The 67335-nt window shown below is 34.2% G+C and overlaps 4 protein-coding genes and 2 pseudogenes across 6 annotated transcripts; 2 read left to right on the forward strand and 4 right to left on the reverse strand.

Moving 5' to 3' along the window:
- Nucleotides 1–9984: 9984 nt before the first annotated feature.
- LOC148205678 (geranylgeranyl transferase type-2 subunit beta 1-like) lies at nt 9985–15077 on the reverse strand. Of its 3 annotated transcripts, none has more exons than XM_088103672.1 (10): nt 14852–15075; nt 12785–12838; nt 12485–12635; nt 12270–12386; nt 11929–11995; nt 11693–11841; nt 11226–11359; nt 11047–11145; nt 10847–10915; nt 9985–10254 (listed from the first exon to the last, which is right to left on the reverse strand). In XM_088103672.1, exons 2-10 carry the CDS (start codon nt 12836–12838, stop codon nt 10225–10227), a joined length of 870 nt encoding a protein of 289 aa, XP_087959798.1. In that variant the 5' UTR covers nt 14852–15075; the 3' UTR covers nt 9985–10224. The 3 variants fall into 3 exon arrangements, with proteins under 3 accessions (XP_087959798.1, XP_087959797.1, XP_087959796.1); XM_088103671.1 differs by having other exon boundaries at nt 10847–10922; nt 14852–15073; XM_088103670.1 differs by lacking the exon at nt 9985–10254 and having other exon boundaries at nt 10455–10922; nt 14852–15077.
- Nucleotides 15078–18277: 3200 nt separating this feature from the next.
- LOC124832722 (berberine bridge enzyme-like 8 pseudogene) lies at nt 18278–20284 on the forward strand (annotated as a pseudogene).
- Nucleotides 20285–22965: 2681 nt separating this feature from the next.
- Nucleotides 22966–23690, reverse strand: LOC124827801 (uncharacterized). Its single transcript, XM_047300948.2, has one exon. It carries the CDS (start codon nt 23652–23654, stop codon nt 23181–23183), a length of 474 nt encoding a protein of 157 aa, XP_047156904.1. The 5' UTR covers nt 23655–23690; the 3' UTR covers nt 22966–23180.
- An 18807-nt stretch (nt 23691–42497) lies between these two features.
- Nucleotides 42498–44030, reverse strand: LOC124820757 (uncharacterized). Its single transcript, XM_047292519.2, has one exon. The coding sequence runs from the start codon at nt 43961–43963 to the stop codon at nt 42734–42736; it is 1230 nt and encodes a 409-aa protein (XP_047148475.1). The 5' UTR covers nt 43964–44030; the 3' UTR covers nt 42498–42733.
- Nucleotides 44031–48737: 4707 nt separating this feature from the next.
- On the forward strand, nt 48738–50579 carry LOC124827120 (berberine bridge enzyme-like 8 pseudogene; annotated as a pseudogene).
- Nucleotides 50580–53266: 2687 nt separating this feature from the next.
- On the reverse strand, nt 53267–53977 carry LOC148205679 (uncharacterized). Its single transcript, XM_088111651.1, has one exon. It carries the CDS (start codon nt 53953–53955, stop codon nt 53482–53484), a length of 474 nt encoding a protein of 157 aa, XP_087967777.1. The 5' UTR covers nt 53956–53977; the 3' UTR covers nt 53267–53481.
- Nucleotides 53978–67335: the final 13358 nt, after the last annotated feature.

Below are 67335 nucleotides of genomic sequence, written 5' to 3' on the forward strand. Positions count from 1 at the left end.
ATCAAATAGTTGTATATAAATTTGTTAGAGTGTCGTCATATAATTTTTTTATTGATGCCACCAACGCTATTTTGGTCTTACAATTTTACTTTTGTTCAAATTGAGAAAACTTTTGATTCATGTTTGTTTGGACAATCTTTTAGGTGACATTGATTTAAAAATAGATAAAAAAACACATCGAAAAAAAATCATAGACTTTAATCTAACAATAACCTTAACTTAAATTAACGAAATTACATCACCCATTAATATTTTTTAATTACTAAAGTTCTTGAATATTAAGATAAATTTTTATAGTCGGCTATTTTCCAAATATTATGTTCACACAGCAAAATTCAAATTCAGGAAATTTAAAGTACTTTATATAGAAAACAAATTAAAGTGAAAGTTTGAATTTTCTGATCAAACTACACATTTTTGTAACTAGGAAATGAGAGTATTATTAGGCAGTGAAGCAATTATTGAGCTCCTCTGTTCATCATATCCTGAAAACGTCTGAAGGAATTTTCTCTCTCAATCTTTAACTGTTTGCGGAAATTGTTGATGAATGCATCAGCCATTTTGTTGATGTCTTCTTTCTCCTTCTCCAACGCTATTTGTCTGCTCATCGATAGCTTCTTCCTTTCTGAACTATCACTGTTGCTACTCTCGTTGGTGAAGCTCTTTCCATAATCCATGGTAGAAGACAAGACAACGCAAAACTCTAAGCACAAAGAGAAAGTGGTTTTGGTGTGGAATGACTTCTTGGTTCCTCAACGATCTAACATTTATACTTACAATCTCAGCATGTGTTTAGCATGCCCAGAAATCTAATAAAAAACATCGAAAGTGGGAACACTTGAAGTGAGTGTTTTTGTGTTTGTCTTTACGTAAATACAATAGTTGGCACCATTTTAATATTACTCAACTTGCCTAGGCATCATGGTTTATAATTGTATACTAAAGTCAGCTTTTTTTTTTCAAATAAAATATTTCAATGGGAACATTGTTAATCACGATAGCTACCATAGATCTAAACGTGTAAACGTGTTAGAATCTTGGTCATGATTTGACAAAGAAACTATATTGTATTAAAACTTTAACACCATATGTTACATAAAATGCAACCACTTTTTACTCTCTTTTTTACAGTATTTTATATATGTGTAGTTCAATTTGGTATTCAAGAAATGTTAAGTGGCGGACTACATGAAATGAAATGGATAATGATAAATTTTTTAAAATTATTTAAATCAAATATATTATTTATTGTTCTTATAGGAAAAGAGCGTAAATCTATTACGTTGACATGAAGAGACTTGATAGTTAATCTATGAATAAAATTGGAGGAAGATTCACTTGTAGAATATTCTTTTGACGTTCAGTGAGAGAATAAAAAAAATATGAGTATAAAATAATATATCATATTGAAAATAAGTACTCCTTTTATAATGTGTCACATTTATAAACATGTATGAATTGTTAAAGTAATTCATGGATAATATCATTGATTGAAAAGTTATACTTTAATAATATGATTAATCGGCAAATTATACTTTATTTAATTTATTATTTTTATTTTTGTATATCAATCATAAGATTTAATAAGATTCAAGACATATTGTGCTCATAATTATATTTACAATTTATTATGATATAATATTTTATGATATACTATAATCATATTTATAATAAAAATATTTTATTTATTTAATATTATTCTTCACTTCGGTCGGAAAAGAAGCACACACATCATGAGACTTAACTTTATTTTGAAATAATTGAAAAACATAAGAAGGGGTTGAATAGTGTTGTGGAAAACTTTTTGCCAAAAGGTAGTTTAATAACTTACCTTTATTAACTATTAAACAATCTAAATAAGTTGTTAGACACTTGATTTGTAAAGTATTGTTTAAACTCTAAGTTCAGAGATAAAATATTTTTCAAGCGTTTTAGTAAAACTACAATGTTTTGAGAAAGACAACTCTTAATAAAGATAGTGTTTAGTGACAATTTATAAACTATTATGTTAATAAACAACTATAGAGTTTATAAGTAGAATGTTTTGCAAAACTGAAGTAATAAACACACAATTATTTGATACTGGTTCACTCTCTGAGCTACGTTTAGTTCTTCTCTAAGACCTCTTAGCTACGTTTAGTTCTTCTCTAAGACCTCTGAGCTACGTTTAGTAATAAACACACAATTACAACTAAGTATTCGCACCACTCCTGATTTCACTTAGTTAATCCTAGTATCCTTCGTTACTCTGACTAGAGATGAGTATCACCTACCCCTGATTGTGCAGTATTCTTTACCACTCTTAGTATTCCTAGATCCGATATCTTCCTAATACGCTGTTTAGTTGAGTTTTACCTGCTCTTGGTTTTCACTAGACAATTTCGGTATCAACCCGAGACACTGCCTAACTAACGTTTAACTCCACCAAGTTAAATAACAAGTGTTTGAATTCTCTTTAAAATGTGCAATCAATTAGATTGCTTGCAAGTCTTTAGATGATTGCTCTCATAGAGAGAATGTGTTTATAATACTTCAATCTAATACAATTTGTAGGATTTTCTCTCTTCTTACAAATGTAAGCTTATGATTCTATGAAGCTTGAGAGTATTTTATTTCTTTTGTATTTGTTTTTCTTCTCAGATGATTTCTTTCGTGTTTGTGCTCCTATTCTCTTGATCTTCTCTTCATGGATCTTGAATTTATAGGCTTCATGAACAAATATCTGTTTTGATAGTGCTTGTTTTAAATCTTTAGATCTTCATGGCCTTTTCGTAGATAAAAATCGTAGGTTTAAGTCAACTTTTCAAAGCAAACATGCTTTTTCAGTACTTTATCAAAGTAGGTTATACGAACTTTTCAGCATGACTTTTGATGTTGAGAACATTCCGTGAATGTCTTCTATGTCTCTAACGTTCACTTTTGACTTGTATATTATAGAGTAGGTGGATACTTGACAACGGCAATTGCATAGAGTAAAGTAGATATGCATGCAGAAAAATATGTCCTTTATCTTATTAATTTTGTTGTTTTGAAATGTTATGCATTTAATGCTCTTTAATACGTGTTCTGAACAATTATGTGCTTTTCAAATTTTTCCATCGTCCAAACAAGATTTGATCGTTTAAGCATTTCTGAAAGGATACTAAGTAGTTCATCATTGGATGAAGATGTCATTTTGCAACAAGGTATCGTTTAGCCTATACAAGACGTTTATCAATAACGCTTTGTTTAGTGATCTCTGTTTGGTTCAAAAGCGAGTTCAGCAAGATGTCGTTCAACACGTGTTTTTGGAGTAATGTCTATAGTTGTAGCGCGTTTACCAAAAACATCATTTTGCACATTATTTTGCAAGATATAGTGATAGCTTATTTTAACATTGTTTAGCAATGTATATCAAGAGCGTGTTTAGCAAGACTCTCTTATGATATATTGACACGTTTATTGAAGTACTATTTGTTAGTATGTTTGCTTAGATATCAATGCATTCACTAAAGCTTTTCTTTAGACATTTATATTTCATAAAGTTTTTTCAAAAAACACTTGTCTTTCAACAATATTATTTTTTCACAAGATAATGCTTTGTCAAATGCTTATTTCATTTATCACTATTTGTTAAACTTCAAAACATGAAGACGTTAGACGGTCCAATCTCATAGATGATCTTGTCTTAACATATTTAAATTTTGTAATATTTAGAATTTTCGATGTTATAACCGTTAAGCAAAAACTTCTCTATTTCCATCCTATTTTTGTTTTCTAATTATATTATATACTTAATTAGTATTTTAGTTTATGTGGTTTATTCAATGCAATATTCTAAGTTTGACTTAATTATTTGGTTTTCAATTTGGTTGAAAATTTTCAAGTTGGTCACCTCTTAGTTTTTTATTTCAATTGTCATAATTTTAAAAAAATTGGCTAAATTAGTTCATCTTCCAAAAATAATTACCGGCAACGTTAACTGTATGTCACATGTCAATTCGTAATTTTTAATTTTTTTAATTATTTTTATATATGTAAAAAAAAATTGTTGTTCACATGTCAAGTCTTATGGTGTGACATGTGGCACCACTAGTGCTATGTGGCAGGACATTGCTATTTAGTGTCAGATGTCATTGTTTTATATTTAATTTGCTCTCTATATATGTCATTTTTATTCAATTTAGTCCATCTTTTTTTAAAACGGAGCAATATTGTCCTCTATAAATTTAGACCAAATTTATTATTTGTATAAATATATACTAATATTTTTATTAAAAATGAGTTTTTAACATATTACATTATTGTATATTATTAATCCATAATTTTTTTAAGATTAAAACTAATTAAGTATAAATGTTTTTTTAAAAAAAGAAAGTATTTAAAACTAATAAATTATTAATTCATGTGTTTTATAAGATTAAAACTAATTAATAACATTAATACAAAAAATAAATTTTAATAAAAATATTAATGTAACATTTATACAAATAATAAATTTGTTCTCAATTTATAGTAAAGAGACTATTTTGTAATAAAATAAAACTAAATTGAACATATATATATATATATATATATAAAGACTAAACTAAGTTCAAAACCATGATACTTAATAATGACACTATGTTACCACATGGAGTTGACATTATCATGTGTCATAAGGAAAGTTTGCAACGAGGACCAAACAAGTAACTAAACATGTAATTATTTTTCTGTATCCACCATCCACCACTTTTTCTTCCGTTTTTTTCTTCCACTTTCCACTACCCTTTTTCTATTTTCTCTTCCTTTTCCCATTTTCTCCTTTTTGTCTCTTCTAGGGCTTCTTTACTCTCCACATGCTATAAATGAGACGTTTAATGGAATTGACAATGAAACTAAAAAATAATCAAGACCAATACCCACTTTTTAAACAATATTAATATCAATCAATCTAATCCAAGAGACTACATTAATTATTACTTTTTAAATAAAATGAGGATTTAATTAAAGAAAAACAAATTAAATCACATTTAATCAGCTCCACAAATATTGAAAACTAGCAAAATACTAATTAATTTTCTCAAGTTCAGAAATTTTTCAAAAGAAATTAGATTTTCTAATGACTAGCTAGTTGAATTAAGATAATTCAATTCATCTTAAAAAGAAGGTTGAGTTTATTTTCAAAATTCAAATACCTCCAAATTAATTTCATATCATATCTCACTTTTGAAAGTAGTTTACTTCATATTCTTTTCTTTCTTTCTTTCTTTATTAATCTATGAATACTTACTAAGAAGTTAAAGCTTAACTTTTTTACCAAATAAATACATTGAAACAAAAAATAATACTAAATTTTAATAAAAAGATTTTAAAATCTCCGTGAAACAAATGGTCTTTCTCATACATCGAGCACAAAAAATAGAACCTTTTTTAATATATTATCAATCCTTACCAGAGGTACTAAATTAAATTCATATATATTTTTCTAGAACCTAAAAGACTAATTTATCAAATAAAAAATACCGAAACCAAAACCAAATTTAACAAAATAAAGACACGTACTAAAAACACTATTTCTCTCTCTCTCTCTCTCTCTCTCTCTCTCTCTCTCTCTCTATATATATATATATATATATATATATATATATATTAGACTTTTTTTTATTGAACTTTTGGAGTGTTTTCTTTCCTTGGTGGTGAGTGTGATAGGAAGAAAAAGAATGAAAGATTGTGAAACAAAATTATTAAGGATTTTTATACAAATAAATTATATATTTTTATGGTAATTAATTTGAACTTGGTTAAAAAAGTCTTAGTTTAATTTATTTAATATTACTTCTCCGCCTATGAAATAAATTTTTAATCAAATTGTTATCCATTTCTTATTCTTATTTATCATATTTTTATACTTAGATATCTATACGGAAATTTATTAATATAGAAGTTATATGTAAAATAGAACAAATGAGACTAAACAATTTATTTAATGCCACATTAATATCTAAGTTATCAGAGTACTTTGTAGACCTTAAAGTTATTCTACCAATAAATTATGCTTTTTCCTTTCTATGAAATGTTAGTTTTAAAGCCTTAAAATTAGTATGATACAACACTTGTTAACATCAGCAATTTCCACCCATATCATTGATCATGATCAATTTTAAAAACAGAAAGAGAGTGACCAACGATATAATTGCCAAGGATGATTTAGGAAAAAAAAAAATACAAAGAACTAAAATTAAAAAAATAAATCAGGTAAATTAAAAGGATTATAAGTGTATTTAAACTCATTTTAATTACCCCCTTGCAATTTAGTTCACTTATTGGATATCTTATTTCGTAACATAAAAAATATGAATAAAATTTAATAAACACAAATGAACATTTTCCACCAAAGAATTAAAGAAAAAACATTAACTCAAGCAATAAATGATTTACCACTTGTTTTATACGTATAAATGAGATTTTTTAAGATAAATAGAAAATAAATGTATTATTACTTTACAGATTATACATATTACAAAATAAATTCATTTTTGATTTCTGTATAACACTTTAAATTTTTAAAGATAGAAAACTTCAAACTTTTATGTAAAATGATTTATTTATTTTGTTCGAATACACTCTCTACAAGATAGGGAATTTTGAACTACCAGATTTTCAGTTCTTTATTTATATTTTCTTCTACAACTGTGATTTGTGTTGCAATAATCAGTCTGTTAATTTTCTTTAAGAGCGAAAATTTTTAGGGTAAGTTATTTGAATTTAGTTCATTCGGATTTATTTGAGTAAAAAGTTACGTCAGATAATAATGATGTTTGGTCCACATGTAATTGTTTTAATGTAGATTGACTTTTTTTTTTTGAAGTAGTGATTGTTTGTGATGTTGGATATTTACTCAAAGTAGATTTAGAGAATATGAATCAAGTGATTAGTCTCAAGAAGTTAGAATTTGTAGAGTTCTTATGTTTCCTAAGTATTTTTGTTAAAGAACATAAAATTTCAAGGAAACTACAAAAATTTAGTTAACTTAAACAAAAGTATTTGATAGTTTAAAAAGAATATTAACTATAGTTAATTTAAAAGAATATATAAAAAATAGTAATTAATACATTTAAAACAATAATGAATTTTAAATTAAGATAACTATTTTTCTAAATACGCAATTCAAGTTAATTATCACGTTACTTTATACTTATAATTTATTTTCTGCATATAATTTATACTGCATATTCATTTGTTTTCTTTATACTTATAATTTACTTAAAATACTTATAACTTATTTTTTGCATATTAAGTTATAAAATAACTTATTTGTTAATATATCATAGGGATCTTATTTTTGCATATTGTTTACGTTGAATGTAGGTCCGAGGTCATCGCATTGAATGTCATATAATGTCATTTAATGCAATATATTTTGTGCCTCATCATTTGCTGATTTCCTTATATCCAGCATTGCCTGATATGACTTGTTGATTAGCCACAAATGCAATATACTTGATTTAATAGTTACTCACTTTTATTACCCATTAATGTCACTAAATGCCTGTTAATCGGTTCCTTGCTATTGAACGGGCTTACCGCTTTCGGTCAGTCATCTACACCATATAGTACACATACAAAAACAATAACATGCTTTAAACGTTTAGAATTGCCAATTATAATATATTAAAACTATATGGAACATGAAATTAATTTTTTCTCTTTTCTTTTTTTATTCTTACATATTTTAAAACTAAACAAAAAATTTAAAATTCTCTTACATTGGTATCATTAACGCCCTCCTGGTCCTTACCCCTCTCCGCTCTCAAAGCCGCTACTTTCTCTCTTAATTCTTGCATCTATTTCTACATCTCCTGAAGTACCTGTAGTTGGAGTTGCTCTGCCATTGTGGTTTCTGTAGGTTTTCTTCTACAATCCTCGGTCCCACGATGGACGTCAAATGTTTACGTTGAATGTGGGTGCGAGGTCATCGCTCCACACGTTTTCTCTCTACTAAAGTGCGTAACTAATGGCTCAATTCTCCTTCTCTGATCGGCTCAACAAGGGGTGACCTGCAAGAAAACACTCTGACGCTCAAGTTAGTGAGGTGTCTTCCAAGGTCTTAATATATCTCAGAATAATCAGACCTTACCTAGTCATTAGTTATGTATTTATAGACTTTGTAATTGTCCAACCCATTGAATGTCATTTAATGGAATATATTTTGTGTCCCATCATTTACTAATTTTCTTATATCCAACATAATTTGCCTGATATCACTCATTGATTAGCCACAAATGCAATACACTTGATGTAATAATTACTCACCTTTATTACCCATTAATGCCACTAAATGCCTGCCGATCTCTTCCTTCCTATTTAACGGGCTGACCGTGGTCGTCTACACCATATTAGTTTTGTATTTATAGGCTCTGTAATTGTTCAGCCCATTGAATGTCATATAATGCCATTTAATGCAATATATTTTGTGCCTCATCATTTGCTAATTTCCTTATATCGAGCATAATCTGCCTGATATCACTCGTTGATTAGCCACAAATGCAATACACTTGATGTAATAATTACTCACCTTTATTACCCATTAATGTCACTAAATGCCTGTCGATCGGTTCCTTGCTATTGAACGGGCTGACCGCTTTCGGTCAGTCGTCTACACCATATAGTACACATACAAAAACAATAACATGCTTTAAATGTTTAGAATTGCCAATTATAATATATTAAAACTATATGGAACATGAAATTAATTTTTTCTCTTTTCCTTTTTTATTCTTACATATTTTAAAACTAAACAAAAATTTTAAAATTCTCTTACATTAGCCTCATTATTCACCAAGTGTTGGATCAAATGCCCTCCTAGTCCTCTACCCCTCTCCGCTCTCAAAGCCGCTACTTTCTCTCTTAATTCCTACATCTGTCTCTGCATCTCCTGAAGTACCTGTAGTTGGAGCTCCTCTGCCATTGTGGTTTCTGTAGGTTTTCTTCTACAATCCTCGGCCTCACGGTGGGCGCCAAATGTTTACGTTGAATGTGGGTCCGAGGTCACTGCTCCACGCGTTTCCTCTCTACCAAAGTGCGTAACTAATGGCTTAATTATCCTTCTCCGATCGGCTCAATAAGGGGTGACCTGCAAGAAAACACTCCGACACTCAAGTTAATGAGGTGTCTTCCAAGGTCTTAATATATCTTAGAAAAATCAGACTTTACCTGGTCATTAGTTTTGTATTTATAGGCTTTGTAATTGTTCAGCCCATTGAATGCCATTTAATGCAATATATTTTGTGCCTCATCATTTACTAATTTCCTTATATCCAACATAATTTGCCTGATATCACTCGTTGATTAGCCACAAATGCAATACACTTGATGTAATAATTACTCACCTTTATTACCCATTAATGCCACTAAATGCCTGCCGATTTATTCCTTCCTATTGAACGGGCTGACTGCTTTCGGTCGGTCGTCTACACCATATTAGTTCTGTATTTATAGGCTTTGTAATTGTTCAGCCCATTGAATGTCATATAATGCCATTTAATGCAATATATTTTGTGTCTCATCATTTGCTAATTTCTTTATATCCAGCATAATCTGTCTGATATCACTCGTTGATTAGCCACAAATGCAATACACTTTATGTAATAATTACTCACCTTTATTACCTATTAATGTCACTAAATGCCTGTCGATCGGTTCCTTACTATTGAACAGACTGACCGCTTTCGGTCAGTCGTCTACACCATGTAGTACACATACAAAAACAATAACATGCTTTAACCGTTTAGACGTTTATAATTGCCAATTATAATATATTGAAACTTATGGAACATGAAATTAATTTTTTCTCTGTTCTTTTTTTTATTCTTACATATTTTGAAACTAAACAAAAATTTTAAAATTCTCTTACATTAGCCTATCCAAATATATATATATATATATATATATATATATATATATATATATATATATATATATATATATATATATATATATATATATATTTAAAATCTTTGATGGTTGACTACAACACCGAACAATCCTATTCGTATGACATCAATTTAATTAACAAAGCTAAACAATGTAAACATTTTGTTTAGGAAATAATTAATTGTTTTTGCGCCGAGGGTGGTAGATCCAACTCCCAAGAGTGAGTCATTACTGGATAATATCATCGAACTGAACTACTTCAGTCTTATTTCGTAAAGAAAATCCGATTTACAACATCAACAGGTAAGGCATAAGCTGGATCTATCGGTTTCACTTCTGGATATTCAAGAAGTGAAAGTCCTGTGGAAAAAAAAACAATGTCCCTAGTTTTTAGTCTGAATGGAATAAGAAACACATGACTAAAAGCAAAAACATTGTCGTCAGGAATGGATAAATAGGGATTCTGGCTATAAGCTACATTCCATCTTTTTAGACACTGAATTTGGAACACGATATAGGTTATCTGAACAGTAGTACTATGAAGGGGGAAAAGTGAGACAGAATGTAACAACTAAAATCTATTAATTCACACATATGTGCTACTTAAGCCTTCCAAACAATTACAAATAAAAATAGAATCATATTAAATATCCACTTCTAATGTGACATTAACATAATAAGCATCTTGAACTAGTATGGTTAATCTTAGCTGAAACATGAAGCTAGCAATAGAGATTCACAACGAAGGATTGGAAAAATGGTTCATCATCACTCTTTGGAAAGAGAAGGTGAATGAAGTGACAGGCCAATACCTTTCCCAAATTGGGTAATCTCAATGCATGAGAAAGGAAGAGGTGGGGTGGTTCCCATATTAAGCAAGGAAAGCCCAGATGACAAGATTTAGCACAACAAATGGAATAAAAAACAAGCAAAAATATAAGAGGTACTCCACCTGCCACCCCGAAGAATGTGTGAAATATATCCACGGCATCATCTGGCCTGTCTGAAATCCCACCATTTTCTGTGTCCTTCCAGTTTCAACATACAAATTATTTAAGAAATACTTACCTGATAGTAGTTTATGCACGAAAATAAAAATAAAACAAAAGAATACGCAGATTTATAAACACAGTAAGACATTCAATAACTAACCTGGCAGTCTAGGATGAACCTTATAAGCTTCTCCTTACTGATCCAATGAACTCTATCAATCATGGTCAGGCTAGAAAGAACCCACCATGAGTAGCAGACCTGAGATGATCCAAAACCTAGTAAGAGAAATGAGCATATCACATAAAGCAATAGATGTAAATTTGAAAAGATTTGCTCACATCAGGAAGTTTCTCAGGACGCCCATTCAGACCTCCAGATTTAACCTGTCGCTCACATAACCACCAACCTAGTAGGTCCTTGTCAACAAGATCTAGTGACCCCGTTATGGCAAGGGCTCCCACACAACAGAAAACTGACAATATGAAAAGCAAATATTTTACAAGGAGTATATTCCCAGATGATGATGGATGAATTAACGAGTTTTAACTTAAACAACATTTAAACTACAAGAAAACTATTCTAAATCAAATATTAATTTTTAGAGCTCTCTTAGTGTGCTGCCTAGGATAGGATTAAACAGATTATCCATAAAGTCAGAAAATATACTCCAATTCAAATTATGCCCTTCATATGAGGAAGAAGTGAAGAACATAATTGTTGAAGGGAACAGTAGGATTAGTACATTCATTGAGTAAGTGATAGAGAAATTAATAATTTAAGTAAAGATCATGATAATATTACATACTTTGACCAGCATGAGATTCCCCACCAGGGGTGCAACCAAAACCACCATCCATATTTTTGCAACTTATAATGTACTTCACAGCTTTCTCCACATTGACTTTGTCCAAGCGATGTAATATTGATAAGCAACAAATAGCAATATATGAGAACCTAAGACAAACAATTCAGTGGATTTTAGTTAAAAATACAATAAGCTCTTACACGCTCAATAACGAATATGGAACTTAAGAACAATACCGCGTATCAACTTCACCCCACATATCCCCTGAAAAGGATCCATCTACATTTTGCAGGCTGACAATATCTGACAGATATTAAGTAACAAAGATCCAGTATACTTTTTTCACTGATGTAATTGTAGTAACTAATCCATCAAACTCCACTAAAAATCACAATAAAATCTTTTCAATTATCTTTCTAAAAAGCACAGCACGATAACCAGATAAAGCTTCCTGATAAGAAAACATAAATATACTATTTAAAAAACTGCAAAAAGAACAAAGTTTCTTCTGTATCACAGAATATTTGTGAATACAGATTATAGGACCTTCAAAACCAGTCAATATGTGTAAGGATACAATTTGTCACCTTATCTACGTCAATAACATCCATCTTATCAAAGAGAGCCAACACCTGCACTGCACTCAGTGTATACAGGATGTGCGGGTCATGACCAATATTTCCACCAAATCCCCCTTCACAGCAACACGATCTCATAAGAAATTATCTATAATGCTGATGTCTAAAATAATCCCAAGTACAAAGTAGGGAAACAAATTAAACATTTAACAACCTGACTCATGTTGACAACTCAGCAACCATGAAGTAACCTCATCAACATCAACACTATCAAGCTTTCCCAGAAGATCCAGAGCAGTCAATCCCCAGTATGCCCCACTCATTCTTAGATGCTCCATTACCACAGATTCAAAATTATCTTTCCTCTGGATAATAAAGAATGTGTAAAAAGAAAAATGAAGACATCTAACCTTTTAAGCATAAAATAAGAGTTTGCAAATCATCTATGTTTTGTGATAATCAACTCAAGACAGTCTCCTTCTTTTCAGAAAGAATGTATAAACAGGAAGCAAACCTTTTCAACTGTTAATATGTAGCGAACATGTTTCTCAGTTGCCAGCTCTGCCATCTGTTCCAAGAAAAAAATTAGAAAGATTAGAAGCGGAGATTTTAAAAGCCTACACAATCCCATTCGTTTTGTCCTTTTTTAAGAGAATGAAATATAAATGGTTTGATACCTACATAAGATATGAAAGAATCAAAGCCATAACTGCGAAGAAATTATAATGCTCAGCGCACAAGACATCCATAATACAATTACTGATTCACTTTACAGTTTTAATTAGAGGTCAGTCAACTATATCTGATATTTCAACAAAAACAAGTGATAAATCATACATTAAGAGGGAACGTTTCCTCTCCATTAAATGAATCAGTAAGAATTAGTCAAAGGATTAAGTGGAGGAACATCAAATCTTAAATTTTAGGTTGCACAAAATGTACCAATCAAGATCCCCAAAATCAGGGAAACAAATACTTCACACATTATACCAGGACAATCAAATTTGAGTCTTAACTTCATGCCACAGGAAAAAGAAGAAGCTCTTCTTCGCCTCCCTCTATTTCCCCTTCAACAAAGCAGAGTTTCTCACTGGAGCCACTATCCATGGACACATCACACTCATAGCCCAGCTCCTTGAAGGCCTCACACGTCATACACCCCACATTGCACTCCTTGAATGTCCTCTGACTGCCACCAAACATCACGTCATGTAGATCACCATATTATTGTCCCCGTTTGGGGGATGGATTCACACTCAAACTAGTTCGGTGGTGTTTAGACAGAGTTTGGTTGTTGTTAACAGTGTGGACCCAGTCAGGGAAGCAAGGTGATTGGGGTTGGAGTTTTCTTGGGAGACTGGTTTGGGCACAAGTTCCCATGAGTTGATGCCTTGGGCTTGGAGTGGAAGGATCTTAGTTTAAAGGGAAAGAAGAAGGTGAGGGTGAAACATTAGAGAGGTTTAGAATGGGTATAAGGTGGGGGTAAGAAGGCCATAAGTGATTCTTGGTTAAAAAATTTTGGATAGGCACACCCTATCTGTCTCTTAAGATTTTTAGATTTTGGTGGAATGACCTATGTCGAAGTGGGGTGATAATTATAAAGGAATGAACTGAAACGGAAGAAAAGGACAGGTCACTAGGTTAATTGGTAGTAGTACCAACTATGTATCCGTTTGAACTTTAATTTTCATCAAAATCCAATGCCACCCAACCAAGGACAAAAAATAAAGCTAACCTCTCATTAACCATAGAGTCGTCATAAGTCATAAACAACACTCCATGGTTCAGTAAACTATGAACAAATCCATCCACCCTAACTTTTTGTGATGGAAATGTATTTCAACTTCTTAAGAGCTCGGGATTCAAAATCACAGTTCTTAAAAGGTACTCATTCAATAGCACTTATTGGCATCCCTTACAAAGCAGGTAAAAAACTAACGTACAAAACCAGCTATATTGCTTCAAGTACAAGTCATGAAACCACACCATACATAGTCATATAGAAAGATATGTTTTCCTCAATTTTAAACATTCCTAAGCCAATGCTAACAATCTAACATGTTGACTCCTCAAATGCAGAAACAACATAAATAGTGTCCTATTGATTTAAGTCTAAAACTGACAAACCACAACAACACCATATAGTAAAAGAAAATAAAAAAACTAGAACACCTAGCACAAATTCCACAAATCTAACAGAACATTCAAACAAAATAGGCTTTCCATAGCCATTCCAATTCCAAGAAAAGCCAGATTTCAAGAAAGGGCTACCGATTGATGCGCAAGATGCGGTTCAAGCAAAAAGCACAAAAGTGATGAGAAACAAAAAGAGATTTTCCCAACCCCTGAGTAGCATTTCAAAAGAAAGGAATAAAATGCAGCCAAAAAGAACTTAGGTGAAATTAACTTAAACATTTTGATAAAGATCATTTAAACATTTTATTCCACCTCGTATGGTAAGGCACTTGCACACAAAACAGATATCATGGAACTGAAAATCTAGCAGATACAAAGCTCCGATTGAAGAGTACTATCACATATCCTTATAATAAAAGCAACGGTATAGATATCGAACACTCACAAATCATAATCAGCAAAGCAAACGGAACACTGAAGTCGCAGCAGAGATAGAGTGTTCGAGTAGAAGACTCTGAGAGAGACGAGAGGAAGAGTTCTCCGTACGTGCTCGTGCGCGTCTTTGTCTTTGTGAGATGAGAGACAATGTTCGTTACTTCGTGAAGAAGAGTGGAGGAGACGACGGAGAAGCGAATCAGGGCAAAGACAAACTCGGATCAGCCCACTCAACCCGACCCAAACCGATAACTGGGTTTATAAAATATTAATAAATGTATATAGTCATTATTTTAATCTTAAAATTATACATAAAATTAAAATTTGTTTTTATTTCAAATACATTTTTATTTGTAAACTTTAAAAATAAATAAATATAATTATTTAAATTTAATAATATTAATGATTTTCAAAATTTAATGTCGTTTTATAAAAAATTATATTCATTGAAAACTAAAATATATTTAAATTTGAAAAAAAAATTTAATTTTGTATTTAAGTTTAAAAACTAAAAATATGTTTAATTTTTTATTTATTTTAATTTAATGTAAGTATTAGTACAAATTTTAATAGTCTTCTTATTTTTTAAAACTTATGAGAAACTGATTTAATTTTCTCAATAATTAAAACTATGTATATTAGGACAGAAATACGAATCAGTTTAACTTGTTTAGGTCTGTCCCATCGTTGCAAATTAAATTGTTTTGTTCCGCCTTCACTATCCATTTTATGATATATATATATATATATATACATACATATATGTGTACATACATATATGTGTACATACATATATGTGTACATACATACATATATGTATGTGTACATACATATATGTATGTGTACATACATATATGTATGTGTACATACATATACATATATATATATATATATATATATGTATACATACATATATATGTATACATATATATATGTATACATATATATGTATACATATATATATATATATATATATATATATATATATATATATATATATATATATATATATATATATGTTTTTAGTTCCTCAATTATCAAGTGATATTTGTTTTCGTCCATCTTTCAAACTTTGGTACACTTTGATCCTTGTCCTTAAGAAAACTATAATTTTTCGTCCTCCAAAACTAACGACGTTAAAAATAAGTTGAGGTGGTTAACGTCTGGTTACGTATGATGACATGTTTTCTTTCTAAAGTTTGCCACATGTTTGATTACATGTTTCTTTTCTTACATTGCTTTGTTCCATGGCAGAAAAGGAAGAAACTCTTCCTGCGTTGCGTGACGAAGAATCCCTGCCCAGATTGCACCTCCACAACACCGTCGTTTTCTCCAAACAATTAGAATCACTAACTCTTCAAATAACTAATAGCCTGCATGATAGGAATGCTAACAAGAAGGTTTTGGTTAGGCCGGTGGAAGATATAGATAAAAATAAAGACACGAGAAAGAAGGTAGCAAAATATGAGAAGATGGTTGCGGCCGAGACATAAAAGACCAGAGTGATAAATGTTTTGCAAATTGACTATAGTAATTGGCACTCACAATTTCAACCCAAAATTAAGAATTTATTTGCATTTTGTTAGACAAGCTTATCTTAATATGTCTATTTCAATGCCCCCAAAATTGATGTCAAACCATGACACTAAGAGTTAAGATCTCACCAGTTCAATCAAATCACACTTAAATTGTTCATTAAAATGTTTATAAAACTCTGGATAGAGACACAGGAGAAATTGTGACCCTGAAGAAGGTTCGCTTCAATACATCAGAGCTCGAAAGCATAAAGTTTATGGCAAGAGAAATTACCATATCATAGAGACTGGATCATCCCAATGTAGTCAAACCTAAAGGATTAGCCAATTCAAGAATGTAGTACAGTATATATCTAGTTTTTGAGTTCATGCAAACAGATTTGGTACGAGTCATTGCTCGTCCCGAAGAGAAACTATCAGAACCACAGGTTTAAAGATTCTCTTTGATGCTTTGGCCATTTTAACATTTAAAACCCTTTATTCTCCTTAATGATCTTAAAAAGTTAATGTAGGTCAAGTGTTATATGCATCAATTACTTTGAGGTCTACAACATTGCCATGATAAGGGAATTCTTCACCGAGATATAAATGGGTCAAACCTTTTGATTGATAAAATGGGATGTTTCAGATTGCAGATTTTGGACTTGCCAATTTTTATGGTCCACATTATCATCACCCTCTCATTAATCGTGTTGTGACGTTATGGTACAGAGCTCCTGAGTTGTTGTCCAAATTATCATCAGCCTCTCACTAGAAGTTATAAAACACACTGATTTTATTTCTAAGTCATATAATTCGAAAAAAAAACCCTAATCCATTTCTCTTTTCTCCAATTTCTCTGTTGCTCCTTGCTCGCGGACCACCCAACCTTGGAAAAAAGAAGGTTAATTTGCAATTGTGGTTTTGGTGGTGACGAGCATATAGAATCTTGACTTGCGGGGTGGCAACTAGTGATTCTGGTTGTTCGGAGAAGGCGATAGCGCTGTGAAGGTTCAATCTGGACAGGACTTCTTCGTCACGTGCAGGAAGAGTTTCTTCCTCCTCTGCCATGGCACAAAGCAATGTAAGAAAACATGTGGCAAACCTTAGAAAGAAAACATGTCATCACACGTGACTAGACGTTAGCCACCTCAGTTTATTTTTAACGCCATTAGTTTTGAAGGACGAAAAATTATAATTTCCTTAAAGACAATAATCAAAGTATACCAAAGTTTGAAAGATGGACGAAAATTAAAATCGCTTCTTGATGGACTAAAAACATATTTAACCATATATATATATATATATATATATCAAAAAATAAAAATCACGAGATAGATAGCTTAAACTTTCAGGAAATGAAACATAAAAAAAAGCATCGAAAAAACAGATAGGAAATTCATTTCACAAGGAACTGGTTCTCGAGCATTGCAAAATGAAAACCTATAACGGACTTGTTTCACATATCTCTTGCCATCCCAAATTATTATGTACTGACTTGTATAATGAATTCTTCAAAATTGTTATTTTTCAAAATTTTATTATTAATTAGGTGGAAATAATTACATAAATGTACTTTTAAAAATTCAGAAATAATTATATTTTTTATTAATAGTAAGACTAGAGAAAATAAAATAAAAAATAAGAAGAAGAGAAAATTGTGATTAAAAGAAGATAAAAAAAAAATAGGAGAAAAGAGAACAACTTGTAAACAAAACGTAACAATAATTTAATAATTGAAGCAACCGTTACGATTTCGTGAGTGAATAAAGACTTAATTTTGGGAAATAATATATAAACAGTTGTATCTAAATAGAACTGAGCCAAACATTAAAAATGTTGGGATGAGCATTGGTAATTGCAAGCAATATATGTTTTACTAACCAATGATCTCAGATCAATAAGTCCTTAAATGCCAATTTGCCCAAGAGGTAGCAATTATATTGAAATTCCTCAATTTTATACTTCCTAAAATCATATTTTAAATTATTTTAGAAAATTCATTCCGAAGATTTTATTACATGGTGTTTCAGATTAAATATTTTTAATTGTTTTTTCACATAATAAAAAATACATAGATTTTGAAAGATTATTTTCTTCTTTCCTCTGAGAGGTGAACCAGAAAACATTTCCATTATAGAAGATGCTTGTTTCTGCAATCTTACCTTTTCTCTCAATCTTTCTTCTAATGGCGGCCTCAGATCCTGTTGAAGACGCCATTCTGCAGTGTCTCTCTCTTCATTCGGACCCTTCCTATCCAATCTCCTCTGTCACCTATTTCCCTAACACCACCTCGTACATTCCCATCTTGCAATCCTACATCAGAAACCTCAGATTCACTTCTCCCACTACTCCTAAACCATTGTTCATCGTTGCCCCAACTCACATCTCCCACGTCCAAGCCTCCATCATCTGCTGCAAAAGTTTCCAACTTCAGATCAGAATAAGAAGTGGGGGCCATGACTATGATGGTCTTTCCTACGTGTCAAGGTCCCCGTTTGCGATCATGGACATGTTCATGATGAGATCAGTGGAGGTCAATTTGGAGGATGAGACTGTGTGGGTTGACTCCGGGTCAACGATTGGTGAACTTTATCATGCGATTGCTGAGAGGAGTAAGGTGTATGGTTTCCCGGCTGGGGTGTGTCACAGTGTTGGTGTTGGAGGACACTTCAGTGGGGGAGGGTATGGGAACATGATGAGAAAATTTGGTCTTTCTGTGGATCATGTTTTGGATGCTGTGATTGTGGATGCTGAAGGGAGAGTCTTGGACAGGAAGAAAATGGGGGAGGATCTTTTCTGGGGGATTAGAGGAGGTGGGGGTGCTAGCTTTGGGGTCATTGTGTCGTGGAAAATCAAGCTGGTTCCTGTCCCTGAGGTTGTCACAGTTTTTAGAGTTCAAAAAACATTGGAACAAGGGGCTACTGATGTTGTTCATCGATGGCAGTATGTTGCCGGTAACATACATGATGGATTGTTTATAAGAGTGGTTCTTAGTGCTGTCAAAAGGAAGGGTCAGAAGACAATCAGAGCCAAGTTCAATGCCTTATTTCTTGGAAATGCTCAAGATTTGGTTCGCGTGATGAGTGATAGCTTCCCTGAATTGGGTTTGGTTGGTGAAGACTGCATTGAAATGAGTTGGATCGATTCGGTGTTGTTTTGGGACAACTTTCCAGTGGGAACTTCGGTTGATGTTCTGCTTCAAAGGCATGATACACCTGAGAAATTCTTGAAGAAGAAATCAGATTATGTGCAGCAACCTATTTCCAAAACTGGGTTTGAAGGTGTATGGAGTAAAATGATGGAGCTAGAAAAACCTGTTCTCACACTGAACCCCTATGGTGGAAGAATGGGTGAGATTTCTGAGATGGAAGTACCGTTTCCACACAGGGCTGGTAACTTATACAAAATTCAGTACTCCGTGAATTGGAAAGAGGAGGGTGAAGATGTTGGGAACAGATATTTGGATCTGATTCGGAGGCTCTATGATTATATGACGCCTTATGTGTCAAAGTCACCCAGAAGTTCATATCTGAACTATAGAGATGTTGATATAGGGGTTAATGGACCTGGAAATGCTACTTATGAAGAGGCTAGAGTTTGGGGTGAGAAGTATTTCAAAAAAAACTTTGATAGATTGGTAGAGGTAAAGACAAAGGTAGATCCAAGCAATTTTTTCAGATATGAACAGAGTATACCATCCCTTGCAGCAGCGTTTAGTCTTGGGATAATGTCAGAATAGAAGATTGGTTGAAGAGGTATAGAATAAAGGGTTGATTCATTAGTATAGAAGTTAGCAATGAAATTTGATTGGATACAGAATTATTTGTTTTGCAATTGTATTCTCCCTTATGAGGGCCTTCTGTAATATCATTGTATACTAAGATTGCTACACCAATTATAGTAACAAACATACTATTATTTAGCCACTATAGCAATTTCATTATGCTCAAATCATGTTTATTTTCTCTCTAAATCGTCAACTGTTTGTGGAAGTTGTTGATGAATGCATCAGCCATTTTGATGTCTTCTTTCTCCTTCTCCAAAGCTATTTGTCTGCTCATCAATAGCTTCTTCCTTTATGAACCTTCATTGCTGCTCTTGTTGATGCGACTGTCAGTGGTGAAATCCTTTGTTTAAGTAGTGTTTGATTCTTTATAAATTGTGCTTTTTCAATACCATATTTGCACAACATAAAGAAAAATGACCATTCATAACTTCTAAACTTTTTATAGTCTCAAAATGTTTCTTCCATTCATCTTCATGTGTTTCTTTTGAGTTACTCTTTTAAAGATCCTTTAGGGTGTGTTCTTTTGAAGGTATTTGAGGGAGATGATTTGGGGGAGATGATTTGAGTGGATTTGAGTGGATTTGAGGGTAATTTTTTTGTTGTTTTTTTGAGTGGATTTGAGGTTAATTGAGAGTGGATTTAGAAGGAAAGTTTGTGAGAATTAGTGTAGGATTTGATTGATGTGATAGATTTTAAAAATTAGTTTAATTGGTAGAAAATATATATTACGAAATTGCCCTTACTTATAAAAGTATTATAAAATGTTATTTTGTAATGTTATATTTAATTGTAAAAATGTTTATAAAGAAAAAAATTATGAATAATTTATAAAATTAATATTTAAAAATTATAAAAACTAAATAATCAAACTTATTTTTAATAAATTAGATAATATAATATACCTAATTTTATTAAGATGTAGATCTTTTTAAATTATAATATTAAAATAATTATAAAAAAAACTGAAAAATAAAATAAAGAGGTATTAGTTTGGAAAAGGAAATGACTTTGCTTTGGAAAAATGTATAACGTTGTAACGGGTTACGCAAACGCGTAACCGGTTACGCATTAAAGAAAATATAACTAAAAATGTCTTTATTAATAATAATTATACTAATTATAATAATAATAATAATAATAATAACATTACTAATAATAAAAATAATAATTATGAGATTAATAATTTATAGTGAAACGATATTGTTATAATTAAAATTCACAATTAAACTTTTGAGTTGTATATTATATTAAAATGGAATATATATAAATATTAGAGTAAAATGTAAATATATGATCTCATAAAAAATAAATACAATACAAAATTGTTGTTACAATTGGTAAATAATAATATTTATAATGATAATAAAGTAATAATAATAATAATAAATTATAGTAATAATAATAACAAAATAATAATAATAATAACAATCAAAATACTAGGAAAAGTAATATGTTAGGATATTGATGTAAATTGGGACATGGATTGAAAATATTAAGGAAGTTACGTGTTTTTTATAATATATAAGAAAGTTATGTTTAGGAAGAGAGTGTAACCGGTTACGTGTTTTCGTAACCGGTTACGCGTTTTGTGTACATAACCAGTTACGCGTTTGCGTAACCGGTTACGTCTGTCAGTCAAAACTTGTCATTTTTCTCTAACCAGTTACTCTGCTGTAACCGATTACGCCACCTCGTCGTTGCTTAAATTGGAGGGCACAGACGACATTTCACTCACAATCCGCGCAAATCTCATCACAACCGCGGGTGACTGAACAGTGCAACCATCTCGCATTTCACCGCAAATCCATCTGCGCATTTCACTTCAACCGAACGCAGAACGAGCTTAATTCCTCGCTCGCAAAACTGTGTGAACAGTTAAATCGCTTCAAACGAACACAGCCTTAGATATACAAAGTTTTTTTCTTTTTAATCTCACAAAATGCATTCATCTTACTGAAATCAACTTTTATGTTCTTTAGAGTACTAGTTAAAAACTTAAGAGATGTCCTCATCATTTTTATATCAAACTCATACTTAAAGTGTGACTTGCATTTAAATTATGTAGTTTGATTTATATTAGTAAAAAAATTAATGTTTTACATTAAGCAAATATGTTCTAATATATTAAGTTGTAGATAAGCATTTATAAAATTTTAAAAAATTCACGACTTGTTTTTTATAATTATTTTACATGTAAAGTTTACAAAATATTGTATTTAATAATAATAAATAATAATAATTTATTCATTTTGATATATTTGGATAAATTTCTCTCTAAAAACTTATAACTTGTTTCCATGACTTAAAATTAACTACACAAAAACTAATCTGTAGTTATAGAAAAAATTATTTTTTTATTTTATGTTTATAGATCTTTGTGGATAAATTGATCCAATCGCACCCTTAGTCGTCGGATTATAATCTTTTAGCAGCTATTAGATATTACTATAATTGCATAAACTTCATTGTAAACATTTCTAAATGAGAAAAATAAGAAGAAAAATTTATTATTTTTTCTGCATGTTAAAATTAAGTATATTTAAATTAATTTATACATTATATTTTTAAAAATTTTATTTTAACTTATTAAAAACTAGTTTCGACTAATTGTTAAATGTATTGTTTTTGGGGTCTTTTTAGATATTTATCGAAAAATTAATCTTAGAATGTCAAAATGTCAAAAAAAGAATCTGAATTTTCAGTTGAAACTTTTGTGCTAATCTCTCCTAAACTTTTAATATATACTGATATTTGTATATAATTTTTTTAATATATTTTAAAACATCAAAATTAATTAAAAACAAACTAAGAAACAGCATCAAAACAATAAAATCACATCATCCGTGCTTTGGAATAATAGAGTGAAGAAGAACTTTTACACTGTACTTTATATAGATGCTATGAAGAGACAAATTTAATGATGATGAAATTTCACTCCAAATGCATACAGATTTTAATGAATATTATTTCAGTTGGTAAAATAAAGTTTTTAATTTGAAGAAGACGGAGGAGAGAAGGAAGAAGGAAGAGGAGGGTTACAGAGGAAGGAAAAGATTTGGATTGAGCAGCGATCCTGTACGGGCGCACCCAGGTACATCTTGGAAGTCGGTGACGGGGAATTCCTGCGAAAAAGCTCCGACGAAAAACTGAAGCGTGCCGGAATCCTGGTGGAGCTTGATTCCGGTGACGGGGAGCCAGAGGAAGAGTTTCTGAGCCTGAATCCCTGAGACGTGGGAGACGGAACCGTAGGTGAGGGTGCCCTTGATTAGGGTGTTGTAGTAGACCAACTGGTTCTCCCAGTAGACATAGCAGGGAGCATCTAAGTGGAGGATGAAGGAGGCGTCGGAGGAGAGGGTGTAGGAGATCACGTTGTTCGGAAGAAGACCCTTTGGAAAACCGTACTCAGGGAGAACATCGTGGATATCTGGAGATCCTGTGCTGCTTGACTTCAGATCTCCATAGAAGAGGATTAGGATCGTTGACAACAGCATCATCCTCTGTGGGGACATAGCTTCACACTCAGCCCTTCAATAATCATCCACCCCATATATCTATATAAATAAATTTCATTTAACAAAAATTTACATTTAATTCATCAAAGTAAATTTATCTGAATTATTCCATGGTATTATTCAATTATTTACCCTAATTAATAATTAGTATGCAATATTTCTTGAAGAGGTCAACAAGAATACGTCATTGAAAAGAGTCCATCGAATATGTATCAATATACTTGATTGAAAAATATCTCTAGATAGTATGACACACCGAGAAACTTATATAGGACGATTCTTCAAGAAAAAAAGTCATTAAGATCTTTTTATAAAAAAAAATATTGGAAAGTGTTGAAATAAGAAAATTTAAAGACTTTTCTTTTTTAAGGGTTTTATGGTTACTAAGTAAAATCAAAAGATCAAGACCTAAGTCCTTTCGAAAAATTTAATAGTGTTATCATATCAGTTTTAAATTTATTTATAAAGTATAATTTGATTGTATAATGAGATGGAAAAAATGAATTATATCAAAGTTTATGTGAGAGGTTATGTCACTAAGGATGTGACTTGAAAATAAAATGACGGGTGAAGCTTACTAATTTCATAAATGATGTGAATTAGTTGTGATACGATATTTTACAGAAAAAAAATACTTCCATTTTTTAATTTAAAATTTTAATATATATAACAAAATAAATAAAAAAATATATTATAAAATAAGATAAAAATAAAGATGTCACGTAATTATAAGTCTTGTCACCTATATTGTAAAACTAAAAAAATATATATTTTAAAAGTGATAGTAGTTTAAAAACAGTGAAACTCGATTATTTTAATATTAAATAGTTTATTTATAAATAATCTTGTTATAAACGAGTTTTATTATTTTAAAACGTATCATCTTCCTAGAAATTGTTTTGCATGTATCAATTGGTTTTCTTCCTTTGTTTTTTGTTGATATAGAGTTTGAAGGACTCTCTGTGTTTCCAATTTGGTGTTTCGTAGATTCGTCTAGGTATTCCTTGCGATTCAAGTAATCAACGAAGCGTTCTTAGAGTTGGGTAGTTTTTTTGAGAGGCAAGGAAAGCTATTGTTTGTCTTAAAATTTGATAATAATGTGTGAAATTGTGATTATTGATATGTATGTTATTATATAATGTTGGATATGTCTAAAATGATTTTTTTAATGTTAATTGTGTTTGACTAAGAATAATGAATGGTATGATGCTTTATACTTTGTGTGAGTTTTGTGTGAAATTAAAGTAACTTTGTGATTGTAGTTAGTATGATTGTGTTGGTGTTAAATTCGGTTGAAATGTTAAGAGTAAGGTGGGAGTAGAGTTATTAGTCAATTTGGTCTAAAATGGAGGTTTGAGATGTGATTTTCTGAAATACTAGTATAAAGTGAGAATTTGTGATTCAGGACAGTTAATTTGGTCATTTGTAACTTGTCGGGATCAGAATTAGTTGATAGGTGTGTTAGTTTGGAGTAATAGTCATTTTGGAGTAGTTTTACAAAGTTGATTAAGTGTATTTTTGGGGTTTGAACTAGTGAGATTTTGAATTTTAGGTTTTGTGTATAAATGGTCATTTTAGAGGGTGTTAATAAGTCATCTGGGACTTGTTGGAGTCCCTAAGTTGTTTAAAATAAACTATAACTGGTATAATTCAATTTGAGTCTATAAAGTGAGGTTTTGGTTAATTTTAGATTGAAATCTTGTGGTTAATTAGTTTGAAACGAGTTTAGGTTGGTTTATATGCGTTTGGTTAGGTCAATTTTAGTTTAGAATACAATCTAGGAGTGTTAGAAGTTGGAAAAGATACATAGGATAGATCATGAGTGGTTGAGGAATGCAAATTCTGCAGTTTTGGTGTTGCAGAATTATGCAGTCTCATTGAGCAAGTATGTGTCCACTGAGCGAGCAGAACACTTTTAGCTGAGCGAGAGGTGAGTGAGCAGAGCCTATTGTTTCTGTTTTCGCACAACGAGTATTGGTGGTTGAGCGAATGGGCTAGCAAACACTTTTAGCTTAGCGAGCATAAATGGTGGCTGAGATAAAATATCAGATTTTTAACTAAGTTTTTACATATTTTCTTAAAGTGTGTGCAATGTATGTGAGTGTTTGAATGATTGGTTTCTACTACTTGTTGTGGAGTATGAATTGATTTGTAATATGAATTGAAAACAATGTTATGTATATGATCAATGATGTTATATGTGGGAATTCAATGTGGAAGTATATGAATATAAGTATGGTTTCAAATGGTTTCACAGTTGGTAGCATGAGTTCCACGGAGGAACTCCTTCGATATGGTTTCAAGTATTGATATTATGAATGGTCGAAGTTAAGCTGAGTTTTATCTTGACATTCTAATGATAATGCATGTTCAAGTAGAGAATGACGAGTCATGTCATGAGAATAGCAGGAGGTTTGAGCCTGAGGGGCCTTTCTGTTGAGTGATTTCGGCAAGTGCACCGAATCGTTTCAAGTAATAAACCATGGTAAGACCAGGTATCGTTTTCCCAAGAGACTCGTAATACTAGAGAATTATGCGATTAACAACTCATCTAGACTCAATAGAACAACATTCATTTACAAGCATGTGCAAAGAGATAAATTCACAAATATACAATGGTTGGACTTTGGTCATTAAAGGTACTTATATATGGACAACACTAGAAATTATATGAAATGACATTGCTAAGATTAGTTTTCACCTATTTCACTCTTGTGCTTACCCAATTTCATCTCCTCTCCATCAATTTACAAAAGTCAATCCACAAGAACATTCTAGCCCTAATCCCTTAGGTGGAAGAGCCTAGGTTTTCCCTATTAAACTCCAATCCCTTGGAAAATCTAACAAGCAAACCCGCATTAAAGAGCTAGGATCTTAAGACAACATGTGAATCATCTTCCATTCCTAGAATCAATGACCACAAGGACTCTTGTTTCAGTTCAAGGTTCCATCTTATGTCCCCATAATCCATGAAACCCCAAATTCAAGTCATGAACATTCCTATTACATGTAAGCTTTAAGATTGGAAACAATAATACTAGCAATTGATAGAAAAGACATATATATAATCAAATCAATCATCCATTACACAAGAATTCATAGGCTAGAACAATCCCTAACAAGATGAATCTGGTTCTCCACTTCCATGGAGAACCATAAAGCTTACAAAATGGAAGATGGAAGAAGAAGGAGACCTAATGGAAGATAAGGAGATGTTCCCACAAGCTCCTCACGGCCTCCATGAGCTTCAACAGTGAAATCGCGCCTTTAAAGAACTAAAGACCCAAAGCTCTTTGCATTTCTGAGTTAAATACACAAATCTGCCATGTCAGCAAAAAATGGCGCTCCAGCCCCCTGTATGGGGGGCGCCCCAGCACGCGACAATCATGATGCAGTGGCGCTCCAGCCCCCTTGAGCCAGGGGGCCCCCAGCTAGGTTCAGCAGCACTACTTCTTTTTCTGGTTTTTTTACAGATTTGCTTGCTTTTGTGGCTGATTCAGTTCTCTACATTGTTGGAGATTCTTCCAACCATAGTTTTAGCTACAAAATAATGGGATTAGTGATGAAGTTACATCAATGTAGCCCAAAACACATTTATTTAGAAAACAACACAAAAGAAGAGGATTAAGCAAGTTACAAGTTAGAAAGGAGTTGATTTTGCTACTAAAATGATGCTTAGATATTGGTAAGAATTAGCATTATCACTTTCTGCATTTAGCAAAAGGGTGTTTGAGGACTAACCTTGTGTGTGGTAGAGTGAAACCCATTGGCAAGGGCTCTACAAAGCAGTAGAGGCCACCACAAGTGCAGGAACCTCTGTAACTCAACATTCCATACAATATCTGGATAGTCAGTCTAGGCCTTTGTGTAAGACCCGTATAAATAAAATGATTTCTTACCTTCAATATTTTATTTTGTGGTATTATATAATAAATTGTGATGAAAAATAATATTGAGGAATATTTAAGGAAGGGAAGAAAATTAAATTAATATTGGTTTCATAGTAAATTTCGAAAAAGGTTGAAAGAGTATTTAAGTATAATTGTTTGCGCTATTATATTAGCGGATGGAGCCTGGTCTAGTGGGTGATGTGAGTGCGCATGGGAGGGTGTGTGTGCTTGGTCTCAAGTTCAAGAGCGTGGAAGTGCTTCCATTAATTGATTCCAAGAGGGAGCTTTTATTCTCATTGGGGCATTTCTTTTTTTCTACATGTTTTCTAAACTTAGGAGGCTTGAAAATGACCTTGGGGGAGGTTAAAGCTTGGAGAGTGGAAAAGAGATTTTGGAGAGCAACCAAGTTGGGAGAGAAAGGAAGAGCCACCCTAGCCTTGGAGTTTTTGGACATCACTTGTAGGAGACCAAGAGGAGTGGAAGCTTGTTGTCTAGTGAGGAAAGGAAACCTAAGAGCCTTTGGAAGCTAGCTTGAAATTGAGGTAAGGGGTTTAACTTGGGAATATAATATAGTGTATGATGGGTAGAAGGTGATTATTTTTTTTAGTGATGATGCATTCATGACCTTGGTATAATATCTTTTACGTATGGATTGGGTAGAGGGGTGGTCATATGTTAATTCTCATTTTGCTATTGTATTGGGTTTACTTTGGGGTATACATGTGGATTTCAAAATGGTGTGTTGTAAAGGGGTATACGATGGGTGCTTATATTTTTGAAAGTTTTGTTGTGTAATGGGTATATATGTTTTGGGCACCTTGGAATGATGCATGTTTATGGAAAATATCATGGGTACACTTAAACCGTGTTGTATTGTGTATCATTTTGCATCCTTTTTACCTTGTATGAGTTAAACACCTTGAAAGGACACTTATCTATACTCTTTAACCAAGAGTGTGGGTAGGATGGGAGTAAGAGTTGTCTTCCATTGTTGGAAGAGAAAGACTTGGACTATGAAAATGAGAATGAGTGTTGGTGAGGGATGGGTGTCATGCGGTTTCATTCAAGGAGTGAAGTGTGATACTTTGAAGGAGTATAAAGAAGAGAAGGATAGCTTAGAGAGAGTTTCTTCAAAAATAGGTTGTTTATTTTTGTGATAGAAAGAGAAGATGAGGAAGAAAGACAAACAGAGGGCACAATTTTGGATGAAAAACAGTGAAGGGAATGAAGGTTGGTGTCATGTGTGGAAGAGGATCATGAAGAGAGAAGATTGGAAAAGATGAGAGTCTTGGACTTTGGGGTTGAGAAAGAAAAAGAACTTTATCATTATTTTCATAATTATAAGAACGAAAGATTTGATTAAGTTTAATTATAGACTTTCAAGTCATAGTTTAATTATAGACTTTCAAGTCATTAACTCTACTAAATTTATGGGTTATAATCTTATCACAAAGAACATAACACAAACATTAAAAAAAATTGTTTTATTTTTAATATGACAAAAAATATTTTAAACCAAAACATTGGTCTACATATAATGTTGTTAAGAAAAAAAATATGATTATTTCTGAATTTGAATTATAAGAGACACAACAAAAATAAATTAAAAAAAATACAAAATAAAATAAGGATGAAAATGTCAAAATCTAACAAATTGATAAGTCTAGTCAAAATTTATTATAATGTTAATCTCTGATAAAAATCAGAGTTTCAATCCAAAAATCAAATGCAAATGCATATAACTATATGCATTTGATGTCCCATATATAAAAGTCATTTAAAAAACCCTTAAACAAAGCTTAAAAATCTTATGGCAAAAAATAATTTAAAAATTTAAAAAAGTTTTCTCCCTACATCTTCAAGTTGACATTTTTACCCTTTTGTAATATATATATATATATATATATATATATATATATATATATATATATATATATATATATATATATAAAAGAAAATTAGACAAGCATTTGTTTACCAAACTGTGAGCTGTATATTTACTCCCATGCCTCCCCAAGTCTTCTCTTCATGCTTCATCATTCTCCTTCTTCTTTTGATCTCTCTGATGGTGCTTGGTGAGATCCATCACAGCAACACTCTCGTTTTGCTCCATTCATCTTCATCTTTTTCTTGATTTAATCTCATCTTCTATGTGTAAACATTTTTATTTTTTAATATTTTAAATTTTATATTTCTTTTACTTGATATATTTATTTTTATTATTTTAAATTATTCAAATTTTGATATTAAGAAACTCGTGGAATTTGATTTAGAAAATTATTTACAAAAAGTCATCGAATTTTTGAAACCCAATGAATTTCAAAATCCAAGGAAGTTATCCGATTTTGAGATTGGATTAATGTAGTTATTGTGAGGCCCTAGATAATTAGCAATGATAATCTCTGTCACATCAAGTTAATGCACCCACGTCCATGGTTCAGAAACATTAAAAACGCACTTTGCACCGCATGCACGCACGCCACGTGTCACGAGAGAAGCTTCCAATTCAGAAGTGGGTGTGCAGGTGTCGGCTTGGGAGACGTTCGTCCAAACAAACGTGGATTGAACAAAAATGGATTTTTCGAAAAACTCTCTCTCACCTGCACGCACTCATCTTCTACCTCTGAACTCAACCCTTCATTTTCTCCACCTTCTCTCTAGAACTCCCAACTTCTCTCTACTGTAATTCTCACGCTCCTTCTCCGATCACATTTCAGAACCATAGGAACGTTCTCTGAGACGTGGGCGTTATTCTGGACCGAACAGAATTAGGATCTAAGCTGGTAAGTCCACTCCTCCAGTCGTTCGTCCATTAGGTTTCATGCGAAACCAGGTTCTGGGTTCATGCATGGGTGAAATCTGAGTTATTTTTGATTTTTGGTGTATAGATTAAGTGAAAGTTAGTAAGTGAACCTTGGAGTAGAACGCTGTTAGAGGACGCACCATACCCTTGCTTTAGGACGTTTCACATACTGATCCGGGTAAGGGAAGCTTATTAATTTAATTTATACTTGTATGATTGTATGAAAGCATGAGATGAACTGGATGCATGAACTGTATGCTGATTTGTTTGTCATGAATGATCACTATTGTGTTGAATATGATTTCTGTGAGTTTAACTGCATGTTGATTTTGATACGCATGGATTTAGAGTTGCATGATTTTGGTATGGTTTGATTTGTTAAATATGACGAATTCTATAAAGTATGCGAATTAATGGTGTATGTGAAAGTATAAGATTATGAATCGTATGAGAAATGTGAGTTAATATAGTTGAAATAAATCTGGATATAAGGATTCTCTCTATGATAAAGTACGCTCGTCATCGTACGGTCTTATACCGTTCGGTTTCCCTGGAATTTGACTTAGAATGGAATTCTTTCATTCGGAAAGAATTCTGATCTGGAACGAGCGTCCCCAGTCAAATTACTATGTTTGAGCGTTCGGCTCAGCATATAGAGGTCGTGTACCTTAATTTAAATAATATTAAAATAAGTAGCGCTCGGTCTTATACCAAGCATTCGTCCTAAATAGCGCTCGGTCTTATACCAAGCGTTCGTCATAATTGGTGCTCGGTCATCTACCTAGCGTTCGTCATAAGCGGTGCTCGGTCTCATATCAAGCGCTCGTAATGTTGAATAACCATTTGATAAAATAACGTTCGTTCAAGTATTAAAATATTCATTTCCTTACGTTTGTTCAAATACTGACATCGGTCTTCCATATACATAATTTCACAAAGAAAATTCTAAGTATTCTTGACCTCCCTCTTACATTAGATCTGGTCCAAGTCTTTATCATGAAATTTTTCTAAGTACCAGTATACTTCCAATAGAGTCAGTTCATTTAACTGACCAAACAGAAAATTACGTTCGTTATATATTTCCCTGTGTATCCAGTATCTTTATCTGGACGTTCGTCCTAATTCTTCAGAGGACCGAACGTTCGTCATTTTATGCATTTCAATCTAAAGATGTAAATGATAATGAATGATGATAACTTAAAGTGTGAACACTATATGGATCGATATTATGATATTGGATTTTGGACGAGCGTTCCAGGGAGGAACGTCTCATATATATTGAATATTAAATTTGGTAAAGTATGACTGTGGATAAGTTAAGACTCGCTGTCCATCCTGATGTTCCGTGATACTCATCTTCATGTAGAGGAGGGTAGTCATGTGTGGGAACGGCAGGAGGTCCTTAGTCCATAAGTTAACATGGGCGACGTAAGAACGGACTAACCTCGAGTGGCAGCTGTGAGAGTGTATCAGTTACTACATCACTCGGGTGCAAGGACGCTTGTAACTACACAGATTCATACAGTCCGGACGGTCGGTCTAGTATATATATATAAATTTCTATGTTATCTTATGTTAAGTTACATGCTGTTTGTGTGAATTGTAATGTTGAATGTATGTGGCGATTGTATGAATTAAATTATATAAGCTTACCCTTTCGTTTTTCCTTGTGTTGTCCATTTGTCTATGTACGTTCGTCCTGTCTTGCAATGATCATCCGTGTGGATGTGAGCAGAAGGCGAGGCTACCTTAGAGGAGGTGATCCAAGAAGAAAACTTAGTAGAAGTGGAAGTGAAAGCGGAGCAGTAGGACGTCCGTCTTTCATTTTTAGTTTAGACGTTCGCTTCTGAATTGGACGTTCGATTACTTTCCTTTTTGTAAAACCGTTCGTCCTTATCTATTGTAATTATGTACTTAAGCCGTTCGGCTTCTGCTTTCGTTTTTATTAATGAAAAGACTGCATTATTAACTATTAATTGTAATTAATTCTGATTTATGGTAATTACTGTATTTTGGGATGTTACAGTTATCAAATTTCAAAATCCAATATTCATTTATCCAGGATTTCAAAGTTCAAAATTCATTTCTTCCAAATTTCGAAATTAGTTTATCCGAATTTTAAAACACGATACTCATTTTATTATTTGTTTTTTTTTAAATTTTATAAATCTATTTTACTAGTTTTAATTTAATAAATTATATTTTAAAATATTAAAATATTAACATATATTAAGTTATATAAAAATATTAGAGTAAACTAATTCAAAGTATTTAATAAATTTATTTAAAGTTTTATTAAGTTAAAATTGATTCAAATAAAATAAATTTATATTTATGTTAACTAAAAAATTATAGAATAGAAAATTATACTAATTGAAATATTTATTAAATTTTAATTAAAAAAAATTTAAATATATGTTAAACAAAATTTGGTATAAGTTAATATTTTAATATAATTTATTATGTTGTTAACTGAATTTCAAAGTCCCATTAATATATTGTTTTTAATTTTTGCTTTTTAACCATAAATAAAGAATGATAGGTAAGAACTAAAATATAGACAATTATATATGTTATATATATATATATATATGTTGTCAACACTCAATTTTGTCCGGGTTGTAAAAGATTCTTTTTATTGGGTTTTTATTATTTTCCTTTTATTTTATTTTAGCTTTTGTTTTATTCTATGTTAATGTATTTAGATCTTTGCTTTTAATTCAATTTTTATTTTATTTCTTATATTCATTTTGTTTTAATAGAGTTAATTAATCAAAATAATTGAAAAATTGAAAAATAAAATTAAAAAAAATAAAATTTAAAAATAAAATAAAAATTAAAAAAAAAAGGAAATAAAAAACGTGGAAAAGAGGGAGAGGAGGTATGGGATGCGTGTCTGGAGTGGGGGGACAAGGTGGTTACAGGAGAATATTTTCCAAGATTTTGGGGGAGAGGATTTTGTTGGATCAGGGAGAGAAAAAGGGAGAAAGAGGACACACACGGGGATCATCATTTGGGGGAATCATCATCCATATTCATCATTGGCACCGGCAGAGAAAACGAAAGGCTAGGGGAGGTCACTGGATACAGAGTGATAGCAGCAACCATAGCAGCAGGTAAGTTTCTGTTCACTTGTGCATCCAAATTCATCATGTATGCTTACTGCTTAAACTCCATTCACCCCATTCTCGCCAGCCCATATACCATTATCACAGAATCAATTATCCCCTTCACGCTCATATGCACACAACACACTCATCTCTTCCAATACCAAGTTAACGAGAATCAATCAATTAAACCAATCAATAAACAGTAAGAAATTAGGGGAGGCAGAGAAGGAAAAGTGGTGTTGCGGGGGGCATTCGGCATTCAAGAAAATCCTCGAATGGAGAAGAATAAGAGGGGCGTTGATGGCACCGGTGAGGTTAGTGGCGTGACTGCGTTGAGTCCCGGCAGCCTGGGCTGTTGAGAAGGAATCTGGTGGCTGTGGAGATGACCAGGGAGGTAGACGAGGATAGGCACAAAGGGGACATTATCATGGCAGTGGTCGGGTTCGTCGTGAAGGTTGTAGCAATGATGAAGTTGATGTTGATGGATGATGATGACGCGAGCGGATCAGAGATGAAGGCGGAGGAAAACTCTACATGAGAATTGTTGGTTTTCGAAGAGAGAAGAATGGAGACGGTGGTGTCGTGGCTGGCGGTGGTTATGGGAGCGCGAGTCGTCGCCGGCGAGCCCAAGACGTGTTCTGGTTGAAGCAACGGTGGCCGGCTCTGGCGGAGATGGCGGTGAGTCGTGGTGCTGAGTAGGAGATCTTGGATCTCTGGAGAGGGCACGAGCCGGTGTGAAGGAGTGAATGAGAATGGGAAGGCGGAACCCCTGGGGAATTCTAGGTTAGAAATTAACCATGTGGGCCAAGCCTAGAAATGAACGCACGTCCGGGAACCTTAGGCCTTTTTGGAACGCTCGTTATTTAGTCTCGTATTCAAACGTCCGTTCGGACATTTCTTGGACGGACTATTTGTTAGCCATCTCCACAACGAACGTCCGTTCGTCATTTCCGATAACGAACGTTCGTCATTAGGCTACACTGTTTAAACGTTCGTTCATTAACGAACGTTCATCCTTAAGCTAACATTTTTGAACGTCCGTTCGTCATTTCAATAATGAACGTTCGTCCTTAAGCTTACATTTCTGAACGTCCGTTCGTCGTGTCAATAACGAACGTTCGTCCTTAAGCTTACATTTCTGAACGTCCGTTCGTCGTGTCAATAACGAACGTTCGTCCTTTAGCTTACATTTTGAACGTCCGTTCGTCGTGTCAATAACGAACGTTCGTCCTTAAGCTTACATTTTTGAACGTCCGTTCGTCGTGTCAATAACGAACGTTCGTCCTTTAGCTTACATTTTTGAACGTCCGTTCGTCGTGTCAATAATGATTGTTCGTCATTAAGCTTACATTTTTGAACGTCCGTTCGTCATTTCAATAATGAACATTCGTCCTTAAGCTTCCATTTTTGAACGTCCGTTCGTTATTTCAATAACGAACGTTCGTCATTAAGTCACTGTTCAAACGTCCGTTCAATAACGAGCGTTCGTTATTTAGCTTCCTGACTAAACGTCCGTTAATCATCTCCCCAATGAACGCTCGTCTCTCAGCCTCAATTTATCAACGTCCGTTCAATAACGAGCGTTCGTCATTTAGCTTCCTGACTAAACGTCCGTTAATCATCTCCCCAATGAACGATCGTCTCTCAGCCTCAATTTCTCATCGTCCGTTCAACGAGCGTTCGTCATTTAGCTTCCTGACTAAACGTCCGTTAATCATCTCCCCAACGAATGCTCGTCTCTCAGTCTCAATTTCTCAACGTCATGTCTTCAATGAGCGTTCGTCATTCAGCCTTCGTTCCCAACGTCCGTTCGTTATCTCTCGACGAACGCTCGTCATTCATCTCACATTTTTAAACGTCCGTCCGTTATATCCCCCTATGAACGTTCGTTATTCTTAACGTCCGTTCAGCCATTTTCAATTCTTTTGTTTATTTATTTTATTTTTATTTTTATTTATTTATTTATCTTTTTCTCTTATCTTATTTTGTTCTATTTATTTATTTTAAACATCTATTTATCCTTAAATATATATGTAGTAATACAATATTTTAAATAAAAGAATTTGCAAAAAAATATTTTAAAGGTTTAAGCGCACGTGTGACCGCTCGCGTCGTCCTTGTGCTAAAAACCTCTTGTTCTTTCTTATAAAAATTATTACAAAAATATTTAAAGGTTTAAGCGCACGTGTGACCGCTCGCGTCGTCCTTGTGCTAAAAACCTCTTCTTCTTTCTTATAAAAAATTATTACAAAAATATTTAAAGGTTTAAGCGCACGTGTGACCGCTCGCGTCGTCCTTGTGCTAAAAACCTTTTTCTTCTTTTCTTAAATAAAATTTCAAAAATACGTTTAAAGGTTGAACACTCGTGTGATCGTTCACATCGTCCTAGTGTTCAATACTTTTCTCTCTTATTTACGTAATATTAAACGAGGGTATGAGTGCTCGTGCGATCGTCCGCATCAGCCTAGCTGTCAACACTCAATTTTGTCCGGGTTGTAAAAATTCTATTGGTTATTTATTATTTTCCTTTTATTTTATTTTACCTTTTTGTTTTATTCTATTTTTATGCTTTTAATTCAATTTCTATTTTAGTTCTTATTTTCAATGTGTTTTAATAGAGTTAATTAATCAAAATAATTAAAAAAAATTATTAATTAAAAAAATTGAAAAATAATATTAAAAATAGTTGATTGAAAAATAAAATAAAATTGAGATAAAAAAAATAAAAAATAGAAAACGTGGAAAAGGGGATATGGGGGACGTGTCTGGAATGAGGGGGACAAGGTGGTTAAGGGAATATTTTTCGAAGATTTTTGGAAGGAGAGAGGAGAGGAGACCAGGTGGTTAGGGGGAGATTTCCAAGATTTTGGGAAAGAGGAAAAGGAGGTTTTGATAGCTCTGTTGATTATCTTGGATCATCCATCGCTGAGGGATTTTTGACCATTTTTTGCACCGGCAGAGAACGAAAAACGCCAGCTACAAAGGTGAGAGATCATCGGAGACGAAGAGAAAAGGCAAGCAGAGCTACAAGAGGTAAGCACTCACTCGTGTGGATGTAATCATGTAAGTTTGCTGCATTATGCTTCATTTTTTATGCTTGAAGTCGCCTTGCTTGAATATGTATCGTGATAGGAGTCTTCCCCTTTCTCTATTCTACATTCTTACTGAAAATTTTCATCACCTTTCTCTAAGAACCCCTGCACATTGGAGCTCTGAAAATCCCTTTGGTGTCAATCCGTTTCAAAATACTTGAGCATCACGAGTTCTCCCAATTTCAACATTCTTTAATGCCTCTGTTCACCCCCCAACCAACAACAAAATTGAACCATTAAGCAGAAATTCATACACAACCTATAATTCCTTTCCTCTGCAAGAAGAAGAAACAACCACCACACTGGTCTCACATAGCCAAAAAGCTCCAACTCACTCACTTCCGAGCCTCCACTAGGCTCCCATCATCATCTCGCCAACCCATTTTTACGTATGATCTTCCTAGAGTTAGTAGAGATCTCACACAGAGCACTGCGAAGAGTCATCCCAGGGAGTGCGTTTTCGTCATTCACGAGAAGGGAAAGAGAGAGTTGAACGCCGCAACCGGCGGTAGCTCCGGTGGAGTGTGGTGTCGCTGGCGACGTCGAGACTAATAGAAGGTGGTGGCGCGGTGGCTGGTTCGAAGGCATAGTAGTGCATATGCGAAGGAGGTGGGGAAGCAGAGCTTGGCCGTTGTTAATGGCGCTACGATGTTGAGTTCCGGCGGCCTGGGCTGTGAGGGAGGTGGCCGAAGAGATAGACGGAGATGCGGCGCGGGGAGGTAAACCCGTCCCTGGGTTGGCGTTTTTGGAGCGAGGAGTTCAGGTTGTCACCGGAGAGGCCAAGTCGTGGTCTTGGCAGAGGTGGCGGTGGCTGGTTCCAGCCGAGGTGGCGGCAGCGTGCCTCCCAGATTTAGGGTTTTCCTGGTCAGAGAGAAAGAAACTTGGGTCTCTGGAGAGTGTGTGAGATAAGAGAGGGAGCTTACGGGAGGGTGTTGGATCTGAGTGGGTGAGGAATGAGAGTGGGAAGGTAGAACCCCTAAGAAATTCTAGGTTAGAAACCATTCAATTGGGCCAGGCCCAAAATTGAGCGTACGTCCAGGAACCTTTGGTTTTTTTCGAACGATCGTCATCCAGCCTCATCATCCCAACGAACGCTCGTCCATAACGAGCGTTCGTCATCCAACGCTCATTTTTCCAACGAACGCTCGTCCATAACGAGCGTTCGTCATCCAACCTCATTTTCCCAACGAACACTCGTCCATAACGAGCGTTCGCCATCCAGCCACATCTTCCCAACGAACGCCCGTCCTAAACGAGCGCTCGTCATTCGGGCTCCTCTTCCCACATCTTCCCAACGAACGCTTGTCCAGACGAGCGTTCGTCATCCAGCCCATATCCTCCCAACGAACGCTCGTCAATAACGAGCGTTCATCATCCAGCCTCATCTTCCCAACGAACGCTCGTCCAAACGAGCGCTCGTCATTCGGTCTCCACTTCCCACATCTTCCCAACGAACGCTCGTCAATAACGAGCGTTCGTCATCCAGCCCATATCTTCCCAACGAACGCTCGTCAATAACGAGCGTTCGTCATCCAGCCTCATCTTCCCAACGAACGCTCGTCCAAAACGAGCGTTCGTCATCCCGCCTCATCATCCCAACGAACGCTCGTCCATAACGAGTATGCGCCATCCAACCTCATTTTCCTAACGAACGCTCGTCCCAAACGAGCGCTCGTCATTTGGCCTCCACTCACCTCATCTACCCAACGAACGCTCGTCCCCAGCGAGCGCTCGTAGACTAGCCTCCTCTTCTCAGCGTCCGTTCGTCACATCATCCATTGAACGCTCGTCATCTACCTTCCTGTACTCAACGTACGTTCGTCGTATCACCCAACGAACGCTCGTTATTCAGCCTACATTCACAACGTTCGTTCATCCTCTAATCAACGAGCGTTCGTCATTCAGCCTTAGTTATCAACGTCCGTCCTTTATATTCCCCAACGAACGTTCGCTTTATTTCGACGAACGCTCGTCATTCAGTTCCATTTCTAAATATCCATTATATTCCCCAACGAACGTTTGAACGCTCGTTATTCTGAATCTGTCCTTAACGTCCGTTCAGCCATTTTCATTTCTTTTGTTTATTTATTTTATTTTTTATTTCTATTTATTTATTTATCTTTTTCTCTTATTTTGTTCTATTTATTTTAAACATCTATTTATCCTTAAATATATATGTAATAATACAATATTTTAAATAAAAAGAATTTACAAGAAAAGTTTTAAAGGTTTAAAGCGCACGTGTGACCGCTCGCGTCGTCCTTGTGCTAAAAACCTTTTCTTCTTTTCTTCAATAAAATTTCAAGAAATACGTTTTAAAGGTTTAAGCACACGTGTGACCGCTCGCGTCGTCCTTGTGCTAAAAACCTCTTCTTCTTCCTTAAATAAATTTACAAAAAAGTTTTAAAGGTTTAAGCGCACGTGTGACCGCTCGCGTCGTCCTTGTGCTAAAAACCTTTTCTTCTTTTCTTAAATAAATTTTCAAAAATACGTTTTGAAGGTTAAGCACACGTGTGACCGCTCGCGTCGTCCTTGTGCTAAAAACTTTTTCTTCTTTTCTTAAATAAAATTTCCAAAAAATATGTTTTAAATGTTGAACACTCGTGTGATCGCTCGCATCGTCCTAGTGTTCAATACCTTTCTCTCTTATTTATGTAATTTTAAACAAGGGTACGAGTGCTCGTGCGATCGTCCGCATCAGCCTAGCACTCAATACCCTTAAGTTTTCCTAAATAAGTATATAACGGTATGAGTGCTCGTGTGATCGTTCGCATCGGCCTAGTGCTTAATATCGTTACCTCTCTTTTCAAAAATAATTAAAAATATTTAAACATCATTTTAAAGGTATGAGTACTCGTGCGACCGTTCGCGTTGGCCTAGTACTCATTATCTTCTTTTTCTCGAAAATATTAAAAACATAAAAATCTCCAAAAATTAAAAACATCTGCTTTTCCAAACAACAAACAATCTTTTAGCTAGAACTACGTAACCCTGATTTCTCATTTTGAATGAGAATACGTAGGAGCAAGGTCAATCCTTGTCGGGCCCAAAAAACTAAAAAAATATGTTTTGTTTATTTAGAATTTTATTTTAGGGGATAATTAAACATTTTGAAAAACCACATCATATTCGTGCATTTAGTTAAAGGTACTGCCTTAGGGCAGGCGTTGTGGGGTGCTAACACCTTCCCCACGCGTAACCGACTCCCGAACCCAATCTTTGGTTTTCGTGGACCGTGCTTTATCGTTTTGAGGTTTTTCCATAGTTTTCCATAATAAACTATGGTGGCGACTCCAAATCTCTTTTTAAAACCCGTTCCTTTTTTGATCGTCGTCCCGTCGCGATTCCGGTTGCGACACTAGCACTCAATACTCTCAAGTCTTTCTAAATAAGTAAATAACGGTATGAGTGCTCGTGTGATCGTCCGCATCGTCCTAGTGCTTAATATCGTTATTTCTCTTTTTAAAAAATAATTAAACATATTTAAATATCGTTTTAAAGGTATGAGTACTCGTGCGACCGTTCGCGTTGGCCTAGTACTCATTACCTTCTTTTTTTCTCGAAAATATAAAAAACATAAAATCTCCAAAAATTAAAAACATCTGCTTTTCCAAACAACAAACAATCTCTTAACTAGAACTACGTAACCCTGATTTCTCATTTTGAATGAGAATACGTAGGAGCAAGGTCAATCCTTGTCGGGCCCAAAAAAAAAAAAAACTAAAAAATATGTTTTGTTTATTTTAGAATTTTATTTTAGGGGATAGTTAAACATTTTGAAAATCACATCATATTCATGCATTTAGTTAAAGGTACTGCCTTAGAGCAGGCGTTGTGGGGTGCTAACACCTTCCCCACGCGTAACCGACTCCCGAACCTAGAATCTGGTTTTCGCGGACTGTGCTTTATCGTTTTATGGTTTTCCCGTAGTTTCCCATAATAAACTATGGTGGCGACTCCAAAATCTCTTTTCCAAAACTCGTTTTTCTTTTTTGGATGGTCGTCCCGTCGCGATTCCGGTTGCGACACCAAGAAAAGTACACTTCTTTAAAAGGGCCGCCATAAGACTAACTATAGTCTTTTCTTTTGCAATGTTGAAAGCAACATACATTACGAGATAACGTCAAACGGATGGCTCCGAGAGCTTTTCTGTCTAGAAAGCTCCACTCATCTTCCTTCATAGCTTTTGGTCTCTATTTGCATCTTCCAAAAGCCGAAGTCTGCACCATTGAACTTTTCAATCTTCATCTTGACTTCGTTCATTGCCATTGCTCCTACTGCTTTTGAAGAAAAGCCCCCACTAGTTCTCTAAACTGAGATCCCAAGAATACTAAGAAAATTTACTCTGACCAAATCTTTACTGATGTGGAAGATCAAACATTGTTGCAACCACAGAGCATACTAAGAAATGAGCTCTTGATACCAATTGTTGGGAACAAGGGTAATAAAGGAGAGAAGAGAGAAATAAACAACACTGAGAAATATTTGTTTTTGTGCATTTGTAAACCTTACATAAGTTTTGTTATATAGCAAAGTGAATAACACCATCTCACAATACTAAGCAATATGGGACTAAAAACACACTACAAAAACTTAATAAACTAAAAAAAACTAACCCTCATCGTGGTGGATGTTGGTCGTCCAAGTTTATTGAGAGTGTTTGAGATTATCTTGTTAAAAAGGGGCTGGTGACTGAGAGTTGGAAGGCTTAAACGTCAAGAAAAAGGAAAAATAATTGAAGACAAAAGAAGCGTTGTGGAATCTTAGTACAGTCCAAAGAAAGTAGACAATTACGAAAGAAAAAGCATTTAAGATTGAAAAGCAATAAAGCATTTAAGATTGGAAAGCAATTTGGGATGTAGACACTTAATGTTGGGGGATTGGTAAAATGGTGTAGGGTCATAATTCAAAAGGTAAACTGAACAATTCTGACAGTGTTATTATGTCCAAAAGCCATGATCATGTAAAGCAAAGAGTGTGAACATGAAGTAATGAAAACTCTGCACTAGTTGTTACAAAGTCACTGGTAGGAAATAAAAAAAAAGTTGCCAATGAAAACCAAGGGTTATCAGAGCTTATTGTGTGGTTCTGGCTGAAAACCTTCATTGCTAAGCTATCTAGAAAGTGATGTACCCCACAAGTAAATACTATGCACCAAAAATATGTCTTTCCCTGTACAACTTGTGTATCCCTTGATCCTGTCTCCATTTACTTGTACTATATCTTTTTATATTTGTATCAATTTTTATTCTTATTTTTATTATAAAAACAAACTATAATAACTAGAATTCTTATATCTTTATCATTAGTGTTGAGGAATTATAGTGGTTATAGTTAAGGAGATATCATAAAATTTAGTTTTTTTTTATTTTTTTTATAATTTTATTTTTCTTATAGTTACAAATAATCCGAGCAAAATAATAAGAATTAAACCTAACACAATTTAAATAGAAATTACTTGTTCAAAAAATCAAACTAAAAGTAATATGTAATCTTAAACATACCTAAGAGTGAATCTGAGATATGGGCATGGGATTGAGAAGGTAATTGTTTGAGCACTGTTATGAGGTATATTGAGACTTGTTGGATGTATATAGAGGGTTGAAATTTGATGTGTAATGAAAGTGAAGTTTACAGTTGAAGTTTTGGTAGTATTTTGAAGGAAAATTGAGGTTTTAGGTAGTGAAATTGGAAAGTGAGGATTGTAAGCTGGTTTGAAGTATTGGGGGTTTGTTATTAACTGTATTGTGACCTGTCCAAGTGTTTAAATGAGTGAAAACTGAGGTAGGACAATTGGTATTATCTTAGAGTAAGTTATTGGGTGTTTTTGGTCCAAAATATTTTGCATGATGAGATTTTGGAGCAAAGTGACTGAGCAATCGGAGGTGTTGAAGGTGTTGGAGGGGACTAGCAAATGTATTTACATAAAAAAAAATTTACCCAGATTTCAAATCAAAAAAAGTCTTGCAATTCAAAGACCGGAGTCATTGCAAATTCAAAGACTTACAAACTTACCATTCAAGGACTTACAATTCAAAGACTTACAAACTTACCATCCAAAGACTTACAAACTTACCATCCAAAGACTTACAAACTTACATTTCAAAGACTTACAATTCAAAAGACTTACAAGATGAAGAAACAAACACTTGCAAAAACAAATAATCCAACAGTTTAGTCATTAATTTTTAATTGTCTGTAAATAATCCTTAAACGCAGTCATTTGCAATCTTGATTTATTTTCCAACCTCTCCCTCTCGCTTTGAGGGATTTCCTCAAATTGCTTTATTTCCAAGATTCTAGAGTTGGCAGCTGGGCTCTCATTTTTCAAGATACATGCGAGAATGAATGCGAATTTTGGACATCTCTTGGTTTGTAATGGTAAGAGAAAGGTATGATCAAATATCCTTGCATACTTCCACATTTGTCTGCGATAGCTTTCCTCTTTACTACCAAGAAGTGAGAAGGCAGTTTCAAGGGCCCGTATCTGAGGCTCAAAAATTTTGGTGTATATTAGTGCTAGGAATTGTACAGATGAACATTGAAAAGCTTCACAGAGTTTGAAGGCAATGGGAACCACATGCATACCGGTGTAGGTTAAATGTGTATCATATATAAAACTCTGTACATCACAGACCATTCCTCTATGATTTGCATTGTACAAAAACCTATAAAGAGTGTTTTTCAGAAGCACAGAGTTTGAGAATTGATCATGAATCTTAGATATGGTATCCCGTCGTATGTTGATAGCTCCAAGAGGGAAATCTCTAGCATAAAACTTACGAAAACCGCTTTGAATGTGTCGGAGAGAATTGGAATAGTTCTCAGCTGATCGGACAAAAAATTTCAGGATAGAACAGGCCAAGAATGAATATGCCATAGCATTTTCATATATTTCTCCCGATTCATGGATAGTTGTTGCATAACCATCATAAAGCATTCCAGATCGATCTAGTGAGAAGTAATCGACATCTTCAGGAATCTCTAGTTCATCGAAGGCTGGGAACATTCTCTCGGTTCTTCCATCTCCAGGGGTTTTGAGTTGAAAGGCCAAAATAAAAATAGAACCTAGATGATATTGTGAGATAGAATTAATAAGCTGAAAAAGCTCCTTACCAAGTCGGCACACTTGGCTGTCTTCTAACGGAATCAGTCGAATGGCCTTTTGTCCTCGGAGTTTGTCATCTGGAAAGTCCTTGGTTTCAGCCATTTCATCTAAGGTCAGCGTCAATGGAATCCCAAGTTCCCTGAATCTGTTTTCCACATAATTTAGTGCAGATGTTTGGATGGTGGGGGTTGTTGTTGGTGGCAGGATCTGAGAGTAAACCGGAGATTGGGTGCTTTGCTGGTTCCCTGATGCCCCAGAGCTAGACGGACCACTTTTTCTCAGTTTTGTTAGGAATTCTTCCATTCTGAAATTCTAAGATTCTGGACCTCCTCGCCCTACATTTGAGTATTTAAGGATTGGTTTTAATTCTACTCGAAATTTTGATAATTTTTGGTATTCATAATTTTGAAACTCTTACTATTAGTCCTTAAAATTGGACAGGGTTAACTTTTAGTAGATGTGGCAAACGGCGAGACCATGTTTTATGCCAGCTACCCTCTTCACTCTCTGTCATGTTGGTTGTTTAAGTTTTGAAATGAGATTAAGTATGTTAAGTGTGCATTTGGTTGAAGCGCACTTCAACCAAATGAGAAATCAGGGTTACCTAGTTGTTTTAGAAACTAGAAAGTTTGTTTGAGAAATTGTTTAGAAAATTTGTTTGAAAAATGATTATGGATAAATTTGGATTTTTGGGAAGTGAACCTGACAAGAACTAGCCTTGCTCCTACTTATCTCCACTTTTGATGGAGAATCAAAGATCACGTAGTTCTGGCTTAAAGATTGGTTGTTTCCTTGAAAGTGTTGATGTTTTCAGTTTTTGAAGATTTTATATTTTTTGGTATTTTTTGAGAAAAAGAAGGTGAAAAGGTTTTTTAGCACAAGGACCATGCGATCACACATGTACTTAACCCTTTAAGACATATTTTTTATAATTTTATTTGAGAAAGAAGAAAAGGTTTTTAGCACAAGGACGATGCGAGCTATCACACATGTACCTTTAAAATATATTTTGGTATTTTTTACAAAAGAAAGAGAAAAAATTTTTAGCACAAGGAGATGCGAACAATCACACATGTGCTTAACCTTTAAAATATTTTTTTGGTATTTTTTATGAAAGAAAGGTTTTCCACATGCGAGCGATCACACATGTGTATTTATTACATATTTTTTTAAAGTTTTATATTTTTTTATTTTCTTTTTATTAAGAAAGAGAGGTGAGTTGAAATATCTATGACATAAAAATGTGAAAAAACATAGGATAAAATTGTGCTAGAAAACAGGATAAATTTATAAACTAAAAAAATGGTCAAAATGCATATAAATAGAATGAAAAGAAAATGTGTACCTTGTTGAAGATTTGAATCATAAAGCAAGACTTTTGTCAACACCCAATTTCGTCCGGATCAACTATAATAGGCTTATTTTATTTTTCATCTTATTTTTATTGTTATGTTATTTTTATTCATCTTTATTTATGTTTTAATTCTATTTTTTTTAGTTATTTTCTTTTCCTCGATTATTTTTATTATTAATTTTCTACTTTTTTGTGTTTTTATTTTCTTCTCTTTTATTTATTATTATGTTTTATTTTTATCCTTCGCTTTTATCTTTGGTTTTTATTTTATTTGTTTGGTATCATATCATTTTATCTATGTATATATTTATTTACTTATTTTTATTGTTAAGTTTTTTCCTTTTTATTTTCCTTTTTATTTGTTAAGAAGTGATATATATGCATTGATAAAAAAAGAAAGAAAAAAAAAAGGAAAGCAAAACAAGATTCCGTCAGGTGCGTGATTTTTTTAATGATTTTTTTATGGTTTGAGCACCGAGAAAGCAAGAGCACATCACGGGCGAGAGAAAGGAAATTCAATCCCTGGATTTTCTCCTTGAAGGAGCAAAGCTTCGATAAAAAATAAGCCACAATCTACAGAAGATATATTTTTATATGCCAATTGAGGTCCCAAACTTCCACCTTCAACCAATCCTTCAATCACAGGCTGTCGACACTTTGATTACCATTTTTTTTTTCCACTAGCAACCGTCCCCCAATCAGAGCTGCCGACAATTTGGTTTTCTGGCAATATAAGGAGAACACTGGCCTTCATCTAGAGGGATATACTACGACCATCATCATTCGGCCAAACACCCATCCTCCATATTCACACAGCCAACATCATCACCTTCATCTCCAACAACTCACGGCCATCACCTTTGTATAGTTATTGGATAAAATATCTTAGATATTTTAAGCGGTTAAGATAGTTATGAGTAACTAACCAGATTTTTAGGTAAGGTTATTTTTATTGGCTTATAAATACAATGACAGGACAAAAGTCTAGGTACGTTTCCTCTACGTTCTAGATACTCTAGATAATATTCTAGGGTGATATTATAATCACTTTCTTGAGAGCTAAGGCTCCATAACTCACATCTGACTTGAGCGTCGGAGTATCTTCGCAGGTACCTCCTCCTCCTTTGGCGAAAGTAGACTAGCGATACGAGCTGAAGGAGCATGAACGAACAATTGAGGAAAAGCGAGCGTCCCAGACATTTAGAAGCAACAAAGACACACTGGAAAACATCCATACCGAAACATTTTGGCGCCCACCGTGGGGCCAAGTGTCATCCCGCAGAAGTCGCAAGAGGAGCACTCGGTCTCGACGAATCACTTTTTCGGATAAAGCTACTCCAACAAGATGAAGCCGCCGCATCGCCGCAAGATAAAGCCCAAATTGGGTCTGTCCATCAGCCTCCGTCGCACCACCAGGCACTGCTGGTTCATCCCCATCGTCTCCACGATCGCACAATCCTGCAAACAAAAGCCCTAAATTCCCAAATCACAACCCAAAGATCGTGCACACCACTTGCAAGGCCGGAGCCGCCCAGACAACAACCTCCGCCTCTTTGTCACCAAAACCTTAGGTGGCATCTTCAACCGCGCCGGTGCCGTCGCAAGGTCACGGCCGAGTCTGGTTGACAATTCTGCCAAGAGCTCGGCTCCAATCACATGAGCAAGCTCGCCGGTAGCAAACTCGCTGTTTGCATGGTAGACTCCCACACGAGAGATCGCCAAACAGATCACAGATTCAAACCCCCGTGCCATCCACCTCGCCGTTCGGTTCCGCCTCCGCGCCATCCGCAGCGCCTTCAAGCCAAGACTAGGTTTGCATTTCCGCCACTACTTCCGCATTTACAATCGTTTATCATCACTTTGTGATTTTTTCTTTTTTTTGTTTTTTTTGTTTACCCTTTTGAAGGATTCTCTTCATTTGATTACTGAGTACTCTTTATTTGTACACTGAGTTGACTCCCTACTGATGATAACATTTGCTTAGGAATAATTTTGGAAAAGAATTTATTTTTGGCTCAAACGAGGTAACAATGGCTATAATTTTTGCTTTTTGGATAAACAAAGAAGGCCACACATCATTTCGAACTTTGATTGCTTTATTTTCAAAAGATTAATTCTATGATTAGGTGACCTCAACATGAGTCGCCTTTTCCTTTCTTTTCCTTTTTCTTTCTTTTTAGATCGTCCTTTTGGGTTTTTGAATCTAGTTGACTTATTCTTCTTCTTTTTTTATTTTATTTTTGTTGTCCCAATGGATTCAAGGATCACGCTACTAGCGTAAGCGAGAAAACTTTTGGCCAGACCAATTTGCCCCGGTGTAAATGTTTACTTTGTTACTGAGGGAGTGACAGTGTTTGTCGGGGGAAAATCCTTTATTCTTGAAAGGTGAAGGGTGAGAGTTTTCAAGCAACATGCGCACAAACGTCTCGAGAGAAAACATCAAATTGTTATGTTTTATTAGACATTTGACCTCGGAACATTCTGACACTGCAACTTTTGTTTTTGATTTATCATTTCTTTTATTCCTTTTTTGCTATTCTTGAAAAACAAGAGTTTGGCCATTTACACGAAAGACGAGTGACTCAAGATTGCCTTCTTTTTTTTTCAATTTTGTTATTTGCAACTTTTTCTCCACGACCCCTATTAGGACATGATTTCCAGTAAACCTTGGGGATACCACATAATGAAAGTTCACATTAAAAGTCATGGATGAAAGCGTGATATCAATGAGCATAGCCTTCATAGCATGACAATCAAAACATGGGCAAAACAACCTCAATTTCACCTTTTACAATAACCTATGCTTTCCTACATAGTCCTAGAGTCCTCTTCATTTGTCCATGGCATTTGCAGAGGTGAACTCACTCCTTGCCACAGTGCTGGATTGACTTTCTTCAAACTTTAAACATCTTGAATCGATCAAAGATTGCACTTTATGCTTTAGAGCCCTGCATGCCTCTGTTGAATGTCCACACGCTCCTTCATGATAATCACACTTGGCATTTGTGTCATAGTTCTTTGAGTACGGAGGTCGTACAGGCCTGGTTGGACAAACCTCTATGAGGTTATTACGGAGGAGATATGGCAGTAGCTCTGTATAGGTAATGGGGATAGGAGTGAAATCGGCGACCTTTTCATCATGATTGTAATTTCTTCGCTCAATGGCTCGATTGGACCCATAGGAATGTGACATTTGAGGATAGGTAGTAAAATGTGAATTAGCTCTTCGTTCTTTATTTTTCTCATGTCTAGGACCATAGTAATTTAAACTTGCTACTAGTTCTTGGCCTAGTGCAATTTTTTCATTTCTTATGCCACCCTCAACCCTCTCTCCAATTACTACTATGTCAGCAAAACTTGAGGAGACACTGCTTATCATGTGTTCATAAAATGGTGGTTGTAGAGTATTCAAAAATATGGCAGTCATCTCCTTGTCACTCAGAGGCGGTTCTACTTGAGCAGCAATTTGTCTCCACCTTTGGGCATATTCTCTGAATGATTCAGACTCTTTCTTCACCATGTTCTGCAGTTGTACTCTGTCAGGTGTTAGATCTTTATTATATTCATACTACCTTAGGAATGCATCAACCAGATCTTTCCATGAGTAGATGTGAGTCGTATCTAAGCGCATGTACCAAGTTAGAGCCACGCTAGTTAAACTTTCTTGGAAGAAGTGAATCAAAAGTTTTTCATCGNATAATAAAAAATACATAGATTTTGAAAGATTATTTTCTTCTTTCCTCTGAGAGGTGAACCAGAAAACATTTCCATTATAGAAGATGCTTGTTTCTGCAATCTTACCTTTTCTCTCAATCTTTCTTCTAATGGCGGCCTCAGATCCTGTTGAAGACGCCATTCTGCAGTGTCTCTCTCTTCATTCGGACCCTTCCTATCCAATCTCCTCTGTCACCTATTTCCCTAACACCACCTCGTACATTCCCATCTTGCAATCCTACATCAGAAACCTCAGATTCACTTCTCCCACTACTCCTAAACCATTGTTCATCGTTGCCCCAACTCACATCTCCCACGTCCAAGCCTCCATCATCTGCTGCAAAAGTTTCCAACTTCAGATCAGAATAAGAAGTGGGGGCCATGACTATGATGGTCTTTCCTACGTGTCAAGGTCCCCGTTTGCGATCATGGACATGTTCATGATGAGATCAGTGGAGGTCAATTTGGAGGATGAGACTGTGTGGGTTGACTCCGGGTCAACGATTGGTGAACTTTATCATGCGATTGCTGAGAGGAGTAAGGTGTATGGTTTCCCGGCTGGGGTGTGTCACAGTGTTGGTGTTGGAGGACACTTCAGTGGGGGAGGGTATGGGAACATGATGAGAAAATTTGGTCTTTCTGTGGATCATGTTTTGGATGCTGTGATTGTGGATGCTGAAGGGAGAGTCTTGGACAGGAAGAAAATGGGGGAGGATCTTTTCTGGGGGATTAGAGGAGGTGGGGGTGCTAGCTTTGGGGTCATTGTGTCGTGGAAAATCAAGCTGGTTCCTGTCCCTGAGGTTGTCACAGTTTTTAGAGTTCAAAAAACATTGGAACAAGGGGCTACTGATGTTGTTCATCGATGGCAGTATGTTGCCGGTAACATACATGATGGATTGTTTATAAGAGTGGTTCTTAGTGCTGTCAAAAGGAAGGGTCAGAAGACAATCAGAGCCAAGTTCAATGCCTTATTTCTTGGAAATGCTCAAGATTTGGTTCGCGTGATGAGTGATAGCTTCCCTGAATTGGGTTTGGTTGGTGAAGACTGCATTGAAATGAGTTGGATCGATTCGGTGTTGTTTTGGGACAACTTTCCAGTGGGAACTTCGGTTGATGTTCTGCTTCAAAGGCATGATACACCTGAGAAATTCTTGAAGAAGAAATCAGATTATGTGCAGCAACCTATTTCCAAAACTGGGTTTGAAGGTGTATGGAGTAAAATGATGGAGCTAGAAAAACCTGTTCTCACACTGAACCCCTATGGTGGAAGAATGGGTGAGATTTCTGAGATGGAAGTACCGTTTCCACACAGGGCTGGTAACTTATACAAAATTCAGTACTCCGTGAATTGGAAAGAGGAGGGTGAAGATGTTGGGAACAGATATTTGGATCTGATTCGGAGGCTCTATGATTATATGACGCCTTATGTGTCAAAGTCACCCAGAAGTTCATATCTGAACTATAGAGATGTTGATATAGGGGTTAATGGACCTGGAAATGCTACTTATGAAGAGGCTAGAGTTTGGGGTGAGAAGTATTTCAAAAAAAACTTTGATAGATTGGTAGAGGTAAAGACAAAGGTAGATCCAAGCAATTTTTTCAGATATGAACAGAGTATACCATCCCTTGCAGCAGCGTTTAGTCTTGGGATAATGTCAGAATAGAAGATTGGTTGAAGAGGTATAGAATAAAGGGTTGATTCATTAGTATAGAAGTTAGCAATGAAATTTGATTGGATACAGAATTATTTGTTTTGCAATTGTATTCTCCCTTATGAGGGCCTTCTGTAATATCATTGTATACTAAGATTGCTACACCAATTATAGTAACAAACATACTATTATTTAGCCACTATAGCAATTTCATTATGCTCAAATCATGTTTATTTTCTCTCTAAATCGTCAACTGTTTGTGGAAGTTGTTGATGAATGCATCAGCCATTTTGATGTCTTCTTTCTCCTTCTCCAAAGCTATTTGTCTGCTCATCAATAGCTTCTTCCTTTATGAACCTTCATTGCTGCTCTTGTTGATGCGACTGTCAGTGGTGAAATCCTTTGTTTAAGTAGTGTTTGATTCTTTATAAATTGTGCTTTTTCAATACCATATTTGCACAACATAAAGAAAAATGACCATTCATAACTTCTAAACTTTTTATAGTCTCAAAATGTTTCTTCCATTCATCTTCATGTGTTTCTTTTGAGTTACTCTTTTAAAGATCCTTTAGGGTGTGTTCTTTTGAAGGTATTTGAGGGAGATGATTTGGGGGAGATGATTTGGGGGAGATGATTTGGGGGAGATGATTTGAGTGGATTTGAGGGTAATTTTTTTGTTGTTTTTTTGAGTGGATTTGTGGTTAATTGAGAGTGGATTTGGAAGGAAAGTTTGTGAGAATTAGTGTAGGATTTGATTGATGTGATAGATTTTAAAAATTAGTTTAATTGGTAGAAAATATATATTACGAAATTGCCCTTACTTATAAAAGTATTATAAAATGTTATTTTGTAATGTTATATTTAATTGTAAAAATGTTTATAAAGAAAAAAATTATGAATAATTTATAAAATTAATATTTAAAAATTATAAAAACTAAATAATCAAACTTATTTTTAATAAATTAGATAATATAATATACCTAATTTTATTAAGATGTAGATCTTTTTAAATTATAATATTAAAATAATTATAAAAAAAACTGAAAAATAAAATAAAGAGGTATTAGTTTGGAAAAGGAAATGACTTTGCTTTGGAAAAATGTATAACGTTGTAACGGGTTACGCAAACGCGTAACCGGTTACGCATTAAAGAAAATATAACTAAAAATGTCTTTATTAATAATAATTATACTAATTATAATAATAATAACATTACTAATAATAAAAATAATAATTATGAGATTAATAATTTATAGTGAAACGATATTGTTATAATTAAAATTCACAATTAAACTTTTGAGTTGTATATTATATTAAAATGGAATATATATAAATATTAGAGTAAAATGTAAATATATGATCTCATAAAAAATAAATACAATACAAAATTGTTGTTACAATTGGTAAATAATAATATTTATAATGATAATAAAGTAATAATAATAATAATAAATTATAGTAATAATAATAACAAAATAATAATAATAATAACAATCAAAATACTAGGAAAAGTAATATGTTAGGATATTGATGTAAATTGGGACATGGATTGAAAATATTAAGGAAGTTACGTGTTTTTTATAATATATAAGAAAGTTATGTTTAGGAAGAGAGTGTAACCGGTTACGTGTTTTCGTAACCGGTTACGCGTTTTGTGTACATAACCAGTTACGCGTTTGCGTAACCGGTTACGTCTGTCAGTCAAAACTTGTCATTTTTCTCTAACCAGTTACTCTGCTGTAACCGATTACGCCACCTCGTCGTTGCTTAAATTGGAGGGCACAGACGACATTTCACTCACAATCCGCGCAAATCTCATCACAACCGCGGGTGACTGAACAGTGCAACCATCTCGCATTTCACCGCAAATCCATCTGCGCATTTCACTTCAACCGAACGCAGAACGAGCTTAATTCCTCGCTCGCAAAACTGTGTGAACAGTTAAATCGCTTCAAACGAACACAGCCTTAGATATACAAAGTTTTTTTCTTTTTAATCTCAAAAAATGCATTCATCTTACTGAAATCAACTTTTATGTTCTTTAGAGTACTAGTTAAAAACTTAAGAGATGTCCTCATCATTTTTATATCAAACTCATACTTAAAGTGTGACTTGCATTTAAATTATGTAGTTTGATTTATATTAGTAAAAAAATTAATGTTTTACATTAAGCAAATATGTTCTAATATATTAAGTTGTAGATAAGCATTTATAAAATTTTAAAAAATTCACGACTTGTTTTTTATAATTATTTTACATGTAAAGTTTACAAAATATTGTATTTAATAATAATAAATAATAATAATTTATTCATTTTGATATATTTGGATAAATTTCTCTCTAAAAACTTATAACTTGTTTCCATGACTTAAAATTAACTACACAAAAACTAATCTGTAGTTATAGAAAAAATTATTTTTTTATTTTATGTTTATAGATCTTTGTGGATAAATTGATCCAATCGCACCCTTAGTCGTCGGATTATAATCTTTTAGCAGCTATTAGATATTACTATAATTGCATAAACTTCATTGTAAACATTTCTAAATGAGAAAAATAAGAAGAAAAATTTATTATTTTTTCTGCATGTTAAAATTAAGTATATTTAAATTAATTTATACATTATATTTTTAAAAATTTTATTTTAACTTATTAAAAACTAGTTTCGACTAATTGTTAAATGTATTGTTTTTGGGGTCTTTTTAGATATTTATCGAAAAATTAATCTTAGAATGTCAAAATGTCAAAAAAAGAATCTGAATTTTCAGTTGAAACTTTTGTGCTAATCTCTCCTAAACTTTTAATATATACTGATATTTGTATATAATTTTTTTAATATATTTTAAAACATCAAAATTAATTAAAAACAAACTAAGAAACAGCATCAAAACAATAAAATCACATCATCCGTGCTTTGGAATAATAGAGTGAAGAAGAACTTTTACACTGTACTTTATATAGATGCTATGAAGAGACAAATTTAATGATGATGAAATTTCACTCCAAATGCATACAGATTTTAATGAATATTATTTCAGTTGGTAAAATAAAGTTTTTAATTTGAAGAAGACGGAGGAGAGAAGGAAGAAGGAAGAGGAGGGTTACAGAGGAAGGAAAAGATTTGGATTGAGCAGCGATCCTGTACGGGCGCACCCAGGTACATCTTGGAAGTCGGTGACGGGAAATTCCTGCGAAAAAGCTCCGACGAAAAACTGAAGCGTGCCGGAATCCTGGTGGAGCTTGATTCCGGTGACGGGGAGCCAGAGGAAGAGTTTCTGAGCCTGAATCCCTGAGACGTGGGAGACGGAACCGTAGGTGAGGGTGCCCTTGATTAGGGTGTTGTAGTAGACCAACTGGTTCTCCCAGTAGACATAGCAGGGAGCATCTAAGTGGAGGATGAAGGAGGCGTCGGAGGAGAGGGTGTAGGAGATCACGTTGTTCGGAAGAAGACCCTTTGGAAAACCGTACTCAGGGAGAACATCGTGGATATCTGGAGATCCTGTGCTGCTTGACTTCAGATCTCCATGGAAGAGGATTAGGATCGTTGACAACAGCATCATCCTCTGTGGGGACATAGCTTCACACTCAACCCTTCAATAATCATCCAACCCATATATCTATATCAATAAATTTCATTTAACAAAAAAATACATTTAATTAATCAAAGTAAATTTATCTGAATTATTCCATGGTATTATTCAATTATTTACCCTAATTAATAATTAGTATGCAATATTTCTTGAAGAGGTCAACAAGAATACGTCATTGAAAAGAGTCCATCGAATATGTATCAATATACTTGATTGAAAAATATCTCTAGATAGTATGACACCGAGAAACTTATATAGGACGATTCTTCAAGAAAAAAAGTCATTAAGATCTTTTTATAAAAAAAAATATTGGAAAGTGTTGAAATAAGAAAATTTAAAGACTTTTCTTTTTTAAGGGTTTTATCGTTACTAAGTAAAATCAAAAGATCAAGACCTAAGTCCTTTCGAAAAATTTAATAGTGTTATCATATCAGTTTTAAATTTATTTATAAAGTATAATTTGATTGTATAATGAGATGGAAAAAATGAATTATATCAAAGTTTATGTGAGAGGTTATGTCACTAAGGATGTGACTTGAAAATAAAATGACGGGTGAAGCTTACTAATTTCATAAATGATGTGAATTAGTTGTGATACGATATTTTACAGAAAAAAAATACTTCCATTTTTTAATTTAAAATTTTAATATATATAACAAAATAAATAAAAAAATATTGTAAAATAAGATAAAAATAAAGATGTCACGTAATTATAAGTCTTGTCACCTATATTGTAAAACTAAAAAAATATATATTTTAGAAGTGGTAGTAGTTTAAAAACAGTGAAACTCGATTATTTTAATATTAAATAGTTTATTTATAAATAATTTTATTATAAACGAGTTTTATTATTTTAAAAGTATCATCTTTCTAGAAATTATTTTGCATGTATCAATTGGTTTTCTTTCTTTGTTTTTGATTGATCTAGAGTTTCAAGGACTCTCTATGTTTCCAATTTGGTGTTTCGTAGATTCGTCTAGGTATTCCTTGCGATTCAAGTAATCGACGAAGCGTTCTTAGAGTTGGGTAGTTTTTTTGAGAGGCAAGGAAAGCTATTGTTTGTCTTTAAATTTGATAATAATGTGTGAAATTGTGATTATTGATATGTATGTTATTATATAATGTTGGATATGTCTAAAATGATTTTTTAATGTTAATTGTGTTTGACTAAGAATAATGAATGGTATGATGCTTTATACTTTGTGTGAGTTTTGTGTGAAATTAAAGTAACTTTGTGATTGTCGTTAGTATGATTGTGTTGGTGTTAAATTCGGTTAAAATGTTAAGAGTAAGGTGGAAGTAGAGTTATTAGTCAATTTGGTCTAAAATGGAGGTTTGAGATGTGATTTTCTGAAATACTAGTATAAAGTGAGAATTTGTGATTCAAGAGAGTTAATTTGGTCATTTGTAACTTGTCGGGATGAGAATTAGTTGATAGGTGTGTTAGTTTGGAGTAATAGGTCATTTTGGAGTAGTTTTACAAAGTTGATTAAGTGTATTTTTGGGGTTTGAACTAGTGAGATTTTGAATTTTAGGTTTTGTGTATAAATGGTCATTTTAGGTAGGGTGTTAATAAGTCATCTGGGACTGGTTGGAGTCCCTAAGTTGTTTAAAATAAACTATAACTGGTATAATTCAATTTGAGTCTATAAAGTGAGGTTTTGGTTAATTTTAGATTGAAATCTTGTGGTTAATTAGTTTTAAAACGAGTTTAGGTTGGTTTATATGCATTTGGTTAGGTCAATTTTAGTTTAGAATACAATCTAGGAGTGTTAGAAGTTGGAAAAGATACATAGGATAGATCATGAGTGGTTGAGGAATGCAAATTCTGTAGTTTTGGTGTTGCAGAATTATGCAGTCTCATTGAGCAAGTATGTGTCCACTGAGCGAGCAGAACACTTCTAGCTGAACGAGAGGTGAGTGAGCAGAGCCCTATTGTTTCTGTTTTCGCACAACGAGTATTGATGGTTGAGCGAATGGGCTAGCAGACACTTTTAGCTTAGCGAGCATAAATGGTGGCTGAGATAAAAATATCAGATTTTCAACTAAGTTTTTACATATTTTCTTAAAGTGTGTGCAATGTATGTAAGTGTTTGAATGATTGGTTTCTACTACTTGTTGTGGAGTATGAATTGATTTGTAATATGAATTGGAAAACAATGTTATGTATATGATCAATGATGTTATATGTGGGAATTCAATGTGGAAGTATATGAATATAAGTATGGTTTCAAATGGTTTCACAGTTGGTAGCATGAGTTCCACGGAGGAACTCCTTCGATATGGTTTCAAGTATTGATATTATGAATGGTCGAAGTTAAGCTGAGTTTTATCCTTGACATTCTAATGATAATGCATGTTCAAGTAGAGAATGACGAGTCATGTCGTGAGAATAGCAGGAGGTTTGAGCCTGAGGGGCATTTCTGTTGAGTGATTTTCGGCAAGTGCACCGAATCGTTTCAAGTAATAAACCATGGTAAGACTAGGTATCGTTTTCCCAAGAGACTCGTAATACTAGAGAATTGTGCGATTAACAACTCATCTAGACTCAATAGAACAACATTCATTTACAAGCATGTGCAAAGAGATAAATTCACAAATATACAATGGTTGGACTTTGGTCATTAAAGGCACTTAGATATGGACAACACTAGAAATTATATGAAATGACATTGCTAAGGATTAGTTTTCACCTATTTCACTCTTATGCTTACCCAAATTCACCTCCTCTCCATCAATTTACAAAAGTCAATCCACAAGAACACTCTAGCCCTAATCCCTTAGGTGGAAGAGCCTAGGTTTTCCCTATTAAACTCCAATCCCTTGGAAAATCTAACAAGCAAACCTGCATTAAAGAGCTAGGATCTTAAGACAACATGTGAATCATCTTCCATTCCTAGAATCAATGACCACAAGGACTCTTGTTTCAGTTTCAAGGTTCCATCTTACGTCCCCATAATCCATGAAACCCCAAATTCAAGTCATGAACATTCCTATTACATGCAAGCTTTAAGATTGGAAACAATAATACTAGCAATTGATAGAAAAGGACATATATATAATCAAATCAATCATCCATTACACAAGAATTCATAGGCTAGAACAATCCCTAACAACATGAATCTAGTTCTCCACTTCCATGGAGAACCCTAAAGCTTACAAAATGGAAGATGGAAGAAGAAGGAGACCCAATGGAAGAGAAGGAGATGTTCCCATAAGCTCCTCACGGCCTCCATGAGCTTCAGCAGTGAAATTGCGCCTCCAAAGAACTAAAGACCCAAAGCCCTTTGCGTTTCTGAGTTAAATAGACAAATCTGCCATGTCAGCAAAAAATGGCGCTCCAGCCCCCCTGTGTGGGGTCGCCCCAGCGCGCGACAATCATGATGCAGTGGCACTCCAACCCCTTGAGCCAGGGGGGCCCCAGCTAGGTTCAGTTCTCTACATTGTTGGAGATTCTTCCAAACATAGTTTTAGCTACAAATTAATGGGATTAGTGATGAAGTTACATCAATGTAGCCCAAAACACATTTATTTAGAAAACAACACAAAAGAAGAGGATTAAGCAAGTTACAAGTTAGAAAGGAGTTGATTTTGCTACTAAAATGATGCTTAGATATTGGTAAGAATTAGCATTATCACTTTCTGCATTTAGCAAAAGGGTGTTTGAGGACTAACCTTGTGTGTGGTAGAGTGAAACCCATTGGCAAGGGCTCTACAAAGCAGTAGAGGCCACCACAAGTGCAGGAACCTCTGTAACTCAACATTCCATACAATATCTGGATAGTCAGTCTAGGCCTTTGTGTAAGACCCGTATAAATAAAATGATTTCTTACCTTCAATATTTTATTTTGTGGTATTATATAATAAATTGTGATGAAAAATAATATTGAGGAATATTTAAGGAAGGGAAGAAAATTAAATTAATATTGGTTTCATAGTAAATTTCGAAAAAGGTTGAAAGAGTATTTAAGTATAATTGTTTGCGCTATTATATTAGCGGATGGAAGCCTGGTCTAGTGGGTGATGTGAGTGCGCATGGGAGGGTGTGTGTGCTTGGTCTCAAGTTCAAGAGCGTGGAAGTGCTTCCATTAATTGATTCCAAGAGGGAGCTTTTATTCTCATTGGGGCATTTCTTTTTTTCTACATGTTTTCTAAACTTAGGAGGCTTGAAAATGACCTTGGGGGAGGTTAAAGCTTGGAGAGTGGAAAAGAGATTTTGGAGAGCAACCAAGTTGGGAGAGAAAGGAAGAGCCACCCTAGCCTTGGAGTTTTTGGACATCACTTGTAGGAGACCAAGAGGAGTGGAAGCTTGTTGTCTAGTGAGGAAAGGAAACCTAAGAGCCTTTGGAAGCTAGCTTGAAATTGAGGTAAGGGGTTTAACTTGGGAATATAATATAGTGTATGATGGGTAGAAGGTGATTATTTTTTTTAGTGATGATGCATTCATGACCTTGGTATAATATCTTTTACGTATGGATTGGGTAGAGGGGTGGTCATATGTTAATTCTCATTTTGCTATTGTATTGGGTTTACTTTGGGGTATACATGTGGATTTCAAAATGGTGTGTTGTAAAGGGGTATACGATGGGTGCTTATATTTTTGAAAGTTTTGTTGTGTAATGGGTATATATGTTTTGGGCACCTTGGAATGATGCATGTTTATGGAAAATATCATGGGTACACTTAAACCGTGTTGTATTGTGTATCATTTTGCATCCTTTTTACCTTGTATGAGTTAAACACCTTGAAAGGACACTTATCTATACTCTTTAACCAAGAGTGTGGGTAGGATGGGAGTAAGAGTTGTCTTCCATTGTTGGAAGAGAAAGACTTGGACTATGAAAATGAGAATGAGTGTTGGTGAGGGATGGGTGTCATGCGGTTTCATTCAAGGAGTGAAGTGTGATACTTTGAAGGAGTATAAAGAAGAGAAGGATAGCTTAGAGAGAGTTTCTTCAAAAATAGGTTGTTTATTTTTGTGATAGAAAGAGAAGATGAGGAAGAAAGACAAACAGAGGGCACAATTTTGGATGAAAAACAGTGAAGGGAATGAAGGTTGGTGTCATGTGTGGAAGAGGATCATGAAGAGAGAAGATTGGAAAAGATGAGAGTCTTGGACTTTGGGGTTGAGAAAGAAAAAGAACTTTATCATTATTTTCATAATTATAAGAACGAAAGATTTGATTAAGTTTAATTATAGACTTTCAAGTCATAGTTTAATTATAGACTTTCAAGTCATTAACTCTACTAAATTTATGGGTTATAATCTTATCACAAAGAACATAACACAAACATTAAAAAAAAATTGTTTTATTTTTAATATGACAAAAAATATTTTAAACCAAAACATTGGTCTACATATAATGTTGTTAAGAAAAAAAATATGATTATTTCTGAATTTGAATTATAAGAGACACAACAAAAATAAATTAAAAAAAATACAAAATAAAATAAGGATGAAAATGTCAAAATCTAACAAATTGATAAGTCTAGTCAAAATTTATTATAATGTTAATCTCTGATAAAAATCAGAGTTTCAATCCAAAAATCAAATGCAAATGCATATAACTATATGCATTTGATGTCCCATATATAAAAGTCATTTAAAAAACCCTTAAACAAAGCTTAAAAATCTTATGGCAAAAAATAATTTAAAAATTTAAAAAAGTTTTCTCCCTACATCTTCAAGTTGACATTTTTACCCTTTTGTAATATATATATATATATATATATATATATATATATATATATATATATATATATATATATATATATATAAAAGAAAATTAGACAAGCATTTGTTTACCAAACTGTGAGCTGTATATTTACTCCCATGCCTCCCCAAGTCTTCTCTTCATGCTTCATCATTCTCCTTCTTCTTTTGATCTCTCTGATGGTGCTTGGTGAGATCCATCACAGCAACACTCTCGTTTTGCTCCATTCATCTTCATCTTTTTCTTGATTTAATCTCATCTTCTATGTGTAAACATTTTTATTTTTTAATATTTTAAATTTTATATTTCTTTTACTTGATATATTTATTTTTATTATTTTAAATTATTCAAATTTTGATATTAAGAAACTCGTGGAATTTGATTTAGAAAATTATTTACAAAAAGTCATCGAATTTTTGAAACCCAATGAATTTCAAAATCCAAGGAAGTTATCCGATTTTGAGATTGGATTAATGTAGTTATTGTGAGGCCCTAGATAATTAGCAATGATAATCTCTGTCACATCAAGTTAATGCACCCACGTCCATGGTTCAGAAACATTAAAAACGCACTTTGCACCGCATGCACGCACGCCACGTGTCACGAGAGAAGCTTCCAATTCAGAAGTGGGTGTGCAGGTGTCGGCTTGGGAGACGTTCGTCCAAACAAACGTGGATTGAACAAAAATGGATTTTTCGAAAAACTCTCTCTCACCTGCACGCACTCATCTTCTACCTCTGAACTCAACCCTTCATTTTCTCCACCTTCTCTCTAGAACTCCCAACTTCTCTCTACTGTAATTCTCACGCTCCTTCTCCGATCACATTTCAGAACCATAGGAACGTTCTCTGAGACGTGGGCGTTATTCTGGACCGAACAGAATTAGGATCTAAGCTGGTAAGTCCACTCCTCCAGTCGTTCGTCCATTAGGTTTCATGCGAAACCAGGTTCTGGGTTCATGCATGGGTGAAATCTGAGTTATTTTTGATTTTTGGTGTATAGATTAAGTGAAAGTTAGTAAGTGAACCTTGGAGTAGAACGCTGTTAGAGGACGCACCATACCCTTGCTTTAGGACGTTTCACATACTGATCCGGGTAAGGGAAGCTTATTAATTTAATTTATACTTGTATGATTGTATGAAAGCATGAGATGAACTGGATGCATGAACTGTATGCTGATTTGTTTGTCATGAATGATCACTATTGTGTTGAATATGATTTCTGTGAGTTTAACTGCATGTTGATTTTGATACGCATGGATTTAGAGTTGCATGATTTTGGTATGGTTTGATTTGTTAAATATGACGAATTCTATAAAGTATGCGAATTAATGGTGTATGTGAAAGTATAAGATTATGAATCGTATGAGAAATGTGAGTTAATATAGTTGAAATAAATCTGGATATAAGGATTCTCTCTATGATAAAGTACGCTCGTCATCGTACGGTCTTATACCGTTCGGTTTCCCTGGAATTTGACTTAGAATGGAATTCTTTCATTCGGAAAGAATTCTGATCTGGAACGAGCGTCCCCAGTCAAATTACTATGTTTGAGCGTTCGGCTCAGCATATAGAGGTCGTGTACCTTAATTTAAATAATATTAAAATAAGTAGCGCTCGGTCTTATACCAAGCATTCGTCCTAAATAGCGCTCGGTCTTATACCAAGCGTTCGTCATAATTGGTGCTCGGTCATCTACCTAGCGTTCGTCATAAGCGGTGCTCGGTCTCATATCAAGCGCTCGTAATGTTGAATAACCATTTGATAAAATAACGTTCGTTCAAGTATTAAAATATTCATTTCCTTACGTTTGTTCAAATACTGACATCGGTCTTCCATATACATAATTTCACAAAGAAAATTCTAAGTATTCTTGACCTCCCTCTTACATTAGATCTGGTCCAAGTCTTTATCATGAAATTTTTCTAAGTACCAGTATACTTCCAATAGAGTCAGTTCATTTAACTGACCAAACAGAAAATTACGTTCGTTATATATTTCCCTGTGTATCCAGTATCTTTATCTGGACGTTCGTCCTAATTCTTCAGAGGACCGAACGTTCGTCATTTTATGCATTTCAATCTAAAGATGTAAATGATAATGAATGATGATAACTTAAAGTGTGAACACTATATGGATCGATATTATGATATTGGATTTTGGACGAGCGTTCCAGGGAGGAACGTCTCATATATATTGAATATTAAATTTGGTAAAGTATGACTGTGGATAAGTTAAGACTCGCTGTCCATCCTGATGTTCCGTGATACTCATCTTCATGTAGAGGAGGGTAGTCATGTGTGGGAACGGCAGGAGGTCCTTAGTCCATAAGTTAACATGGGCGACGTAAGAACGGACTAACCTCGAGTGGCAGCTGTGAGAGTGTATCAGTTACTACATCACTCGGGTGCAAGGACGCTTGTAACTACACAGATTCATACAGTCCGGACGGTCGGTCTAGTATATATATATAAATTTCTATGTTATCTTATGTTAAGTTACATGCTGTTTGTGTGAATTGTAATGTTGAATGTATGTGGCGATTGTATGAATTAAATTATATAAGCTTACCCTTTCGTTTTTCCTTGTGTTGTCCATTTGTCTATGTACGTTCGTCCTGTCTTGCAATGATCATCCGTGTGGATGTGAGCAGAAGGCGAGGCTACCTTAGAGGAGGTGATCCAAGAAGAAAACTTAGTAGAAGTGGAAGTGAAAGCGGAGCAGTAGGACGTCCGTCTTTCATTTTTAGTTTAGACGTTCGCTTCTGAATTGGACGTTCGATTACTTTCCTTTTTGTAAAACCGTTCGTCCTTATCTATTGTAATTATGTACTTAAGCCGTTCGGCTTCTGCTTTCGTTTTTATTAATGAAAAGACTGCATTATTAACTATTAATTGTAATTAATTCTGATTTATGGTAATTACTGTATTTTGGGATGTTACAGTTATCAAATTTCAAAATCCAATATTCATTTATCCAGGATTTCAAAGTTCAAAATTCATTTCTTCCAAATTTCGAAATTAGTTTATCCGAATTTTAAAACACGATACTCATTTTATTATTTGTTTTTTTTTAAATTTTATAAATCTATTTTACTAGTTTTAATTTAATAAATTATATTTTAAAATATTAAAATATTAACATATATTAAGTTATATAAAAATATTAGAGTAAACTAATTCAAAGTATTTAATAAATTTATTTAAAGTTTTATTAAGTTAAAATTGATTCAAATAAAATAAATTTATATTTATGTTAACTAAAAAATTATAGAATAGAAAATTATACTAATTGAAATATTTATTAAATTTTAATTAAAAAAAATTTAAATATATGTTAAACAAAATTTGGTATAAGTTAATATTTTAATATAATTTATTATGTTGTTAACTGAATTTCAAAGTCCCATTAATATATTGTTTTTAATTTTTGCTTTTTAACCATAAATAAAGAATGATAGGTAAGAACTAAAATATAGACAATTATATATGTTATATATATATATATATATGTTGTCAACACTCAATTTTGTCCGGGTTGTAAAAGATTCTTTTTATTGGGTTTTTATTATTTTCCTTTTATTTTATTTTAGCTTTTGTTTTATTCTATGTTAATGTATTTAGATCTTTGCTTTTAATTCAATTTTTATTTTATTTCTTATATTCATTTTGTTTTAATAGAGTTAATTAATCAAAATAATTGAAAAATTGAAAAATAAAATTAAAAAAAATAAAATTTAAAAATAAAATAAAAATTAAAAAAAAAAGGAAATAAAAAACGTGGAAAAGAGGGAGAGGAGGTATGGGATGCGTGTCTGGAGTGGGGGGACAAGGTGGTTACAGGAGAATATTTTCCAAGATTTTGGGGGAGAGGATTTTGTTGGATCAGGGAGAGAAAAAGGGAGAAAGAGGACACACACGGGGATCATCATTTGGGGGAATCATCATCCATATTCATCATTGGCACCGGCAGAGAAAACGAAAGGCTAGGGGAGGTCACTGGATACAGAGTGATAGCAGCAACCATAGCAGCAGGTAAGTTTCTGTTCACTTGTGCATCCAAATTCATCATGTATGCTTACTGCTTAAACTCCATTCACCCCATTCTCGCCAGCCCATATACCATTATCACAGAATCAATTATCCCCTTCACGCTCATATGCACACAACACACTCATCTCTTCCAATACCAAGTTAACGAGAATCAATCAATTAAACCAATCAATAAACAGTAAGAAATTAGGGGAGGCAGAGAAGGAAAAGTGGTGTTGCGGGGGGCATTCGGCATTCAAGAAAATCCTCGAATGGAGAAGAATAAGAGGGGCGTTGATGGCACCGGTGAGGTTAGTGGCGTGACTGCGTTGAGTCCCGGCAGCCTGGGCTGTTGAGAAGGAATCTGGTGGCTGTGGAGATGACCAGGGAGGTAGACGAGGATAGGCACAAAGGGGACATTATCATGGCAGTGGTCGGGTTCGTCGTGAAGGTTGTAGCAATGATGAAGTTGATGTTGATGGATGATGATGACGCGAGCGGATCAGAGATGAAGGCGGAGGAAAACTCTACATGAGAATTGTTGGTTTTCGAAGAGAGAAGAATGGAGACGGTGGTGTCGTGGCTGGCGGTGGTTATGGGAAGCGCGAGTCGTCGCCGGCGAGCCCAAGACGTGTTCTGGTTGAAGCAACGGTGGCCGGCTCTGGCGGAGATGGCGGTGAGTCGTGGTGCTGAGTAGGAGATCTTGGATCTCTGGAGAGGGCACGAGCCGGTGTGAAGGAGTGAATGAGAATGGGAAGGCGGAACCCCTGGGGAATTCTAGGTTAGAAATTAACCATGTGGGCCAAGCCTAGAAATGAACGCACGTCCGGGAACCTTAGGCCTTTTTGGAACGCTCGTTATTTAGTCTCGTATTCAAACGTCCGTTCGGACATTTCTTGGACGGACTATTTGTTAGCCATCTCCACAACGAACGTCCGTTCGTCATTTCCGATAACGAACGTTCGTCATTAGGCTACACTGTTTAAACGTTCGTTCATTAACGAACGTTCATCCTTAAGCTAACATTTTTGAACGTCCGTTCGTCATTTCAATAATGAACGTTCGTCCTTAAGCTTACATTTCTGAACGTCCGTTCGTCGTGTCAATAACGAACGTTCGTCCTTAAGCTTACATTTCTGAACGTCCGTTCGTCGTGTCAATAACGAACGTTCGTCCTTTAGCTTACATTTTGAACGTCCGTTCGTCGTGTCAATAACGAACGTTCGTCCTTAAGCTTACATTTTTGAACGTCCGTTCGTCGTGTCAATAACGAACGTTCGTCCTTTAGCTTACATTTTTGAACGTCCGTTCGTCGTGTCAATAATGATTGTTCGTCATTAAGCTTACATTTTTGAACGTCCGTTCGTCATTTCAATAATGAACATTCGTCCTTAAGCTTCCATTTTTGAACGTCCGTTCGTTATTTCAATAACGAACGTTCGTCATTAAGTCACTGTTCAAACGTCCGTTCAATAACGAGCGTTCGTTATTTAGCTTCCTGACTAAACGTTTGTTAATCATCTCCCCAATGAACGCTCGTCTCTCAGCCTCAATTTATCAACGTCCGTTCAATAACGAGCGTTCGTCATTTAGCTTCCTGACTAAACGTCCGTTAATCATCTCCCCAATGAACGATCGTCTCTCAGCCTCAATTTCTCATCGTCCGTTCAACGAGCGTTCGTCATTTAGCTTCCTGACTAAACGTCCGTTAATCATCTCCCCAACGAATGCTCGTCTCTCAGTCTCAATTTCTCAACGTCATGTCTTCAATGAGCGTTCGTCATTCAGCCTTCGTTCCCAACGTCCGTTCGTTATCTCTCGACGAACGCTCGTCATTCATCTCACATTTTTAAACGTCCGTCCGTTATATCCCCCTATGAACGTTCGTTATTCTTAACGTCCGTTCAGCCATTTTCAATTCTTTTGTTTATTTATTTTATTTTTATTTTTATTTATTTATTTATCTTTTTCTCTTATCTTATTTTGTTCTATTTATTTATTTTAAACATCTATTTATCCTTAAATATATATGTAGTAATACAATATTTTAAATAAAAGAATTTGCAAAAAAATATTTTAAAGGTTTAAGCGCACGTGTGACCGCTCGCGTCGTCCTTGTGCTAAAAACCTCTTGTTCTTTCTTATAAAAATTATTACAAAAATATTTAAAGGTTTAAGCGCACGTGTGACCGCTCGCGTCGTCCTTGTGCTAAAAACCTCTTCTTCTTTCTTATAAAAAATTATTACAAAAATATTTAAAGGTTTAAGCGCACGTGTGACCGCTCGCGTCGTCCTTGTGCTAAAAACCTTTTTCTTCTTTTCTTAAATAAAATTTCAAAAATACGTTTAAAGGTTGAACACTCGTGTGATCGTTCACATCGTCCTAGTGTTCAATACTTTTCTCTCTTATTTACGTAATATTAAACGAGGGTATGAGTGCTCGTGCGATCGTCCGCATCAGCCTAGCTGTCAACACTCAATTTTGTCCGGGTTGTAAAAATTCTATTGGTTATTTATTATTTTCCTTTTATTTTATTTTACCTTTTTGTTTTATTCTATTTTTATGCTTTTAATTCAATTTCTATTTTAGTTCTTATTTTCAATGTGTTTTAATAGAGTTAATTAATCAAAATAATTAAAAAAAATTATTAATTAAAAAAATTGAAAAATAATATTAAAAATAGTTGATTGAAAAATAAAATAAAATTGAGATAAAAAAAATAAAAAATAGAAAACGTGGAAAAGGGGATATGGGGGACGTGTCTGGAATGAGGGGGACAAGGTGGTTAAGGGAATATTTTTCGAAGATTTTTGGAAGGAGAGAGGAGAGGAGACCAGGTGGTTAGGGGGAGATTTCCAAGATTTTGGGAAAGAGGAAAAGGAGGTTTTGATAGCTCTGTTGATTATCTTGGATCATCCATCGCTGAGGGATTTTTGACCATTTTTTGCACCGGCAGAGAACGAAAAACGCCAGCTACAAAGGTGAGAGATCATCGGAGACGAAGAGAAAAGGCAAGCAGAGCTACAAGAGGTAAGCACTCACTCGTGTGGATGTAATCATGTAAGTTTGCTGCATTATGCTTCATTTTTTATGCTTGAAGTCGCCTTGCTTGAATATGTATCGTGATAGGAGTCTTCCCCTTTCTCTATTCTACATTCTTACTGAAAATTTTCATCACCTTTCTCTAAGAACCCCTGCACATTGGAGCTCTGAAAATCCCTTTGGTGTCAATCCGTTTCAAAATACTTGAGCATCACGAGTTCTCCCAATTTCAACATTCTTTAATGCCTCTGTTCACCCCCCAACCAACAACAAAATTGAACCATTAAGCAGAAATTCATACACAACCTATAATTCCTTTCCTCTGCAAGAAGAAGAAACAACCACCACACTGGTCTCACATAGCCAAAAAGCTCCAACTCACTCACTTCCGAGCCTCCACTAGGCTCCCATCATCATCTCGCCAACCCATTTTTACGTATGATCTTCCTAGAGTTAGTAGAGATCTCACACAGAGCACTGCGAAGAGTCATCCCAGGGAGTGCGTTTTCGTCATTCACGAGAAGGGAAAGAGAGAGTTGAACGCCGCAACCGGCGGTAGCTCCGGTGGAGTGTGGTGT

This window comes from Vigna umbellata, chromosome 1, assembly GCF_029865625.1.
Source record: "Vigna umbellata cultivar VRB3 chromosome 1, Vumbellata_1.0, whole genome shotgun sequence".
NCBI lineage: Eukaryota > Viridiplantae > Streptophyta > Magnoliopsida > Fabales > Fabaceae > Vigna > Vigna umbellata.

Bases quoted from the DNA above. Each gene is read 5' to 3' on its own strand.
- LOC148205678 (XM_088103670.1), bottom strand. From the start codon at position 12,838: ATGGCAGAGCTGGCAACTGAGAAACATGTTCGCTACATATTAACAGTT. The intron at 12,387-12,484 runs GTTGTTAAATGT...GTTGCTGTGAAG, and splicing joins GAGTTGTCAACATGAGTCAG to GGGGATTTGGTGGAAATATT. The intron at 11,996-12,269 runs GTATCCTTACAC...AATATCTGTCAG, and splicing joins CGTAGATAAGGTGACAAATT to ATATTGTCAGCCTGCAAAAT.
- LOC124827801 (XM_047300948.2), bottom strand. From the start codon at position 23,654: ATGTCCCCACAGAGGATGATGCTGTTGTCAACGATCCTAATCCTCTTC.
- LOC124820757 (XM_047292519.2), bottom strand. From the start codon at position 43,963: ATGGAAGAATTCCTAACAAAACTGAGAAAAAGTGGTCCGTCTAGCTCT.
- LOC148205679 (XM_088111651.1), bottom strand. From the start codon at position 53,955: ATGTCCCCACAGAGGATGATGCTGTTGTCAACGATCCTAATCCTCTTC.